The 69,171-nt window shown below is 34.4% G+C and overlaps 6 protein-coding genes across 6 annotated transcripts in view; 4 read left to right on the top strand and 2 right to left on the bottom strand.

Moving 5' to 3' along the window:
- Positions 1-6,401: 6,401 nt before the first annotated feature.
- LOC131660511 (endochitinase A2) lies at positions 6,402-7,549 on the top strand. The gene has a single exon (XM_058929754.1). The coding sequence runs from the start codon at positions 6,441-6,443 to the stop codon at positions 7,416-7,418; it is 978 nt and encodes a 325-aa protein (XP_058785737.1). The 5' UTR covers positions 6,402-6,440; the 3' UTR covers positions 7,419-7,549.
- Positions 7,550-20,246: 12,697 nt separating this feature from the next.
- Positions 20,247-27,088, bottom strand: LOC131660508 (alanine--tRNA ligase, chloroplastic/mitochondrial). The gene is made up of 11 exons (XM_058929752.1): positions 26,865-27,088; positions 26,320-26,779; positions 26,155-26,233; positions 25,947-26,081; positions 25,711-25,860; positions 25,355-25,465; positions 24,333-25,250; positions 23,895-24,167; positions 23,008-23,217; positions 22,279-22,436; positions 20,247-20,924 (listed from the first exon to the last, which is right to left on the bottom strand). Exons 1-11 carry the CDS (start codon positions 26,965-26,967, stop codon positions 20,588-20,590), a joined length of 2,934 nt encoding a protein of 977 aa, XP_058785735.1. The 5' UTR covers positions 26,968-27,088; the 3' UTR covers positions 20,247-20,587.
- Positions 27,089-28,902: 1,814 nt separating this feature from the next.
- On the bottom strand, positions 28,903-30,178 carry LOC131660509 (uncharacterized). Its single transcript, XM_058929753.1, has 3 exons — positions 29,519-30,178; positions 29,326-29,445; positions 28,903-29,235 (listed from the first exon to the last, which is right to left on the bottom strand). The coding sequence occupies exons 1-3, from the start codon at positions 30,065-30,067 to the stop codon at positions 29,224-29,226; spliced, it is 681 nt and encodes a 226-aa protein (XP_058785736.1). The 5' UTR covers positions 30,068-30,178; the 3' UTR covers positions 28,903-29,223.
- Positions 30,179-36,748: 6,570 nt separating this feature from the next.
- LOC131655047 (uncharacterized) lies at positions 36,749-38,161 on the top strand. The gene is made up of 4 exons (XM_058924954.1): positions 36,749-36,889; positions 36,969-37,315; positions 37,419-37,713; positions 37,793-38,161. Exons 1-4 carry the CDS (start codon positions 36,773-36,775, stop codon positions 37,976-37,978), a joined length of 945 nt encoding a protein of 314 aa, XP_058780937.1. The 5' UTR covers positions 36,749-36,772; the 3' UTR covers positions 37,979-38,161.
- Positions 38,162-53,332: 15,171 nt separating this feature from the next.
- On the top strand, positions 53,333-57,621 carry LOC131660507 (RNA polymerase sigma factor sigB). Its single transcript, XM_058929751.1, has 7 exons — positions 53,333-53,595; positions 53,671-53,792; positions 53,932-54,510; positions 55,133-55,363; positions 55,773-55,913; positions 56,836-57,036; positions 57,135-57,621. The coding sequence occupies exons 1-7, from the start codon at positions 53,511-53,513 to the stop codon at positions 57,414-57,416; spliced, it is 1,641 nt and encodes a 546-aa protein (XP_058785734.1). The 5' UTR covers positions 53,333-53,510; the 3' UTR covers positions 57,417-57,621.
- A 9,890-nt stretch (positions 57,622-67,511) lies between these two features.
- Positions 67,512-69,171, top strand: part of LOC131660505 (chromo domain-containing protein LHP1) — a 3,982-nt gene continuing 2,322 nt past the window's right edge. Inside the window, exons 1-4 of the mRNA XM_058929749.1 lie at positions 67,512-67,756; positions 67,848-67,873; positions 67,947-68,033; positions 68,108-68,569. Coding sequence (XP_058785732.1) covers positions 67,586-67,756; positions 67,848-67,873; positions 67,947-68,033; positions 68,108-68,569 — 746 coding nt within the window. The 5' untranslated portion in view covers positions 67,512-67,585. The remainder of the gene's footprint in view (positions 67,757-67,847; positions 67,874-67,946; positions 68,034-68,107; positions 68,570-69,171) is intronic.

Here is a 69,171-nt window from a genome sequence, read left to right as displayed (position 1 = left end):
GTCATACATATTTTAGGAACTGTTGTAGTTGTGATTTGTGATCTGAGTTATGAACACAATTGTGATTTGTGTTCTAAGTTACAAGAACAAGCCCTCAGTGGCCCTCAGTGGCAAGAACTGGTCCCTGTGCTAAGGGACTTCTCCCCTATCTTTTTCCTCATATACACTACAATGTGTGTACTTCACAGAGGGAGTTAATATTTATGTCCAACTGAATGTTATGACATCGATATTCCCTTTGTCATATTGTGGCTAAAAAGGGGGAGAGATGTCTGAATGTATTCTGAAGTCCACTACTGTCAAAAGAAACAAAGGAATATTTGAAGACAGAGTGGATTGAAGATATTGTGAAGACTTGAAGGACAGAGCAGATTGAAGGATTTCTGAAGTGTGCCAAAGATGTGAAAGACTTGTCTTCTCAAGTGTTTAGTTTATCTATTGCTGCTAATTATGTGTAATTGTTTTAATGCTTAGATGTATAGTTTTAGCCAAAATAAGCCAAAGGGGGAGATTGTTAATGCCTTGAATTATGTGATTGACATTTATGTTTAGCTAAAATGTAGTAGCAGTAATATGTAATAGGATGTATAGAACTTGCAAATATAAACAGGTACAACAGCAAGATGTTCTATGGAATGTTGAGACATGCTCTGTGACAACATGTCTTATGAGATGTCATATGCAGAAACTCATGACATCGCGCCTGCTGAGCTGGAATATGAAGATTCAGTATGTACTCAAGAAGATGCAGAATATTCTACAGAATATTATGCAATCGTATGTGGTGCATATTTAAAGGTCAAAGGAATCAAGTCAGAATATTGAAGATTATGTAGTTTCTAATTATGGAGACAATTTAGGAAACTTATGATTAAAGACTTTATTTTAGCAGAAATTTTCTGCTAATTTGTAACATCAAATAAGGCTGTGATTGAAGGCCTAAGTCCAGTTGGGAATAGGTTATAAATAGGAAGCTTTGTAACATAGTTTAAGAAGCAAACCAAGCATTGAAACGATGTAATCATTAGGGTTTGTCAAGGTAGATCACCCGAGTTGTGGGATGGCTGCCATGTTCTTCTCAAATCTTGTAGGTAAGAGAAGTATTGTTCTCACTCGAAACCTGTAGGTAAGAGTTGAGTGATTTGTTTCTTGATCAAAGCTTTTAAGCAAGATCAAGTTTTTATCTTGAAGTGTGTCTTCAGTTTCTTAGTTAATGTTATCATTGGTTGTGATTGAAGGGATTTGAGGAGGGCCTCATACCTAGGTGAGTCTTAGGTAAAAGTATAGCATGGGTAGTATTAAGTTATTAGATCGCAAACTGTTTGTTTGCTGAAGGTCTATGAATTAATTCTATTTAGTGGATTTGTCCCTGGCTTGGTACCCCCATAGTAGGATTGTGAATCCGAAGTGGGTAAACAATTCATTGTGTTATTTATTTTTGCACTGAATTATTAATCTGTTCAGTAATGGATGTCATAACATCGAATATGACATCAGGGATTACTTCCAAAGCTTGTGCGTTTATTGAACCACCCCAGATCAAAACCTGCATGTGATAACTGTGTTATCATTATTCATAAATGGTTCCAGAATTCTTATGATCTGTTAGCATTTTAGTGTTGAACCAAAATTGAAGATGATCCTATTTTACCATTGCAGCTTTTATAATAGACTGGATGTCATGACATCTTATATGCCATTCGGGTTCTGCCATACTAGAATTTCACTTGTATTAAGTACAATAGTATAGACTATACATGTAGGGAGGTATTCAAGAGGGCTTATTTAATTATGATATGTAAAAAGTTTTTGAAATTCCCAGTTGCTATGTTGGGGTATTTATATATATGGTTACTTGATTAATGAGTTATTGGGAGGACATATTCTAAGACTTGAGAATAAAGCCAATCACCCCTTGGCTTCAATAATCGGCGCAAACAAGGTGGGTTATACATGATAATAAGAGGTGTGGTCAACGTATGATACTTCCTTAGAACCTTTCGATTATTCATCCAGCACGTGGCTTAAAACGATCCCCCATGATTCGCCACATAGAATTATTGGATCGGGCTGGATCACATGTTCGCCACCTGATCTCTCCCCTAACCTCCTAAGTATCCTCCATATTATTTATGGATTGGAGAGTCGAAGAGTCAAGTTCTTTGGACCTAACAACAATTATTCTAGTTTACATCGTTCAAGTATAGGTGAAATTATTAAAGAGAATTTCTTAATGCACCACATGACCTTTTAACGCAACGCAAGAAATTACTAAAATGTATCAAGATTCCGTAGATGTATCTCCGGACCACCAAACGTTTACTGAAACACCAATTATTTTGGAAATGCATATCCAGAATAATGTCAGGTGGCTATTTCCGGAATTTTGCATAGGAGAAGGCAAAAAACATATTTGAAAAACACCAACTTGACAAAATTATAATACCATTGATATCATAAAATTATCAATACATGGGATTTTAACATAGATCAAATATTACCCTTCAATATATAGGTGGACGTTGTAACATCTTGATAATATCATCGACTGGTCTTGAAACAATCACATCCAGCTCGATTGAAACTTTTGATTCCAAACAGAAAAAGTTTCTCCACATAGTCTGTAAATCAGCAATTGTCTTCAGCTCATGGTTGTTTAACTCAAGCTTCCATTCTTTGTCAAAGAATGGTGAGCGATACTCGATATTTACAATTTTGCGATTGTCGTCATATGGTAGAAGGTCCTGCAGTGTGTATTACAGATCTTCAAGAGGGGTGTACTCGGTGACCTTAAATTCTCTTGATGGTGTATTATTGGTAAAGTGAACATTTTCAACACCCCAGATGATATTCATTCTGGTTTTTGGTGTTTTGGTATGAAACAATATGCCAAGTGAGCTTATTTATAGTAGTTGGAGGCTAACATGGACCTCACAAATCCTATCTTATCCTATCTTGTGACAGAAAATGTTCTTGAAATAGAACTACAATACTTCTGGTAAAGCATGACATTTTTTTGTTTCAAAACCATATTAATGTGAAAAATGAGGGTTGTAATGAATGAACTTTACTTAAATTCCACTTCCTTTAGCTCCTTTTGATTTGATGAAATACAAGAATGAAGATTTGGAGTGAAAATTTGATTGAGAATGAAAGGGCTTTTGGAGAGAGTTTAAGAAAAATATGGAAAATGAAGTTGATTATGCAGGTTCTTTTTAGCAATTTCACTTTTGATTTTTTCGGAGATGCATCTCCGGAATAATCTGACATACAAAGGTGACAATATTCCAATTTCCCGCATAATTTTATCGAAGTCACATCTCCGGAATTACTTCTGTAATAGTTATGAAGAAATGTATTATATCACATTTTTTGAGATATATCTCCGAAGTATTATTTAATTTGACTCTAAAATAGCACCAAATTTATTCGCTTTTGTGTGATGTAAAAGATGCGTCCAAAAATATATCTTCGAAAACTGAGGATCAATTTTTATTTTTTAAAGGATTCTTTTAAAGTAGATAAAATATAATAAGAAGTCCTCATTATTAAATTATAACATCTCGGTCAATGAGACAATAATTAAGATAGGATGTTGCGGTTCAAAGTTATTATAACATCTTGGTCAATGAGACAGTAATGACTAATGTAGTGTCACATAAATACAATGTAGATTAAAAGTACAAAACATATTTGATTTTAGAATGAGAATTGAACCCCTTAATTCCTCATACTTAAAATTTTTACCTTTGATTAGGGGTATTCGCAGTACGGTTTGGGTGGTTTTGACGAAAAAATCATCTGAACCCTAAGACAAAAATTGTGCGGTTTGGTTTGGTTCAGTTGACTTTAAAAAAACTGAACCAAACCAAACCAAACCAATGCGGTTTGGTTTGGTTCGGTTAGTTCGTTTTCTTACAAATATTTTATTGAACCATACATACACATATAGATGACAACATAATTTTGTATTTAGACATTCATACACTATCAAATAACAACAAAACTCATCATATTTTAACAACAACTTTCATTTAATATGTAAAAATTAAATTAGAAAAAAAGTGGAATAATAAACATAAAATAATAGCATAAAATAATATAAAATTATTATAATAAAATAAAAAATAGAAGAGAAGAGACGAGAGATTAGTGAAGATGAAAAAGAAAAAATAAAAGAGTTGAGAGATTAGAGAAGAAGATGTGCGATAAAAACGAAACTGAAATATGAAACATTTGCATAAAAATGAGAAGGTAAAAAAGAGAATATAAGATAGTAGAGATTAGAGAAGAAAATGGAAGATGTATGTGGCAAAGAGACGCGAAAATGCTATAAGAGATTTAAGAAGATCGGGACTGAAATCATATTTGTAAGGATGAGAAAGTTGTTCGTAATCCTAAGGTTAAAGTATAATAAAGTTAGGCAAAATACTATTTTTCGTCCTTTATCTTTGACTTGAAGTCCAGTTTGGTCCTTTAATTTTAAAAAAGACCATAACGATCCCTCAACTATACAAAATGTATCACGTTAGTCTTATCCGTGTACTCTGTTAGTCAAAGTCAATTAAATGATCTATACGTGACACTAATGTGAAATTTGAAATGGCTAGGTGTAATTCTATTTTGTCAAGGTGGAAGCCATGTGTATGCCACATAATAAATAAAATTTATTAAAAATAAATAAATTTAATCTTAAATCATCCAATTTGAAGAAGATGAAGATCATAATTTAAATTCATAAAAGATGAACTCAAACCCAGAAATTTATCACAAATTTATAAACCATTTTTACTGTACTGTGTTTCAATCAATTTAGGGGTGTAACTGAAGGTCGTCATTTTTTTCTCAAGCTTATCATCTTCCAGTTGACCATCATAAAACAAGACCACATGATTTACTATAAGAAAAGAATGAATAAATATCCAGTTTCATTATAACAAAAGCAAATGCAAAAGCAAATAACAAAAGAAAATACACTTTAAATAATATAAGACAAGTCATTCATTACACATTTACAACAACAAATGCATGTCTATCCATCTTCCGATCCACACTCTCTATAAATGGGTTTCAAACCAATCAAACATAAAACTCACATCTATGTTTTCAAAATGGTTCTATTCAAACCTAAAATTCTTGATTCTCCTCCTCATTCCTCCTGATTCCTTCATATCCATATCGAGTTTCAAACAAATCAAAACACAGATAAAAATAAATTATTGGAGAGAAAAAAAGGGTTTTTGCTGTTTTCTGAACAATTTATGATTCAATAGATTTTGGCACATAACATGTTTGCACTGAACAACTTAGTTGTGGTTTTATTGGATAGGTTCAAAACTAGAAAAATGAATTTGGATCCCTAATTAAATTTATTGTTGGTTTCCGGGTAAAAACACAATGAACGTGCGATAAAGAAGATAGTGGTGAAGAAGAAATGCCATATCAGGAGTCAGAGTTGCAATATTTGACACCGTTACTGAAAAATTGACGGAAAGGATTAAAGTGGCACTATTTGAAGATGTAAGGGATCAAAATGGTCATTTTAAAAATTAAGGGACTAAGATGGACTCCGAGGTAAAGTTAAGGACCGAAAAAAGGTATTTTTCCATAAGTTTAATTTTGGGTTGAATGTGAGTTAAATAAAAGTTAAATTGTAACATAATGCGGTTTGATTCGGTTTGGTTCGGTTTACAAAATACAAACCGCAAACCGAACCGAATTGTGCGATTTTGTTAAAAGATGACCCAAACAAATCCGAACCAACAAATACGATTTTTTGCAATTTTAATTTGATTTGGTTTGATTTGCGATTTTCTATTGAATTGATTTAGTTTTGAACACCCCTACCTATGATGAATTCAATGATCCCCTTCACTCATTGATTTTATTATGGTTAAGGAGATGCAATATTCATTGAATTTGTCCTCTTCATTAATGCATGTTGGAATTAATGGAGGGTTGAAAAAAGTTTATATTTACAATTATTGAATTAATTGAAATAAACAATTAATTTTAATGATAAAGTTGTGTTTGATTTTGTTATTTAAAATTATTAACATTTATATTAATGAAGGAGGCTTAATTCCAAATCAACATATAAAGTGTTGGATCTAATATGAGGTTATAAGTATCCTTACGAATCAAATTGAAAAGCATCCTTATTTACCTCATTTAAGAAAGAAAGAAGGAAAAAAAGGTGAAGCAAGACTTTTCGTCGAGTATTACTTAGTTCTATTTTTATATATCTATTCAACAACCGACTCAGATCTATCGTTATCGCATTCCTCTCTAGTTTTCTCTCTGTTAAAAGTAGTCAATTGAGTGCTTAGATTGTTGTCTACAAAAACATTTTTGTATTTATTTAATAAAATAATACAAACAGATACCGCGGCTATATATAGATAGCAGGTGTCTGTACAAAACACACACACTACCAAAGTATGAGCAAGTTAACAATCCAAATACTAGTAGTACTATTTATAGTCTCCTGCTGCTCAGCAGAGCAATGCGGAAGACAAGCTGGGGGTGCTTTATGCCCCGGTGGATTATGCTGCAGCAAATTTGGTTGGTGCGGTTCAACCTCCGACTACTGCGGTGATGGTTGCCAGAGTCAGTGTAGTGGAAGCAGCGGTGGTGGCGGCTCCCTTTCTAACCTCATCTCCAGTGACACCTTCAACAACATGCTCAAACATCGCAACGATAACGCATGTCAGGGAAAGGGCTTTTACACCTACGACGCTTTCCTTTCAGCCGCAAAGGCTTTCCCCGACTTCGCCAATAAAGGAGATACCGACACTAAAAAGAGAGAAATCGCTGCTTTCTTAGGCCAAACTTCTCACGAAACCACCGGTGGATGGCCATCTGCACCCGACGGTCCCTACGCTTGGGGTTACTGCTTTCTCAGAGAACAGAACCCCAGCGCCTACTGCCAACCAAGCTCTGAATATCCATGTGCTTCTGGGAAACAATACTACGGCAGAGGTCCCATTCAGATCTCATGGAATTACAACTACGGACAGTGTGGAAGAGCGATTGGTGTTGACTTGCTCAATAATCCAGACCTCGTTGCTACTGATCCTGTTATATCCTTCAAAACCGCTTTATGGTTCTGGATGACACCTCAGTCACCTAAACCATCCTGCCACGATGTTATCACCGGAGGATGGAGTCCGTCGAGTGGTGATCGTGCGGCGGGGAGACTTCCGGGATACGGAGCGGTGACAAATATCATAAACGGAGGACTTGAATGCGGAAGAGGACAGGATAGTAGAGTGCAGGATCGGATCGGATTTTATAAGAGATACTGTGACATATTTGGAATTGGATACGGAGATAATCTTGACTGTTATTCTCAGAGACCATTCGGATCTTCACTCTCATTATCATCAATCTTACTCGATACCATCGCAGCAACCTAGACTGGCTTTTTCTTTCTTTAAAATAAATAAATATGTGAATCACGGTTCACCTTTTTCGATTTACTCATCTATGTAACCTTACTTATGTGTACTTTCCAAATCAAATAATACTATCCTTATCTTTTACTGTTTTTCTCGTAGACCATTTCATTATTGACTATCATTGTCATCATTATTGTCATCTACAAAAAGTCGCACATATGTTGTCTTTTTCTTTATTATTATTCTTTCATTTTCAAATAAATTATCACAAATAAAAGAAACAATTAGATGCTTTTGTTCAAATTTCCATATTAATAAAAGGTGAAAGATAATAATTTAGAAACTATGCATTTAAAAATAATTAGAAAGTATAATTAATAGATAAATAATCTAAATTGTATTAAAATATTATCTATTTTCTTACATTTTATTTACAAATGTATTATAGGTAATGTTTTAAAATCAAATTAAACCGATCCATTCAATTGATTAGATCAAATATCAGAGCGGAATGCAATCAAACTTGTAAAATTGATGGTGGATCAATTCTGATATAAATCCAAAATTTCTTTAACCATTTGAATAAAAATAAATGGAACCAAATTTATTTTTAAGGGTCGTGTTAACCTGTGCTCTAAGGGCACATGTTAATATACTATAGTCAGAAAAATTTAAATGTAATAAAATCATATTTAAATTTTCAAAAAATTGATTACACGCATTTCAAGAGAATATTTCTAATTAAAGTACTATTAACATGTGCCCTTAGGGCACATGTTAACATTTTTCCATTTTTAATAGTGATTTATATTTGGCTAAATTACCTCCCGGATAAGGGTGAAAATAAGCTAAGTTAGACTAGGCTTTATAAGGTCTGGGTCTGACCTACGATAAACTTGAAAGGTCTGAGTCTGGCATGTGGCCTATAATAGGCTCTCTTTTTAGGTCTGGTCTGGCCTTTTTAAAAGTCTGGCATGATCTAAAATTCTATTTAAAAGCCTATTTTTCATCATGGTTTTCAATTAATCTATATTATTTAAGAAACCTTATATAGGCCGACCTATAAGATTTCATAGGCTTTTTTGATAGCCTAAGTCTGACTTACTTTATTAAATAGGCTTTTAAAAAAGTCTAAGCCTCAGTACAAAAAACTGCAATTAGCCAAGTGAATTACCCACCCTGCAAAGCAATAATTGCGAGGTGAAGTACCCACCCTACAAAAATGTTAGTCGCAAATATTTGCAAAGATGTTAGGTAAAGAACACCCCGCAAACACGCTTTCCAAGACTTTCAGCCAACTTCGTTCCATGTGACAGCTTTGTTCAGAGCAGACGCCATAGTGAGTCAGAGCAGTACGTTAGGAGACTTGCGGGGTGAATTTCACCTAGCAATATTTAAATATTCAAAAACTTGCAGAGTGAAATTCACCTGACAAATTTTTTGAGATACCTTAAATGCACAACGCAAATTTTAACGCAGATAATAAAAATATATGTTTATATTATTTTAAAGATTAAAATTAATATTTAGAATAATATAAATAATAATCAATAATTTAAATTCAATAAAAAATATATATTTATGTTATTCTAAATATTAAAAGTAATATTTAGAATAATATAAATATAATCAATAATTTAAATTCAATAAAAAATATATATTTATGTTATTCTAAATATTAAAATTAATATTTAGAATAATATAAATATAATAAATAATTTAAATTCAAAAAAATTTAAAAATGTAAATTTATAATTAATTTTAAATATTTAAATTCATATTTAATATAAAGAAATTCATACTTAATATAATGAAATTTATAATTAATCCAAAATATTTAAATTCAAAATAATATTCACTCCTTGGTTACCAACCGCTCCAAATCCACCACCACCATATTGTTGTTGAAATAGTTGTTGCATTTGTTGCATTTGTTGTTGCATTTATTGTTGCATTTGTTGTTGTATTTGTTGTTGCACTTGTTGAATTTGTTGTTGTGTAAGCATTATTTGCTCTTGTGAAAGTCTCGATGCTTCCTCCAACTCCATTTGTTTTTTCTCAATGCTTCATTTTCACGTGTTGCTTCACTCTGAGCTAGTTGTCTAATTGTTTTAGTTATTTCAGGGGTTAATGTTGGAGGACGAGAAGACCCTTCCCCGTCTGCAATTCTCCTAAATAAAGAACACCTATCCCCTTTTTTGTAGTTGCCAGCTAAAGGTCCAGTAGCATAAATTTTTCCATTTTTATTTTTTCCCTTAATTGCTTTCAACCACATATATTACCATCCGTTCTAATGCTTCTGGATCCATGATTAGCGTCTCCCTTTTCTGATGCTCTACGCTGCCTTTCTTTTTCAGATTTTTTCTTAAACTCATCTGATTTCCAATAAACAAGCATTTCTTTAAACATATTCTCGTCCATCCATGAAGTTATGGAGTATTAGACAGAGTTGTTGATGTTCTTTAAAATTTATTTTGTCAGTTGTTGACCCAGCACTTTAAGTTTTATGTACTTTGATTTTATTACTAAAAAATGTTAAATTACAATTCAATGACATTTTTAGATTTATTTAATGATTATAAGAAAAATTTAAAATAAGACATTAAAGAAATGTTGGTTCCTCCAGAGTGTGCAAAAGGAGAGATTGAATGAGAACGTGGGAGATGGAATTGAAAAGGTAATATTAAAGAAATCTTGCAGGGTGATAAATACATAGCAAATTTTTTTGTCGTTGACACTTACGGCGTGCTCCTCACCCTGCAACCTCCGTGTCTGACACATGTCCCTACCACTTTTTATCATAATTAATTAGGTTTATTTTTCTCCAAAATTTTCAAAAAAACTTGCGAAGTGGACCTCACCAACGTAAAAAGGCATGAGACTTGCGGGGTGGTTTGCACTTCGCAACTTTTGTGTCAGTAAAATCAACAAAAAGTCACTTGCCACTTGACTTCTCAGTAAATTTAATATTTAATTTTCCAATAACTTTTTTAAAATATTGTTGCGAGGTGTTTAACACTCTGCAACTTTTTTTCCAAAATTTCAAACTTCCCTCCCTCCTCTGCGAGATGGAAAAATATTTATATATATTTTTAAAAGAAAACTGAGTTGCGAGGTGGTTTGCATCCCGCAACTGCAATAATTTGCGAGGTGCTAGTCACCTGGCAAATTCACCCAGCTAATCACCAGTTTTTTGGCCTTTTTGTTAAATAATTATGACCTGGTCAGTCATTTATGTTTTTTTTGTTACATGTGGATCTTTTATGTTAACTAACGCGCACCGTTGACGTTTTTTTGCTTTATTTTGTTCTATTAATTTTATTTTAACTTCTAAAATTCTTATTAAATCTGTTTTTGGTCCAAAAATTATGAAAAATATTTTAAAAATATTTTTTCTCATTTTACATGAGAATTTTTTTTGTTTTACTATTTTTCTTTAATTTCTTCTTTTACATGCATTTTAATTAGTTTAAAAATATTTTTATGCACTAAAAAATTCTGAAAATTTTACTATATGATTCAATGATGGTCTCTAACCTATGTTAAGTAACATATCAGTACCATTAGTGTCACTTCAGCATTTTGGAAAGGAGATTGGAAAAAAAGTCAACGGTGCAGGCGTTAGTGAACATAAAGGACCCACATGTAGAGAAAAAACATAAAGGACTTACTTGTTACAATTAAATAACTTAAAGGACCCTGGAGGTAATTTAGCATTTATATTTTAAAGTTTATTTTATTATATTTATAATAATAATTTATAGGGTTAAATATATTTTTGGTCCCTCTAAATCTTTCAAACTTCGTTTTTAGTCCCCTAAAAAATTTTGTTTAATGCATTGTCCTCCTAAATTTTTGCTTCAGTAGGTTGAGGTTCCTCTGCACCAACATCAAAAGGTTGATGTTCCTTTGCACTTGCTTCCTTAGGAATTTTTGTATTCTTTGGTACCTTAGTTGCGCCCTTGGAAGTAGATCCTTTTGGCCTTCCCTGTAGCAAACAATCACAACATTAGTAGGATAACATGCTTATTTGATAGCATTCTGATTGTGATAGGAAATTAATATAATGACAATACCCTTTTTTTTGTGCCAGATGGAATAGCCTTGTTTGACTTGCTTATATAGGTATTCCTTGACTGGGTTGAGTTGGTATTCCTTGACTAGCCTGGTCTGTATTTGCATATGGAACAACCACAAGTTGTTTGTTTTTCTTGCATGTTTTTTTGTGTGTCCTAATTCAAAATATAACTTGAACTTATAATTTGTGTTGGTTCTTTTCCATTTTGTTTGGCTTCCCTCATCTGGCTCTCTCCTTCTAAGTTTTTTTGGCCTACTTGAGCCTCTTATGAATAGAGGTGGATATATCACTGGATCATCTGTTTTTGGCCACTTATTTTGTCCATTCAAGGGTGTGATACCTGCTTCATAACATTTGATATATGTAGACTTGTGGTAACACTTATGGACATAATTAATGGGATCATGTACTGCTCTATGGATTGTTGAAACTGCATGTCTACATGGAATTCCAATTAGATCCCAATAATTGCATGAACATGTTTTATTAGTAAGATCAACTACAAAACCATCAGTAAACATGACATGGGTTACTTGGAATGTTAATTGTCCAACATAAGTTGCTGTCCAACTTGCACTCTTTTCAATCTCCCTATCTAATCTCTTAAATGGCTTTTGTAACACCCGAAAATTTATTTAATTATTTAAATAAATTATTCAAGGAATTAATATGGAAATTCGATCGAAGTTGGATTTATTAGTGATATTATAAGACGAGGAATTAGATTATTTAGTCGGTTAATCGAAGAATTAATAAAGTTGAATTTTGTTGAAGAAAATAATATTAGAAATAATATTTTTATTTAAATTGGTTCAATTGTGGTGTGGCATGTATAGCAATGTGGAGGTGTACGACTAGTAGGACCATTAAAAAATAATAGTAACTATATTATTATTATTATTATTATTTGTTTTATTGGATTAAAAAGGAGAATACATGGAATTATGTTTCTGTGGAAAAATAAGGTTTTGGCTTTTGGGAGAATAGATCGTGAAACGAAGTTGTCAATGAAGAGGAATGAGGTTTTGGAAGAAGAGGAATTGATCGTGGATTTCAAGAAAAAGGAAAAGGCTTGCACTCAATTGGATTTTAGAGGCGATCTCCAATCCAAGGTAGGGGGTGGGGTTCTAACTCTATAACTGGATTCATGATGAATGATATGTGTGAGTTAAATTCTTAGGAAATTATCTCTGTTTATTGTGTGTGATTTATGTTGTAAACCGGTGAAAGATATAAATTGTTGTATGGAATTACTGTTGCTACTGTTGGGTTATTTGGTATTGGAAAATTTTGAATTTGTATTGTAAATCTAAGAGGAAATATTGGAGGTTGAATAGGTACAGTAGCTGACTGGAAACCGTACGGAATGGCAAAATTGTTGGTACACTTGAAAAAGGCCACACGGGGTGGCCAATTGAAATTTGGTGGTGGGACCCACCTAGAAGAAGGAGGCAGGCGCCTCCATGGTCATGGAAGAGGGGGAGACGGACGTCTCCAGGTGGTAAGGAAGGGGACGATTGTCCCTCATTGTTGGGGACGTGGGCCATGATGTGTTTCTTTAATTTCATATGTCCTTTTATTTGTTTGATCCAATGAGTCATTATAGGTATTAATTTTAATACTTGATTTTAATAGGGTAGTGACTTAGGGAAGTACCAGTAATGTATAAGCCTAGTAGAAGGAAAGGAGGTTACCGGATTAATTATAACAGTAGGCTAATGCAGTGAACATAGTGGAATTTGAGTTGTTTAATTTAGTAACAGTATGGCAAAAGAATTTTGAACCATAGGATTGGTATATGGTAGTGGTAGTAGAATGGATTAAATAGTAACAGGTTTAGCAAAAATAGTAGGAATAGAAAAAATTAGTAGAGTTAACTAATTGTCGGTAACAGGTATATACCAATGTGGTATAAGATAGTGGAAGAATAAATAAGAGACTAATAAATAACAATTTAACTAGTTGTTTTGTAATAATAATTATGTTGTTTATTGCAAAGTATTTGTGAAGTTGTGATTATTTTGTTGCTATTTTCTATTGACTATTGTAAAGTTGCAAGAAGTTTTGTGACGAGGAATACCTCTATTTATTTGTATAGCGACGATATAGGCTTATGCCTTTTGTGACAATGATGTTGTTGTTGTATGTGTTTGTTGCATTCATATACATATGCATTTTGGCGATGGCCTAAATTGGCAAATTAGCGACGAAGGCTTATGCCTTGATGCCTATGTTTAATTGGCAATTGGCGATGGGGGGCGAAGCCATGGGTACCACATGCATATACATCGGTGTGTCTCATTTGAAGTGGCATGAGTTGATTTTTGTGATGTGAAGTGATTAATAATTTTGTGACTGTGAAGTGATAATTTTATACGATTTAATTCTAATATATTGTTTATCATGAGTTTGTTTATATTGGTAGATATCTCACCCTTTATTTTTTTGCCGTTGCCTTTATATTGGTAACGTGCGGGTAGTGAGGAGTAAAGACTTAGTAGCTTATTGGTGTCGTCGCTCTAATACGTAGCACTCGGGGGGTTGAACGCTTGTTTTGATTTATGTTGTTATTTCCGTTAAAGTTGAATTCGGTTTTTATTTTGAGAATTTTGTTGTTGGTTAAAGTTGTCGAAAGATGCTATGATTACTCGCAGTTTTAAGTTGATTTGTTTTCCGCTGCAGTTACTTAATTATAGTTGAATCATTAAGACTAAATAATTGTTGAAGTTCTTTACTTTATTTTGGTGTTATGTATCTGTTTAAAAATTAAGTTGTTTCGTTGTTGGTTTGAAAGTTGAATGTAATACCTCAAGTTAAGTCGAAACTTTGGCACTCTGATTTTAATATAAACGTTGGGTAGAATTGGGGTGTTACAACTTTGGCATTATCCTACCCTTATAACCATTAACCTTTTTCCTTAAAGCTGCAAACCTACCTAAAGATAAGACTTAATCCATTCAAGCATTGTAATTATTGGCTTGTCCCTCTGAAGCAGAATAGTTGCATTAAAGGATTCACCCAAATTATTCATCAAGACATCACACTTTGAAAACAAAGAAAATGCATGCTTACACCACTTTGTTTTTGGAATTGCCTCTAACCATTCAAATGCACCATTTCTTAATTCTTTGATTTTCGGTATGTGTTGTTTATGAGCTTCCAGATATGTTTCCTTTGTTGCAGCCATCATGATCAGATCCCTAAAGAGGGTACCCCCCCCCCCCCCACTAAACTTCTATTTAAAATTGGCATAAAAATGTTTCACACAGAACCTATGCTCAAGTGCTGGGTATTGCTCCTCAAACACCTTTACAAGACCTTGCATAAAATAATAAAAACATATATCATATTATGTAAGACATGAATATAATTTACAAAATAGATCAAGAGTTGTACTGGCCTTTTGTTGGTCAGATATGAAACACCACCTTTGTTCGCCAATGTTTTCAAGTAGTAATTGCATGAACCAGCTCCAATTTTCTTTTGATTCAGTTTCTACCACCCCAAATGCAAGTGAAAATAGTGGTCATTAGGATCGCTTCCCACAACTATCAATAGTATCCCACCATACTTATAATTTAGATGACACCCATCTAGTCCAATAAATGGCATGCAAGTAGTTTTCAATGCCTTTTTTGTTCCATCAAAGCACATGTAACATCTTTCAAACCTTGATAATAACCCAGGACCTAGAGATTTAATCTTCATCTTGAAAGTATTTCCTAGAGAAGCCCTCCTTAATTCAGCCCCATATGACCATAGCAAACTATATTGTTTACTAGAATCTCCTTCCACTATCCTTTTAGCCATTTATCTTGCTTTAAAAGCCCTACAAGCAGGAACTTCAGTAGCATATCTAACCCTAACATCAGCAATCAGATCATTCAAGTTCATTTTGTTATTGTTCTTCATCCTATCCACAATCACCTTTGCAACCCAATTAGCCTTTGCACTTTTGTTAAAAAACTCCCTTTCACACTTGTGTTTATCATACACTATTTTAATTCTGAAGGTTGTTGATGTTAAAACTTTAATGCATAGTACAGTTTAGTTGCATTGAGTTTTCTCTTTGCAGACCACCCTAATCACTCCATCATTTTTTCCCATTCTAACTTCCCTCTCATTCAACACATTATGTTCCAATATAGCATTCTTAAACCGCCTTAGTGATGAAAACTTCAGTCCCACCTTGAACTTATAGTGTTTTGTAATCCCATCTCCATCGTGTAACCCAACAAGACTTGGCCTATCATCATCACTATCATCTTCAGTGCCATTATCGAGCTCATCAGTCAAATACTCTTCTTCAATTACATGTTCCTTTCCTGTCTCTAGTGTAATCAAGCTTGGTTTAACCACCTCACTAGAACCACCAATATCATTAGCAGACACATTTGTGGGTAGTCCATCAAATTGTTCATTAAACCCTCATCAAAACCCTCATCAAATAGACTCATCCTTTCTTCTTCATTGTCCTTAAATTTTATATCCTTCACTGACTCATCACTAGAACCATCCTCATTAGTACCCTCATCAACAACCTTTTCACATTGTTTTCCCTTCTTCCTCTTTCTAGCATTCTCCATAAAAGTTGCATCCCCATTACTTGGAATATGCTCTGAGTATATTTCACTATCATATTTGCATTCATGAACAAAGGCTGTAATCTCAAATGCATCACCATCATCCCTAAATGGTTTGAGATCATTTTCTAAAGTACCTTCACAATGCTTCCACCATATTCTAACACTACTGTATTCAAACCCATGATCCATTGCCTTAATTATCTCACAAGCATAAAAAAAGACCAACTATCACTTTCTTATCCATTAAATGCATATACCTCCCCACCCTCATACTTTAGCAAGGGTTCTTTTACAAATGAACCCATTGTGTGAAAAAAGACCTTAAACACAACCATCCCTACATAATGAATGTAAACTAACAGCCAAACATGGACCCAGGAAAAAACCTAAAAATCATTTTCTTAACACACTACCAATGAAATACAAAAATTGTACCAAGGTCAATAAAATAGAATCTAATGAAGAACATGTGGACCTACCTCAGTTTCGTTGTCGAGGGACCATATATAAGCTCATTTGGAAAAGAGGGATGGGATCACAGAAACGCAAGTACGTGAACTGCAACAAAAAAAGTCACATGCAACAATTGATTACAAGTTACTTCAAACTAAAGTGTGAAAACGAAAGTGAATCATGATTTTAACATACCTTTTGCAGCGAAGGGGTGTACTGAAAACGAAAGGGTGAACAAGAAGTGAAAACGAGATAGTGAAAAGGATAGTGTGAATTTAGGGTTTTCCAAAACATTATCATATATCAAATGTGTATCACTTACGTGGATTATGAGCAGTCAGCAACAAAACATCTCAAAACTAAAAATAAATGTCAAATCAGCGTCCACATATGCATCTGTTAACTCAAACTCACGGTAGGAATGAAGACGAAAAATTTTAGGAGGACGATTCATTAAACAAAAATTTTTGGGGGATCAAAAATGAAGTTTAACATTTTAATCCTAATTTATATTTTTAAGAGTCCATTTTATAATTGACAAAAAGATAAAAATAATATTTAAAAAAAACTAAATAATCATAAAAATTCAATTGCACAAAATAAAATTGATAAATTACATAACTCAAATATATTTTAAGAGATTCATCTATATTTTAATTAATAAAAAGAAATATATTTTAATTAATAAAAAGAGATTCTCTATATTTCTATATATTTTAAATAGTCTTAAGTGAATATTAAGAAATGTATATATCTTGTTTAAAATAAATAAATTATTCTAATTGATCACCACAAAACTTTTTTTATCAATTTTTTTAAAAAATATATATATATATTTTTTCAAAACTTAATTCAGTATAGAGGTCTGCTACATTGACACTCAATTTGACTATACCGTATGTATACTGTAAGATTTTTTCAAACCATTTACATGTTAGCACAAAACCCAAAACATAAAGAAAATTATTAAAAAAAAACAAATGTCTATCAAATAGTATATACGGTGTTGGTGCTACATTTTGGCGTAACTCTAACATTCCTGTTAATGATATTTAGACTAATTGGATTGTTAATCTTAGCATGTGAACTTTATAGAGTGTGATACTATTATTAGAGTTTACATGTGTTAGAACATCAGTTTAGTTCTGTATGAGTATTTTTCAATTTCTCCTTTGAATTTTTTGACTTAGTATTCATTTGTAAAAAAGAAAGTAAAATTATGATTACAAGCAACAAATATAAAAAAGAAAGAAGTGATCAAGATGATGATGAAGTATTATACTATTTGCTAATAGCAGCCGGGGCAACAAAATCTGACAGATAACAGAAACCTTTTGAATAAAATATTACAATAGATTGAATTGGATTCAATGAATCACGAAATACTAGCAGCCGCCGGGTCAAAGAAGCTAGGTTAGGTTTTTTTCTCTCTTTTTTGCTTCAACACCTTTTTTTTCCGGATGTCCCCCAAGAGACTTTTGCTTCAACACCTTTGAAAATATGTTCCAGAGCTAAAACTAATTTTCAAAATAATCTTACACCGATAGAGAGTTATAAATAACAATTTATTTTGTATTTTATACTAGTTGTTATTTTGTAATGTTTCTAGAAGTGTCTTACTTTGTTATGATTTTGTTACTTGGAAGGCTAAGATATTCTTAGAATAGTCTAAGGATTGTAGTCCCTATGAATAGACATCAATGAAAATCAATGAAAAAGTTATTTTATTTCTGATTTAAAATTTTATTATATTTCTTATAGATTTGTTGGGGTTTGTTGTTTAATATTATTATTATTATTATTATTATTATTATTATTATTATTATTATTATTATTATTATTATTATTATTATTATTATTAGACTTGATAGAAAATAATGAAGAGTTTATTGTGGTGATTTGGAGTGTTTTTAATTTTATTATGATGGAAATAGTTTGACTTGTAAGGTTAACATTTGAATATTACTCGAATATTTAAATTAGTATGAAAATAAAAAAGTGATATTTGAATGAGAAAAAATTTGAATATATGTGAAGTGACACTTTTTCTTTAAATAGGAGAAATTGTTAGTAATTGCACGTGTGTGGAACGGTGAGAGATGAAGTCAACTGTTCGATTGAACTAGACAGTCAGCATGGCGGCCGCATCAAAGATTATTTGCTTAGTGGAAAGAAATTATCTACATGTTTCACGTTTAGTATGTCTTTGTTTTACCATTGAAACTTTTATTTATGGGTCTTACAGACGACTTGGAACTAGAGTGAGCCTTAATAGTCGATCATTATTGGTTAGTATTGATTGCATTTACTTTTGTATCATGAGCTTGTACACATATCCGTTAAAATATATATTTATTAGGCATTGTATTTATTGGGTTATTTGCATAGTTTGTTTAATATTCTATTGAGTGTGATTTAATTGTGAGACATCATTAAGTATAAGGACGTTATTCTTAAAGTATTTGTAGTCAAATTTTACGGTCACATATGACAACAATGATGCATAAAACTATGATGTAAGTAGATTGATGACGTATCTCACAGGTCAAGAATATGAGATATTAAGTTTTCACATAAGTATAAATATTATGAGTAATATTTATACTAAAAGACAATATTGTAAAGTCAAACATAACCTATCTTACCCATACAATACAACAATAATTGTGTTTCTTATTTTGTATGAAATGCATGAAGTGTCTTATAATGTAAAACGGATAGAGTAAGAGATTAAGAGTATGTTTGAATCAAGTATTTTTATGAAGATAATATTTTGGAAAAATTTTAAATGATTTGATCAAAATTTATTATTTTGATAAAAAAATATAAAAAAATTTAAATAATGTAAATTTATGAAGTGTTTTATTCAAGTTAAATACAAGTAAATTCAAATGACATGAAAAAGTTTAAAAAAAAATCATATACAAAGTGAATGTTAAATTGTTCATTAATTTTTTTTCCAAATTTTACAAAAATAGTCCTCATATTTTATAAAAATAAATAAATTCATCCCCAATATTTTTCAAAAAATTGCAAACAAATCTCATAATAATTTTCAAATTTTAGAACCTAACACGTATGAACCCCTAATAATCAATCCAACATGTATATACCTCAAATAATCAATATCTTTGATCTTTTAAATTTCTTGAATAATTAATTAATTAATTAATTAATTAATTAATATATATATATATATATATATATATATATATATATATATATATATATATATATATATATATATATATATATATATATATATATATATATATATATATATATATATATATATATATATATATATATATATATATATATATATATATATATATATATATATATATATATATATATATATATATATATCGTTGAATGTCAAGATCTATATATAAACCATATAAATCGATTAATCATTTAACTTTTTTTTACCGGACTAATCATTTAATTTAGTTCTCTTATATAAAGAAATTGAGGTAGAGGATAATCAAATAATTAGATAATAAATTAATAATAATTTATGTTTATATTTATTAATAGATTAAAGTTTATAATATTTAAAAAATTATTAAACAAAAAAAAAATACATGTATACAAAATAAAAAGAATAATATAAAACCTCTGGTGGGATATGTGTGGGTGCAGAACAGATATCAACATTCAACACCCTTAATCTGCCCCCGGCTTAAAATTTTAAAGGACACCCACTCCCACACCCAAACCACACCGGGTCATAATGAGATTTCCCGTTCAAAGTCGGGGCATGTTCAGCTTATACATGGCTTGCATGCATGGTGTAATTACAAAGCTTGCATCAAAGTCAAAAATTACAAGTTGGGATCATATGGGCCAGTGGAGGCCCTCTGCTTGTTTCAGGATATACTACATACAGTCACATTTTTACAACGTGCTATACATTATTTGGAAACTTCCATATAAGGCCCCGGGAATTAACTGAAAATTCTTCACTTAAGCTTCCGTCCCTCTGCTGTACTTTTTAGTCTCCATAACAAAGAATCAATGCTTATCTGTTGACTTGACATAAAAATGTTCGCCCTGTGCCGGTGGACTCAGTTTCCTTTTTCACTAAGATTAGCTATAAGCTCTGATTTAGCCTTCTCGAGGGCAGCAGCCAAATTTTCAGGCTTCCTCCCACCAGCCTGAGCAAAATTAGGCCTTCCACCTCCTCCGCCACCACACAATTTTGCTATTTGTCCGATAAATTTACCTGCCTGAATCCCCTGCTTAACCACCCCTGGAGTAAAAGCAGCCACTAGACTAACCTTCCCTTCACCCGGACATGACCCCAGGACAATAGCAGCTGGATCTGCTAACGTTTCCATTAAATATTCAGCGGCACTTTTAAGCGACTCCGCATCAACATCATCCAAGCACTCAACTAGTATCCTGGAAATATTTCCAACAACAATAAATAAAAATGATACATCAACTTAAAGATCATACAATCATTAAATTTCAACCATAATTTTTCTTTCCTATTTCCAAGTCCTACCAATGGACATATATACACAGTTTACTATAAACCCACAGTGAAGGAAAGCTTTCTGTACAATGGCTAGAGGTAATGTTGTGTGATTAACGGGCCAAAGGTTAGAGTCTTGGAATCAGCCTTCAGTAGATGCTAGGAAAGGCTGCCTATAACAGACCCTGAGTGTGAAGGTTTTCCCGGATCCCGCCATAAGAGCTTTATAAACTAGGATTAGATTGCCGTTTTCACACTCACAATGGGTCATAGTCTACCCAGAACCCCATAACGGCAGTAGTTTTACATTCGAAAGACATCCATGTTTTAGTCATGTCTGCAGCATTTAAAGAAAATATACTCAAGGGAATATCAATGATGTGATGCAACACCTCTGCTTATTTGTCAGCAGAGATGAATCCAAAGGGGAGGGGGCAGGCGTGTGGGGAACCTACCCTCATCCCAAGGCAGTCTACTTGTATTTCATGGCCAATCACTCGAGTCGGTATTAATAAGGTTATATTATATGGATAATCATCAGAGTTGTTTGCACTCGGACATAGGGACAGATCGAATCTCTACCATATGGGAGGTTAAAAAAAATTCAATAAGTAAGATTACACAAATACTAATTTATAGTAGTTAAATAACAGAGTATATAATAATATGTAGGGGGGCATCCATTGAAACAGATGGATTTTGGAGCTTTATTAAAATGGTGAAGACCGAAAACTTGTGCTCCTCCAAAGAGTTGATAAAGATCTTGTATTTTGTGGAGTTTCCTCATGCAAAAGCGCATAAGCTATGAGTGAAAAGCTAGAGTTTATGTATATGAAGCATAAAGTTCACTGCCAGAATAAGATTATTGCCTTTCACCTAGGAGGTGGCATTTGCAAATGAGAGAAGGAAGGAGGGCCCATGCCTTCCCCCAGGCCCCATCCAATCTGTTACTACTCAAACAACTTCTGTTTTAGCAGTTCTTGGGCTACCTTCAAGTGCTTAAATTAATTAGGATTAAATTAAATTCGGGTTTCATAGTTTTAACTATTAAAACAATGCCAATCTCTTGAATAATTCTAATTTTTTTCCTAATTACATGAATTCCTTTTTAATATAGAAATAGAGTATCGCAAGACTTATTATATAAAATAAACAACTTTCCCCTTCTTCGCAAGTTATATACAGTAGTATCTATCTTAGAGGCATTAATTTATTTAACATGTTGCTAATGGGGGAGAATGCCCTAGCAACAAATACTACAAGATGGGGAAATATTACCTGTACTGGTTTGAATTCCCCACGAGAAACGCTTTGCTTGCAATAACTGAAGCTTTGTAGACTGCTGCTTTTGCACGCACAGTCGAGTTTTCATTTCTTGCTGCCCGTAACTCCTCTAAAAGGTTTTCTATCCTTGCAGTTACTTCTTCAGGTTTCACCTTCAAAAGTTGATTATAAGTGATTTGAGGAAAGAAATGGTACCAAATGCAGAAAAGGACAAAGTCAACAATGGCAATTGAATTTTTATTTTATTTAAGTCTCATGTTAAAGATTATCATAGAAATAAATAAATACACGCAACAAGGACCCCAGATGTGAGCATGAAAAAAGGCAGAAAGTTCCATTATTATCTTCAATATTTAATCCCTAACGAAACAAACTAGAAAATATTTATAAAGCGTGAAAGTAATGAAAGTATCCCAGTATATATTTCAATAGCATGCGGGAAACTTTATCCAATTATGATTGAATCTCATCTTGTACAAAATATAATTGTTTGTAGCTCAACCCTAATTCTGTTTTGTACAAAATATAATTGTTTTTCACTCAACCCTAATTCTGCTTTGTACTCGGTCCTAATTTAGTTGCTTGACTCATTGATATTGACAGAATAACAAAAATTTTGAACTATGGTGCATGTAGATGAAAATGAATATTAATTGGTTCTCCTGGAAAAATTGTAATTTTTAAATCTTAGGGAAAAGTTAAAAACTAAGATCTTGAACATACTTTGAGAGTTGAACATAACTGTTTCAGATAAGAATCCCGGGCATTGACATATTCAATGAAAGCTTCCCCAGCTACAGCTTCTATGCGCCTGACACCAGATGCAATACCCTGCTCTGAAATTATTTTAAAACCACGAATTTCAGAGGTATTACTGACATGAGTTCCACCACAAAGTTCCATCGATACTCCAGGAACCTCCACAACACGTACCTGCAGGACACCAATTTTGACAACAAGAAACAGCATAAGCATCATATCAGCAGGATAAATACTAGTATTTATATATATTGTATTTTCTATATTCATAGTATTTTCCCTGATTAATGAGAAGTTTTTCATATAATTTAAAATACATGTCTAGGATATGAAACATATAGACTCTCATTGGTAACTTTGATCCACTAACTTATAGCGGATTTGAATAGCTTATTATAGTGGATTTAATAAACAAGAGTTGTGTGGTAAAATAACACATCTCACTAGTTTATAGCATTTGATATGCTATTTGTACAGTTTCAGTGTTCTACAAAGCTGGATGCTCTTAAAATGTTTTCAGAATACAATATATTACTATAGCATATATTTTTCACTACTGCAGTCCATGAATAGGTGCTGGTGCACGTGACAGGGAGAGGAATAACTATCGGTGCATCTGAAATGGCAATGTAACTGAAATCTACCAATGGTAGTACTGATGACAGAATTTGGATCCGAAGACTTGATAATTCCGGAAAATTACTTGCAAACCATCCCTGAAGGTCAAAGTTCTGACCTCTTTTGAAGTACACACTTTGTGTATGTGTAACCTAAATACTTAGAACTACCAAAACAGAAGCAAGCTAATAGAATTTCAAAGTTAAATATCAAAAGTGTCTAGTAAATCCAACCTCTTCACCATACTTTTCTCCAAACATTGCAATTGCTCCTTCTCTTTTTGCATCAGCAATGGGCATCACTTTGGTCTGAAGGAGAACCGCATCCTCAACCCATCCGTTGATTAGCACTTCAATTTCTACAAGCTCGCTGTCAAGAAGTGGACGGTGGAAGTTGAAATCAAACCTGAGACGATCAAAAGCCACCAAAGAACCAGCTTGAGAGGTTTCCTGACCAATGACTTTTTTAAGTGCAGCTTGTAGTAAATGAGTAGCAGTATGATGAACCTGCAAAGCACCCATTACATTACATTCACTGTAATATTGAACAACTTGTAGGCTTGGAATTTAAAAATATGCATGACTACAATGATGCAAGGATTTGTCTTTATCAAATTTTAATACGACGGAAGATTCACCAAACAAAAATGACGAGGTCCACAGTTTTTGTACCTGAGCTCGTTGCCTCAACTTAACATTTACTGTTGCCTCCACTTGTTTGCCAACCTCTACAACACCCTTATGGACTGTGCCCTTGTGAACAAATATATTACCAAAAGACTTCTGAACATCAATTATCTCCACAACAGCTTTAGGTTGATTCTCGCCCTCTGAAATATATAGAAAACCATGATCTCCAATTTGTCCTCCTGATTCAGCATAAAATGGAGTCTTGTTCAGCAAAATTTCTACATTACTCCCTTCACTAACACGTACAGCTGGATCACCATTTACCACTAGGCTTGCTATGATTGCTTTACAATAAAGACTATCATATCCAATAAATTCAGTGTCAGGTACATTGTCTGCAATACTTGTCCCACTTCCAATGGCAAGCTTGACAGTATTGTGTGCGGCTTGAGACTGCCGCCTTTGCTTCTCCATCTCAATATCAAAACCATTCATGTCAATACTCACACCACGTTCTTCAGCCACTTCTTTTGTTATTTCCATTGGGAAACCATAAGTATCGTACAAAATAAACACATCTTCACCAGCCAAGCAAGGTACAGTTCCATTTCTTTCAGCACTTGATATAGCATCCGCAAGCTTCTCCTCAAGCAACTTTTCTCCTCTTTCAAGCGTCTGAACAAATCGAAGCTCTTCTCTCTTCAACTCCTCAAGGATACGGGGTGCTCTGTTCTTCACATCAGCATCTATGTGTGTACTTAATTCTACTACTTTCTCGGCAATAATAGGTAAAAATGCTCCTTCAAGATCTCCTCTACCATCACCTTTTATACCAAGCAACCTGCTTGTGCGAACAACCCTTCTAATAAGCCGTCGAACAACATAACCTCTCCCCACATTTGATGGGACAACACCATCAGAGATGAGAAACACAATTGCACGCATGTGATCTCCTACAATCTAAAGGGGAAAAAATAACATATACTAAAAGTTATCAGAAAGGCGGATTGAAATGAAATTATTTAAAATTGTACTGCAACTTGTATGAAGATAGTCATACTTACTTTCAGATACCTCTTGGTCTGATCATCAGAAATTCCATATGAAACATTAGCTAATTCAGATGCCTTCTCTATAATGGGGAGAATCAAGTCAGTTTCATAGTTGTTTGGAACCTGCAGTGAACACTTAATAAATATAAAAAGTACTTAAGGAGCAAATGAAAATGATAGTAGTGTGAGTAATGTTTTATTCACACCTTTTTTCCTTGCCCCATTTTTTTTCAACATACATGTGGGGGTGTAAGGTAGGGAGCAAGAAAAACTGGTGAAGAAATACCATAGTTCTAGTTAAAGTTTCCTAGAAACACTTGTAAAATTACAAATGGTCACTTGAACAGCAATTAAAATGAATGCAATACCTTTTGAAGAATGCGAGCCATGCGCTCGAGACCGAGGCCAGTATCTATGTTCATCTGCTTTAGTGGCTCAAGAGAACCATCGTCTTTTTTGTTGTATTGCATGAATACTAGATTGTAGAACTCTATAAACCGTGTATCATCATTAAGATCCTGCCTCCATCCCCATCCCACAAAATGTAAAACATTGTCATTGAAGTGATTTGGAATAACTCAAATTCTAAGTGTATGATACTTACGGCATCATCATATCCCTTCTCAGGATGGAAATCATAATAAATTTCTGAGCATGGACCACATGGACCTGTGGCTCCACTGGTCCAAAAATTGTCATCTTCGCCCAACCTCTTTATTCGCTCAACGGGGACACCAACCTGCAGAGAAATGTTGAATTAAAAGAAGGAAATGTGATGTAAGGAAATAAGAGGAAGGGCAAATTTAGGTAACCTGTTGAGACCAGAAGTGAAAAGTTTCATCATCATCTTGATAAACACTAATCCATAATCTCTCTGGAGGCAAACCAAACCTAAAAAGTAAATGGAAGAGATGAAAAAATTATATAGAAAGAGAAAGAAGCATGAAAAGGAAATGAGAGTAAGGGATGATACTAACTCAACAGTAGATAGGTCCCATGCCCATTGAATAGCTTGTGTTTTAAAGTAATCACCAAAGCTAAAGTTTCCAAGCATCTCAAAGAAGGTATGATGTCGTGAGGTTTGGCCGACGTTGTTGATATCATTAGTACGAATGCACCTTTGTGCAGTAGTAGCACGAGGGACTTGTCTAGGAAGTTTTCCAAGGAAGATAGGCTTAAATTGAAGCATTCCAGCGATAGTGAGAAGAACAGTGGGATCATCTGGGACTAGAGAAGCACTAGGAAGGACCTTGTGAGCACGGGAGGCATAAAAATTTAGAAATCTTTGGCGTATGGAATCTCCACTGACAGAATTATCATTCCCAGGTGCAACCACGGTGAGTTGTTCGCCTTGAGGCTGGGAATGCGATGATGGCGTAGATAAGGGAAAACGACGACGACGAGGAGATAGTTGGAGTTGTTTGAGAGAAATAAATCCTGATTATTACAATAGTAAGAATGATTAGTAATGTTGAGTACAAGTAAAGTAATTAGTTAATGGAAGAGGAGAGTGAGTAAATACCGGTGGAGGTGGAGGTGAAATTGGAAGTAGAAATGGGTATGGCATGTTTTGGAAGCGGCAATGGGCGGAGGAGGCGTGGGAGTGGAACTGCTAAACCTTCCATGCCGATTGATTAATTACTCAAGGAATCAACGGATAACCATATCTTCTTCTTTCTGCTTCTTCACTTATGAGTTTTCCCTCCTCACTCACCCTCGCCACATGTTCCTCCCCCATCCTAATCATCTCACTATCACTAACTTGCCAATTCACCATATTATTTTATTTTATTTTTATATTTCTTGCTTTATCCTTCCCATTTTATATATTACTCCGTTAGTTTAAAATATATTAAGAATATAAATAAAAATCAATTATTATATTCTATAGTTACCTATCTCTTTAATTTTTTAGAAAAATGGGTTTATTTCATCATTAAAATTTATTAGTAATTACAAGTTATTAGTAACAACTCTTTATCTCATCCTTAAAATTTATTTGAAACTAAATTCTTTTTCATTTCAATCATCCTATTCGTGGATTAATTTAGTCCATCCATACATATGTTACACTTTTACCATTTTAATTTTATAAATTATTTTTAGCTTAAATCCTTATCATACATAAACTAATTTGAACGACAATCAAATATTTTAAAGACTAACGTGAGTTATTAAATTAGTTTAAAGTTATAATTGTGGCGGGTAAAGTATACATGAAACAATTGTAAGATAATAGCTTATCAAAAAAAAATTGTAAGATAATATTAATGTATAAATTTAACGGAAACTTCCATCGAAATGTTGCAACCGGTAATTCCTCAATTATGAATTTAACTGAAAAATTATATAATTATAAAATATTTTACTGACTTAATTGAGCCACATACAGATTCCTTAAGCTCTTTGACAGAAGAAGGTAATGGAAAAAAATAATCGAATGTTGGAGTACATTAAGTAACAGATACAGATTGACTTCATTTTTATAGAATAGTCAAAAAATTGTAAAACTTGCTGAACCCAGAGAATGCCAAAGCCATTTTCTGCCAATGAAGGATCTGAATGCTATAGGCCTTGAAATGGTGACAAAGGGGACTACGGTCCGGAAGAAGGGTAAAAAAACAATGCAAAAGGTGAATGATGTTATCGTGCACTGCAGAAGAAGAAGGAAGGGTAAAAAAAAAAAACCAATGCAAAAGGTGAATGATGTTCTGTTAAAAAATGCTGTGCACAATGATCTTTTGTGGAGCACCCTAGACAATAACTATTAATCAAAACAAAATACACTAATTATCTGATTAAAGAAACCCTGAAAAATTACTTACATCTCAGGTATCCCTTCATTGATCTCTCAAACACTCAGTATTATTTATATACATTAAACCAATTGAACCATGGTGGATAAATAGTTTCCTTGCCCCTATCAAATGCCACCACTCTTAACAGTATCCATTCTTAACAATCAAGCCAAGACAAAATTCATACATCAAAGATGAAATTTATGCATCACAAGACCCCATTCTTCCCAGCAAATATTTCCCCTACACCTAAATCCTCAATGTTCTACTTCTACCTGGTTTCCTACTCCTTTTACTTCAAATTCCTCGGTTTGTTTTGTATCAAAACAGCAGGGGGCTACAAAACAGTCTAAACTTGAAAAGTCAAATGCACAAAATAAAAATGGTCGAAGTTGAGGGAACTCACACTCTGCAGAGCAAACCACCTGGTGATTTCCATTAGAACACTTCCACATACACATTAAGTGTGCTATTTCCGGCTTTCATGGTATGCTGTGTTAATTTGATTTGCTATAAACTTATCCTAACATCCAAGTCTTGTGCAATCAAATACTCACGCCACACCTAATAGCTATCTATCAGACAATCCTTACATTTAAGTTTTTCAAAGATCAAATCAAATAGATACACTAGCGGCAGATATAAATAGTTAGTAACTCCAATTATATTTCCAAAAACTGTATTAACAAGTTGATCATCCTCGGTAGTTGATGGTTGTATTCATTGAAAGAATAGTGGGTTAAACAAACAAGTGTACAAGTATACCCTCAAAAGAATATTGAATGTATTCAAGATTTAGGAGCAGTTGATAAAAGAAAGAGTACATACAACCTCAAAGCTTATTTGTTGTAGCAGGAGCAACATGAAAAAGAAATCCCATGACAACAATGTTTGTAATAATATACAGCAACTGAAACTCATACACTGCTTACACAGGTTCGATACCAAAAAGAAAGGTGACAAAGAAGCCTATAATGAGTTAATGACAACTTAATCATCAATTTGAGATGGAAATGCTATGCAAATGGCCGATGAAAGCTGTCAGTTACAGGCCTGCCACGGTAGATCATTTCATTCATTCATTCAATCAGCATTCTGCCAATTAAAAGAAACAAATTTGTAAGATAAATAAACAAACAATCGTGTAAAAACTAAATATAAAATTTTGAGGTGGTGATGACTGACTTGATTAAGAGGATTATCAGGAGATTTCTTCCAAAGCTTCCAAATCATATCCTTGTATTGTGTGTAAGTAAGTCCCGGTTTCTCTTGCTTCAATATCGGAAGTTCTGCTTCTTCAAATGCCTGATAAATCAATGAAATCAAAATTAGGGTTCGATTAAGAATTTAAAATATGAAGAATAGGAGTAAATGATACCTTGAAGGAAGCCTTGAGGCGTTTCTCGGGATGCCTGTCGACGGGTAAGTTGTTATCGATGCTCATCTGAGCGATGGCTTCGTCAAGAGTACTAGCTTCAATTATGGAATCATCGCGATTCGTGTTTGAAACAAGCACCACTCTCTCGTACTCCTCCTCCCCGGCCGTGCGCTTATTGGCTTCCGCCGCCTTCTTCTGAGCCAAGGCCTGCTCCTCCTCGCGACGCTTCCTCAGCTCCGCCTCCGTCACTTTCGGTACAGGGATCGACACCCTGTTTGCCTTCTTGTCCGGTTTTTTAATCATCTTCTCCAGCTCTTTCTCCTCCAGCTCCGCCAATCGACGAACCTCCGCTCGCTTGGCCGCCGCCTCGGCCTTCTTATCTGCTTCTTCCTCCCTCTTCTTGGCGGCGCGTGGCTTTGAACTCTCAGCCTCTCGCCAGTATTGCTCCTCCTTCTCTCGAGTCTCCCGGTCCTTTTTCTCCGTTTCAGCGGCGCTTTTGCGGGCCCTTGCGACCTCCGCCTTAGAATTGACACCCATCTTTTTCGGCATCTTAATGCCTAGTGTAGTAGGGTTTGGGTGGTGAATTCGTATTTTCTTTTGCTTCTGCAACTGCACTCACAATTACGATTACAAGCGGTGAAATGGAAGAAAGAAACTGTCCACGCGTTCATCGCACGCATTTTTCTTCTTCAATCCAACCCAAATGATCCATGGGCTTCGCCCCGCTCCATCACTATTGCCCACTAACCCTTTGTCATCACTAATTTAACAAATAATTATTTCATGTAATCAAATTAATAAAAAGTATAATGTGTATTTTATTGAGGTTAACAAAAATTATATACTATCACATGGATATTTAAAAAAATATTGTATTTGTGTCTTTCTCCTGCTAGGACAGAGGGATTCAACGGTTTTTTAGGTGTTTAATAAATATTTGTGGTTATAGTTTGTTTATGTGACGTGAGAGATTTTGTATATATAGTTGTTTCTTGTGTATAAGCGTATAAGAGGGTGTGAAGTGCACATGTTAAGATCCATCTTTTCGCCTGTTAAGGGTGAGGTATTTATAGAGACTCTCTTGGGCATGGGTTGTAAAGTTGGTGGGAGATTATGCCCTAACTCCATGAAGAAGGAAGTGGTCAAGAGAAGACTTAATCTACCTAGAATCACGGAGGAATTGGTTCCTCCTTTGACTGACCCTTTAAATATCTTAACCTAAGTCGAATAGGGGGACTTATCCCTTCATTGGGCTCCCAAGTGCTAGCCTCAAGGAGGCCATCGCCCCTTCTTTGGGATATCATGTGCTAGTCTTGGGGCGGCCATTTATTAGGCTACCATGTGTTAGTGTTAGGGGAGGCTCTCACCCCTTCTTTGAAATATCATGTGTTAGTCTTGGGGCGGACATTTATGGGCTACGGTGTGTTAGTCTTAAGGGAGATTTACGCCTCTTTTTTAGGCTATCAGGTGCTAGCTCTGGGAGATCATTTCTGGGCTACCATGTGCTAACCCTAGGGGAGGCTCCCGCCCCTTCTTTAGGCTATCGGGTGTTATCCCTATGACGACCACTTTTGGGCTACCAAGTGTTAACCCTGGAGAGTAGGGTTTTGTCTCTTCTTTGGGCTATCAGGTGCTAGCCTTGGAGCGACTATTTTTGAGCTACCACGTGCTAGTCTTAGGGGAGCCTCCCGCCCCTTCTTTGGGATATCATGTGCTAGTCTTGGGGCGGTAATTTTTTGGCTACGGTGTGCTAGTCTTATGGGAGGTTTGTGCCCCTTTTTTGGGCTGTCATGTGCTAGCCCTGGGGAGACCATTTCTTGGCTACCATGTGCTAAACCTATGGGGAGGCTCCCGCCCCTTCCTTGGGTTATTGGGTGCTAGCCCTAGAGGAGACTCCCCTTTCTTTGGGTGCTAGCCCCATTTTGGGTGCCCAAAAGTTTTAGCAAGAAAAAAAATTTGGTTGTAATGGTCTTTAGGGTTGTAATGGTCTTTGTTTACATTTAGTAAAAAAATTTAAACCAATAAAAAAACTATATTAATTTTTAAATGTATCCAATAAAGCCTAGTAACACTTTGGTTTTTTTATTACAACACAATGTTATTTTTTATCCAATAGCCTTTTTAGCTAGATCACTACCCTAGAGAAGCCCAATAAAGTTTGAGCGAAAACCTCGTAGAGTAAAACCCAAACCCAAAGCATTGTTTTCGGGATCTAACAAGCACACCTTAGTTAGGTGACATCAATATCCAAATATCAAATTCATATATACATGTTCTCCTATGCAATTACATTTGCATATACAAATCAAGTGGGAAGATCAAAAAGGGGGGAAGGGCATGATTAGTCTCTGAGCAAGACAACTTTTCCATCTTCAACTATCAGTCTGACCGAACTAGGCGATAAAGTTTCTCAAAAGAGCCAGACATAGGAGCAAGGTCGACATCAGTCGCTTTATTTAGTATTTGAGCCAAAGAGATATCCTCAAGGCGCGAATTCTCAAGATCTCCTTGAACGGTTCAAAGGGACAGCTTTGTCGTGCTTAGTGAAGCCCAAACGGAAGCGAGATATGTCTTTCTTCACCATTTTTTGTGCTAGTAGCTACACCTGATCAGATAAAGCGATAACGAATTTAAAAGCACTCAGAGCGATCACCCAAAAGAAACTAATTTGAAACTAAAAGTATTAATTTGAAAACCTTTTGAAAATATTTTTTTGAACTTGTATTATCTTTTTCGGTATTTTGTGATGTTGTGAAGTTATACGTTGTTGCATGATATCAACATCAAAATGATGTGAGCACCGATTGCGGATTATTACTATGATGATGTTTTTGTATTGCCGCTATTAATTGGAAAATATCAAGTTGTAGGCTTATGGCCAATGTTGTTTTGTTGCAGTTATTGTTGTTGCTGCCACTATTTATTGGCGATTGAGTTGGAGGTTATGCCTCGTTGGTGTGTGGTTGTTGTCATTGCATTTTATGATGTTTCATTGTGTTGTTGTGTCATACCCAAATTTTTTACCCCCCCCCCTAATATGTCACATCATATAGCATCTCAATTACTCCATTAACTCAAATCAGATACCCAGAGCAGTCACTTGTTCACCAAGTACTCACACTAGGGTTTTAAGCCAGAAAGTTCAGGCAAAGGATCAATCAAAGACGGAAATGATCCTCAAACACAATCATAGGGCTCAAGATGTTTCATTCATCTACATATGATCTCCAATCTCAAGGAATCAAACCTCAAACCCATCAAAGTCACCAAATTAGGGTTTTAAGCCTATCAAGGACTGAAATCAGGGCTTTCACTTGGGAATACTCATAAAGCTTCAAATCATGATCCAAAAATCCCAAACATCCTCAAATGATTCCTACATCAATATCCATTGTAAGATGTACTTCAATTCAAGTTCAACAATCCCTTATTTCATCTAGCCCATAATTAGGGTTCTTGACCTAATTCACCTAGGGAGTTGACTTTTGACCAAGACAAAATCCCATGGATCAAATCATAGCTCAGGGACCTCTAAATCTTCAACATAATTCACTCACATCATTCATTTAGAGAAGGGATCTTGATTCATTTAAAATCTCCTAAAATGCAATTCATCTAGAAAAAGTCAACTGGACAAGTTTGACTTTGACTTTGGGGAAATTTGGTCAACCATGGATTTTGAAGATCAAAATCATCAACATATGGTTATTAAAGTCATTTGACCAAAGAAAATCAATCAAGGTTCAAAAAGTCAAAGTTGAAATACTTAGAAATTTTTCAAGTATTTAGGCTATAACTTCATGTGCAAGCAACTCAAATCTTCAAGTACAAACTCAAAAATCTCTCAATATGAAAGTGAATCATTTGGAAGATAGGAGCTTACTAACTTTCAAGGCAAAAACACAAAAAAATTTCTAAGTGTTTTAACCCTAATTTTCTCCTAACTTCATGGGTAATTTTCACCAAGTTCCCAGATGATTTTAAGAAAACCCCAAACATATGAGTTGAAGTACATCATTCAAGCTTTCCAAAAAAGTACTATAACACCTCCTAATTCAATTTGAGCAAAGAGTTATGCATGGTGGAAGTAAGGACCTCAAAGTTGGATTTAAGGCATAACCAACTTTGCAATTTGCAAGTTTTGAGCAAGTACCTCTGCAATTTGGTGCATCTAAACTCCAATATATCAGAAGGGATCAAGTGGAATCCATTGCATCAAAATTGCAAGTACAAGAATTTTTCAAAACCATGTGATTATGTAATGATTACAAAATTAAATTTATGGCAAAGTGATGAATCATCAAAGGAATCTTCCCAAAACAAAATTGGCTTCCCATACACATCAGAGATAAGTCACATGATCTGATGGAATCAAGGGCTAGGACTTAGATCAAATGGAATAAAAAAAATACATCATTGCATTTTCAAGATATTTCACATTTCTTCATCACTAAGTTACTCTCCCAAGTGACTTCACTTCACTACCTCACTCTCTTACTATCTCAGTCCAATTGCCTATAAATATAGAGCTCACTCTCATTTAAATTCACACCAAAGCAACTTCAAATCTTGCTTTCTCCAAATTCTATTTTTTTTTCTCATTTTTAAAAGTTCTCTTGGCATGAAGAAGTGAATTCTTCAAACTAGAGCTTCTCCCTTGAATTTGAGTATTCTAACACTTCAAAGAGTTATGTGGAGATGATCCAAGTCCACTTTTTGTTACTAAGGCAAAGGGCGTGGGTTAAAACCTTGGCAAGGCCAAAATCAATTTTTTACCACTATTTTTGTTCATTTTCTTCACAACTTCACACAATTAATTCACATATCAAATTTAATCATTTTCAATTGATTTTTTACACACTTCTCATTCAACATACATATTTTATGAATATCCAAAAAAAAACCACAAAAAACTATTTATTTGAAGTATTTTTAATTAGTTGAAAAATCACATTTTAAAGTATTTTTAATACTTATAAAAACCCTAGTTTTGATTCCTTTTCTCAACTAATCATTTTTCAAACCTCTATGTGATTAATTTTGTTTGTTTCAAACAATGTTTGGTATACATACCATGTTCATTTTGATTTAAATGTCTTCATTCACACTTTAAAATCAAATTGTTTGTTAGTATCGATCGATCAAACGCTCTGGGTTTTTAATCAACAAAACCCTTCACATTTCAAACTACTAACAAAGAATTTGGGCCTCTTGAATTTTAAAGAGTGTAAGTCCCAACCCTTTTTTTCTTAGGGAATGCAGATGACAAATGGGCAAGAGTCATGATCAAAGAAATTATAAACTATTCTGAAAAATCATGTAATGTCTTAGTGAAAGAAAGGAATTAGGCATTGCCAACGTTCCTGATTTCCTCTGAAAGACACTCGAGTACTCTAGTTTCCAAATGTCATAATGATAAAGTAAGCGAAAAGACATTTAAAGTACGAGCACATTTAAGGTGAAAATTCCTCATAACAATGACATCACATTGTGACGTTTCACTCAAGTCTGGAAACAATCGGAAGAAGAGGACAAACGCAACAAAGCCCCCTTACAAAACAGAGACAAGGGCTAGGAGACAATTGTTCTAGATCGGTCAGAGGGCTAAGTAATTATGGCTAAGAGAGCATAATGACCCACCACATCACAAGTAGATCAAATGTGTTATCAAGTAAAGAATGCATGTGATCTAGTTCCAAGATTAATAGGATAGATCTTCGCATTTCACGCGAAGACATCAGTAAGCGGTTATAACAACCTTACGACATAAGAGGATGACACGCAATTTCTCAAGCACCTTTTCAATTCAAATTCCATCCACTCCTCTCATACTGACTTGAGCGTTGGAGAGTTAAATTTGTCGGTCAGCCCATCTTCCACTATATCGAAAGTTCAAGTTCACTGTTGGAATCCACATCCATTGATCACCAATAGGGGTGGGAATAGGCTAGGCTAGGCTTTATAAGGCCTGGGTCTGGCCTATGATAAACTTACAAGGCCTGAGCCTGGCCTATGGCCTACTATAGGCTCGTTTTTTCAGCATGGCCTGGCCTTTTTAAAAGTCTGGCCTGGCCTGAAAGCCTATTTAAAAGCCTCTTTCTTATTAATATTTTCAATTAATTCATATTACTTAAGAAGCCTTATAGGTCGCATATATATGAACATTTAGACCGACCTATTTAGCATTTTTTTCTAATATATATGCATATATAGACCAATCTATTTAACACTTTTTCTAATATATACATATATAGGCCAACCTATTTAGATTAATTTTAATATATATGAAAATATAGGCCGGCCTACAAGGCTTTATAGGCTTTTTTAATAGCCTAGGCATTGCCTATTTTATTAAATAGGCTTTTAAAAAAGCCCAAGCCTGGCCTTTTTATCAAATAGGTCTGGCCTGACCTTAAGTAGGCTAGGCTATAGGCCCCTGTAGGTCGGCCTGGCCTATTCCCACCCCTAATCACCAATCAATTTTGGTTCCGTGAAACACTATTATCAAATTTAATCTATGTTATTAAGTTAACTTAAACTTTTTAATAACCTATAGAGTCTGATTCTTTCATCTTTTTCTAAAACTAATTTTCACAGTGTTACATATTTTTGTTTTAAAAATTTTGACAAAAACTTCAAATGAAAAATTGATACAAGTAGTTATTCTTTAATGTTAATTTACAATATTTCATCCCTTTACTAAATTGTTTTCGTGACATCAAAATTTCAAAAAATTATTTAAATTTGAAACTATTATAAATAATTTTTCATAAAATTTATTTTTAATACACCTTTTTAAAAAAATTGTAATTTTAACTATGTTTTAATCTTTTATAGTAATGGATATTTATGTTATAGAATATCAAGATTAATTTTTTAATTTATAAACATTTGATTTTTTTATATTTTAAAAAACATTTTATAAAATAATATCTAAAAATATAAAAGAAAATCATCTTAAAGCTAAAATAAACTGATTCATAATATGTTTAGAATATTATAAAAATATTGCAGTACAAAATAAGTTTTAAATTTTGAACATGTGATGTTTAAACAATTTGCATTTAAAATAGTGTTTCCAATAAAAAATGAATACGAATTATTAGAATTTTAATTGAAAATAAGTGAAGGAATTATTAGAATTTTATAGGAATTAATAAATAAATAAATACAAGATTATATTTGTAGTTTATTTATAGAAAAGGAAAATAATAAGTGGAGAGTAAGAAAAGGTAAAGGAAGGTGTGGGCAGTGATGTTTCTTTGTGGAGCAAAATGTGTGTCTCACTCTCCTCCTCCATTTCCATCAATATGCTCAAAACTTTCTTCTTCTTCTTCTTCCAATAACTACCGACCCGCTGTTATTCTCCCGGTTAGTTAAGTTAATTATCACTCTCTTTCTCTTTCTCTATGCATTCATTTGGGTGTTGATACTATTTTATTTCAATCAGGGATTAGGGAACAATTCAGGAGACTACCAGAAATTGGAGGCGACGCTGAACGATAAGTACGGCGTGTCCACCGTTGCGGCTAAAGTATCGAGACTTGACTGGTTCCGAAATGCTGCCGGCTTGATTGATCCCAATTACTGGCGTGGCACTCTTCAACCAAGCCCCGTCCTCGATTGGTATTTGAAAAGAGTTCACGATGCCGTTGAAGAGGCCAAGGAGTTAGCACCTCCAGGTTCCACTTTATCCTTGATTGGCCACTCAGCAGGAGGATGGCTTGCACGCCTCTATATGGAACAGTTTGGAGTCTCCCATATATCCTTGTTGTTGACTCTTGGCACCCCTCACCTGTTAGTAACTAACTAACTAATTTTAACATTACTACTTTATTCAATCAATCATCCCTAAATTTCATCTGTTACTTAATTATTAATTAAATAATTTATGTTTCAGGCCAGCTCCAAAAGGTGTTCCTGGTGTTATAGATCAAACCAGGGGTCTCCTTGATTATGTTGAACAATATTGCTCTAAACCTGTTTACACTTCCGAACTCAAATATGTATGTATAGCAGGAAAGTATATTGAAGGGGCTCCACTTTTTGGCAATTCTAATCCTACTCTTGAGCCTGTAATTCCTACTAATGGTTCTCAGCTAGTTCCTGAGGTTGCTACTGTTATCGAAGCTGCAACCACTTCTTCTCCTAATATAACATTACGTGCTCGCTTTGTTGGACAAGGATACAAGCAGGTGAATGAATGCACTTGTTTTATTTAACTGTCTGTTTGACTTTTATAGTGCCAACAATTATGGAGATGGTGTTGTGCAGGTTTGTGGGAAAGCTCATGTATGGGGAGATGGTGTTGTGCCACAAGTATCAGCTCAGCTTGAGGGTGCACTTAACATTTGTCTCGATGGAGTTTATCACTCACCAGTTGGGTCAGATGATGCCACTAGACCATGGTATGGTTCCCCTCATGTCTTGGAACAATGGATAGAACACCTCTTTAATTAACTTCAATGTTGTTTTATTATTAGTATACCATTATACAAAATATTTTTCATTATTTCATTCTTCTTCTAGTCACAGTCACGCCTTTGAATTTGTTATTGCTTAAATTTACAAACCCATATTGCTGCACTTTATGTGGAGACGGGTTCATCCTTAATTTAGTGGATCATACTTCATTTATCAATATCTATCTTCTCTATCTTTTATTTTTATGAATTTTATAGTATGTCAATCTTGTATCTTTTATTTTTATGAATTTTATAGTATGTGAATCATTTTAAATCTTCATTTTCTTTACGTGGATTAGTCGATATGACTGGTTGGATATTACATATATTAAAAAATAATAATCAGAGAGAGGGCCTAAATACAAAAGAAAAAAAAGAAAGAAAAAAAACTATACAGAAACAATTCGGGGAACATAACTCTCATTCAAATCCTCATTATATGCAACACTTTAACGATAATCAGACACGAATTATAAATACACATATTATTAGGGATGTCAACGGGATAGAGAATGTTCGGAAGATGCTTTTTTGCTCGCTGTCCCGCTCTCAAATTTATTCTCCATTCCCATCCTCAATCAGCGCCACGGGGGAACATTTTCCTCCATCCCCATGTAGATCCACGGAGATGAAATCTTAAAAAATCTCTATACTTTTCGATCAAAACTATGATATTAGTATTTCTTCTTTTTTTTTTAACAAAAAAAACACATATTTTTCGCATCTTTCTTTTTAAAAAAATACAATTACATATTGTATCAATAACTAAAAAAACAAAAGCACTTGATGTTGCTAATATTTTTTCTATAAAAATAAATAAATAAATATTAATAGAACTTGTTGGTACCATGCTTCTACTAATTTACTACCATAGTACCGCTATCGTCCAATGCAAGTGGTAGATATGTGTGAGTGTGGCAAATCTATAACTACTAATTTATTAATTGAATGAAAAACATGTTACTAATGAAAGTAAAGTGAATTTGAAGAGTAATTGTCATAAGTACAATAAACAAAGGAGGGTGATTATTGTGATGATGATGATGAGAATATAAGAGAAGGTGAATGGAGGAGACAAAGATAATTAAGAAAATAAAAGGAGGATACAGTGTGTACATTCTATATATTTTGTGCACATTTTTAGGATTGAGTACTTGGTAGTGAAACAATATATTACATAATAAAACATAAAAATAAAATGATATACTAATGACTCATCATTTTCTAATTCATTAATATTTTTTATGTAAACTTATATAATTATATTATATAATATATAAAATATAAAAGTTAAATAATATGGTCGGAGTTGGGGAATCCACGGAGCGGAGGATACTTTCCCAATCCCCACCCCAATGTATCTTCGGGGGAACTTTTTCCTCCATCCCCATCCATGCGGAGGAAAAAATCCCCAACTTCGGTGCTCCAAACAGATAATCCCCACAAGAATTCTCATAAACAGATGCAGATTGATATTCCTACATGCTATTCGTAAGCTGAATCTCACATCTAGTTAGCGCGTCTGCACACATGTTAGCTTCTCTATAGACATGACTAACAATCACATCTCAATTCTAACTTATCAACGAACAAATCTTTGTAATTAAGGATTTATCCCTAGGCTTATCATAATTTTTTTTTGGAGCAAAGAAAAGAATTTATTTATTCCAAAAACAATGCAGTACAAAGCCGATCTAAAGGATCCAGGCAATCTAGAGGACTAATTAAGGTTGCAGCTCACCAAAGAGCCTAGAAACCATTACAATAATCAGACAACTTCCTATCACATTCAACTCTAGTCTTAATTATATCTATGATATTCTTACTGCAAAGCCCATCAGCATGGCCATCTTGGAAGATAACTTTGTTTCTTTGCTGCCAAATGTGGTATACACTTTCAGTGACTGCAATTTTTAGCAATCTAGACCTGTTGCTTCTGCCTTGGACTTGGGAACAGATCCAATGTAATTCAGTCTGCCAATCTACAGGGTCTCTAATAATTCTCATCCAAACATGAACTTGCTGCCAAACACTCCTTGTTTTTGTGCACGGGAAGAGCAAATGTTCACTATTCTCATGAGCTCCACAAAAAGCACATTTCCCATCAGTATTTATACCAATCCTGCCGAGTCTCTCTTTTCATAATTATTATTGTTGATATCATTAACCACTAGAGACGAGTATAGATTCACATAACAACTTTCACCCCCAAATTCTTAGCCATCATCATATCTTCATACACTCCCCAAAGATCAATCACATTAGCACAACAAATTCCAAAATTCTTTGCAAAACCACATACCCACTCCCTCTACTTCCTCTAATAGTGCCACCACATCGACTCTCACATCTTCCTAACAAGCTCCATTGGTATTTAGCTTAACCCACCCTAATAGTGGCGGCTTCCATTTGATACGTTGATTTTCCTTATGTACCCTTATAATCACATTAGAAACAAGAGTAACATTAGTATAATCACGGGCCAACTTAGCAACAAAATTCACCGAATGTGTTGCTCTAACATAACTCTCCTTCAACAACTCTCTATTTTTCTAGGTCCTAATACTATGTCAAGCTAAGGCCCAAAAGACTCTCTAATCACATCCTATGTTCCTCCCTAAATTAATATTCATGTTGGCTATGATCCACCGATCCAGGTTTCCCGTAAAGAAAGATGCAGTTGAATTAATATCCACAATCGATAACCAAAGCGACATCATCAAAGGACATTCTCTAAGCACGTGCATTGTATCTTCCTCTATACTACCACAATAATTACACATTGAATTGCCTAATAACATACGATTTTTATTCAAGTGTCTAAGCAAACGATCATATCACAACATCCAAATGAAATATTGAATCTGTTCTAGAACCTTTTGTGGATATATGCTTTGCAGGTATAAAGCTGAGAATCCTCCTGAAGATCCATATGAAGTTTTGATGACGACAACAATGATTAAAGTCAGTAGCAATTTTCAACTTGTTGATGATGGTGATTAGGGACGGACCCATAGCTAGAGTAATGTAGGCAGTGCCCCCCCCCCCCCCCCCACTAAATTTGAGTTAATTTTTAAAAAGTATATAATATATACATATTATTATACATATTTGTTTTATATATTTCAATGACTAAAACGAGAAAAAGTTAAAGATAATTTGTTGTATATCTAAAAGTATAAAAGAGTTACTGTTAAGTTTCGCCTCAAATAAAATGTACATTTATGTTATATATACGTTTTTAAGAAATGATTAATTTAGTTAATTTTAATTATGAGATTAAAACTACTTATTAAAATATTTTTTAACTATAATTATTGGAACGATTTAGTGAAAGGAAATTCAATACATAAATTAATTAAATCAATTTTAATGATGAGATTAACAATATTTATTTAAAAAAATTTAATTATAGTTATTGAAATAATTTAGTGAAGGAAACTTCAATAAATAAATATATTTATGAAAAAAAATATTTTAATATTTGTAACTATACAAATTTATATGTAAATTTTGCCCCCACTATATGATTTTTCTGGGTCCGTCCTTGATGGTGACCTAACCAGAGAAATATCTCATTCCTTATTAACAAAAATATACTTAAGATTAAAGTCCTTATATGATAAGGAGCAACCAACAAATAATTTTGAAACCTCAAATAAAGTGTGAAAGCTCGTCAGGTCGTATTTATTTGTCTGAGTGACCTGAGTTGTATAAAAATAAGGAAGTAACTTTGAATTACTAAGACAACTCACACACACACCTTAAATTTCTTTTTCAAAAGCTTTTATTTCAAAAAATATTTTCTAAGCCAAGCCAAGTGATGAAGAAGTTGTCCAAATATTTTTTGAACTAACTAATCGATTGGCAACTTATGTCAATCGATTGCCAAAACTTTTCTGAGAAAGTCAATTGATTGGAGCATTAAGCTAATCGATTGAAAAAGGGATGAATGATTAACCAAGCGATTAGGACAACACCTTACTGACTTGCAATGACTTATATCCAATATTTCCTTTTTGGACATGACAATCGATTTAAAATGACAGCCAATTGATTGAAGCATTATGCCAATCGATCGGATCATCAATTCTGCCCATGGATTATTTCCTTTTTTATTTTTCTAACTCCTGTATAAAGGAGATTCGCCTCATCTTCATTTCACACCACTTTCCAAAGCTTTACATTTTCTTTGGAATCTATCTCTCCATTCTCTCTCTCTCTCTCTCTAAACATTTTATTTCACTTAAAGTTGTCATAGTGCTTTTGAGTGAAACTTTGCTTGTGAGGAATATTTTGTAAGTGGTCGTTCTTTTTGGTCAATTCTTAAGAGTGTGATTCTCTTAAGAAGATTGTGTTTGGTTCTTGAGATAAACCAATCATAAAATTTTTATTTTGGTTTATTGAGCTTTGTCAAAAAAAGTTATACTTTTGGTTATTGAGATCAGCCTAAAAATCTTTAAGAATGTTTGTTAGCTTAACATGTGGTAAAAACTATCTTTGGTTGGGGATAAGCCTGTAAAAATCTCAAGATCAGATTGTATATAGGTTAGTGGGCATAACCTTAAAAAGTTTAAAGTTTATAGTCCAACTCTCAATAAGACCTCTTGGGGACAGGACTAGGTCAATGCTCGACCAAACCTGTATAAATCTCTAGTGCAATCTCTTTAACCCTATCCTTTTTAATTACTGCTATTTATTTTTACTATTTTATTTCCACTGCTATTTACTCTCCAAAAATTACTAACACAATTTCAAGATTAATCAAGCAAATTATAAAAATAATCGCGAATTTTAAATACCACAATTCTCCCCACCCATTTTGTGCTCAAAGTCACTTGTCTAACAAGTTGCATCAGAGCCTAACTCCTGTTAAAGACTAATTGTTCGACGAGAAAAAATGACTTCAAGCTATTCACTAAACAAATCCTCGTTCTTTAATGGAGAAGGGTATAGTTTGTGGAAAGAGAAAATGATTTTTTTCCTAGATGTGATGGATTGAGGTATTTTGAAGGTTGTGAAGGGAGGTTCTTTTGTTCCTATACACAAAGTTAATGGTGTTGTAGAAAATTAATCTGAAAAGGATTGGACCAAAGATGATAAAGAAAATGTGCAACAGAGTTTGAAGGCAAAAGATGACATCACTATCACTCTCGGTCTTGATGAATTTTTGTGAGTTTCTCATTGTGAGATTGCAAAATTAATGTGGAACATCCTACAAATTACCCATGAAAGAACTATTAAGGTAAATAGAGCAAGGTTGGTCACATTAACCCTTGAGAGCAGGTGGATAGCGCTTTTGGTCAAAAAATAAAGAAGTGGTGGATATAGTTTCATCTAAATAGGGAAGCTCAAACAACTCCATCAGTGAGAACACTACTAGGGTTTTAGAGAGAGAGAGAGAGAGAGAGAGAGAGAGAGAGAGAGAGAGTGTGTGTGTGTGTGTGTGTGTGTGTGTAAAGGCGCTCTTGGTAGAGATAGAAGCTAACTACCTTGTGGAAAAAATTAGAACTAGTTTGTTGGACTTCAAAATATGCTTGATCCAACACAGAGAAATAAAAGTAATTGGAAAGCTCATTACTTAGCCCATAGTGCTATTCATAATAGAATTTTGTTTTAGACTCAAAACAAGGATATTCCCATTTGTAATAAGAAGTTTTAGTTAAAGGAATTACTTATCCCACCCTAAGTGGTGGAAAAACTCTTTATGAATATTCGAAAATGCCCCACTGATTTCCGAAATATATTTTTGGACGTGCATTGTTCACACCTAAACATGCTCAAACTGAGTCTCACCCCATATTTCCCCAAAATTTAGTACGAAGATACACCTCCGGATCCACCCCATGCATTCCTCAATGAAACGCCCTCATTTTGAGATAAATTGTTCTGGAGATGCATCTCTGTATTCACACTAGACAAAATGCGGAGATACATTTCCATATTCACACCAGACAATAACTTTTGACTTTGTTTTAGATATACACTTACTAAATTGATCATATATTATATCTATACTATCATATTCAATTGAGTTAAATATACAAAAAACTCTGTAATATAGGCGAAATTCGCTTTTCCCCCTGTAATTTCTTTTCAAACACCCTTTGAAATATAAAAATATTATGTCTTTTGCCCCCTTGTAATATCAGATATTTATTTGAATTTTAGTTTAAGAACTTAGCTTAGGTTTATGTTTTATGTTGGCATCCAAATTTTCCACTGTTGAAGTGCGTGAACTTATATTTTTAAATTTAAATTGATTTTATTTCTCCTAAAATATTTTGTGATTTTAACATGTAAATATTACTACTATCAAAGTAGTGACTAATCTCAATCAAAAGCACAAGACTTTATTAATGCTTCTTTCCAAAATACGGCGTTGGACCCTGTTTTCAAAATATGTTCATGATCAAAAGCTTTTCTCAAATTAAATAGCTTTTTAGTTGATCTCAAACATGAGAAAGTTAAATGTTGAGATTTGGACTCATATCTAACGACTCAGATTCTAATGGTGAAAAGTAACAAGCACCGATTTGATTTTACATGAACGATGCCTATAGCGATATTTTTGACAATTTATAAACATATGTTCAGTAGAAAAAGTTTGAATCATCCTAATGATTAGTGTCTCTTCCATTTTAGTCCCATTTTAAATTAATTGATTTGTTTTATTCTTTTTAGTGTGTGTTTTTAAAATAATATAAGGGTATTATAGTGTATTTATATCCATTCATTTGTAATGTATTGATAGTTGAAAGTTGAGTTATATTATGCTAATAATTTGCTAAGAGTTGTTTTATAAATCAACTAGTGTGTATACTCGTGCAGGATAAAATTTTGTATGCTAAAAGATATTTTATAACTACTTATAATTTATAAATATGAAGCTAGGGTAACATTATAAAGTGTCTTTGTTATTAGTGATACACAATATCTTTGTTATTTAGAGCTTAAATTAATGAATGTAAACATTAAAAATTGGAGGATTGAAATACAATAAAGAGTGAAGTCCCATTTTAGTCCCTCGCAAAAACTGTAGAGGTCAGACTAGTCTTTTATTGTTTTTCCTTCCTTTTCTATAAACCCTAGTCTTGATAGGAACATCTTGCTATCACTTAGGGGTGCTCAAAACCAAACCAACCAAATAGAAAACCGCAAACCAAACCAAACCAAACCGAAACCGCAAAAAACCGCATTTGGTTCGGATTAGTTTGGGTCATTTTTTAACAAAACCGCATGGTTCGGTTCGGTTTGCGGTTTGTATTTTGTAAACCGAACCAAACCGAATCAAACCGCATTATGTTACAACCAAAATTTTACTTAACTCACATCCAACCCAAAATTAAATCTATTATACATTAGCCTTATGAATACGAACAATTTTCTCATCCTTACACATATAATTTCAGTCCCGATCTTCTCAAATCTCTAATAACATTATTTCACCTTCTTTGCCACATACATCTTCCCTCTTCTTCTATAATTTTTACTCTCCTATATTCTTTCTTTTTCACCTTCTCATTTTTATGTAAATGTTCCATATTTTAGTTTCATTTTTATCGCACATCTTCTTCTCTAATCTCTCAACACTTTTTCTTTTTCTTTTTCACCTTCACTAATCTTTCGTCTCTTCTATTTTTTTGTTTCATTATAATATTTTTATATTGTTTTATGCTATTATTTTATGTTTAATATTCCACTTTTGTCTAATTTAATTTTTACATATTACATGGAAAATTGTTGTCAAAATATGACGAGTTTTGTTGTTATTTGTTAGTGTATGAATGTCTAAATATAAAATTATGTTGTCATATATATGTGTATGTATGGCTCAATAAAATATTTGTAAAAAACCGAACCAACCGAACCAAACCGCATTAGTTTTGTTTGGTTTGGTTCGGATTTTTTTTAAAAGTCAACCGAACCAAACCAAACCGCACTATTTTTTCTCTTGCGGTTCGGATGATTTTTTTCGTCAAAACCGCCCAAACCGCACCGCGAGCACCCCTAGTATCACTTTATAATGTTACCATAACTTCATATTTATAAATTATAAGTAGTTATAAAATATCTTTTAGCATACAAAATTTTATCCTGCACGAGTAGTTGATTTATAAAACAACTCTTAGCAAATTATTAGCATAATATAACTCAACTTTCAACTATCAATACATTACAAATTACAAATGAATGGATATAAATACACTATAATGCCCTTATATTATTTTAAAAACACACACTAAAAAGAATAAAACAAATCAATTAATTTAAATCCACGTGGCTTATCATTTGCATTAGCAAGTTACAGAAAAAACAATTTCAAACACCTCACTATAAAATAATAACTCACTTACCTTATTAAGCATCGTTTGAATTGTGAAGGATTTTCTTGATTTGGTGAATATTTAAAAATTCTATTTATTTTTTATAATTAAATTTTGATATATTTGACTAAGAAAGATGTTTATTTTAGCTAAATATGATAATGGGTCTAAAAATATATATATTTATATCATATAATATGTATATCGTTTTTAATATATATTATAATATATATTATAAATTTATTAATAATATAATATAAATAAAAATATATTTGGATTTTTAATAAACAAATAATATACTATTTTTAATAAACATATAATATAGGGTTAGATATGTTTCTAGTCCCTATAAAATTACAAAAATTATTTTTAATCCAAAAAAAAAAGTCGACTTTTAGTGCTTATAAAATGAATTTTGCACTCACTTTTAGTCCCTCTACAGAGACTAAAAACTCTATAGGGACCAAAACTTATTTAACCCTATAACATACTATTTTTCCTAACAAATAATATAATGTTTTTAATAAACATATAATATACTATTTTTTTATAATAAATTGTTTTGAATTAAAAATATATACTATTTTGAATGAAAGTATATATTTTTTTTAATGAAAATAATATTATATTTTGTTTCTAATAATATATAAAATATATTCTTTTTTAATAATAAAAAATATATTCTATTTTTAAAAACATAATATAAAATATAACTACTTTTATAAATCTAATATATTATATCATTAATATATATTTTCGAATTTACATCATTAATTCGTTGAAGATGTTTAAATATATTAGAAATATATGCCACTTGGTATATTTGACTAAGGAAGAATAAAAAATATTATATAATATTATATTCAAAATGGCAAACTCATTTATGCGACATTATTAGGATTTTATTGGTCATATATTCCTGGAATATCTTCAAAATATTTTTGTTTCAAATTTTAAACACACACTACAAAAGAAAAACTCATTTATGTGCAATATTTTGAACGTTTATTTTATCTGCATTAACCTAAGACCAATAAATATAATTTAAAACATACACTGTAAAAAGAAAATTAATATTTTTTTATAATAAAAAACACTATAAAAAGGGGAGAAAGCATAATGATAATTTTGATGAAACAACTAGATCTCTAAATCTCATTACCCTCATTTCCTGCATTTCTAACGTATATGCAAGAAGGTTAAAATGTGTTTCAGGTGCATCAAATGAAAGATAAATGAACTAAGAACCTCTAGGGTCTAAAAGGTTCAAACAAATCAAGTTGTGATAAAAAACTTCTAATGTCGTGAAAGGTCTGATAGATCAAGCTATGATGACGAACCTTTCAGATGATTATAAAGTTCTAAAGAAGAAATAATCTCTGATAAATCGCCTTCACATGCTTCAATCAGAAATCTAGATAATGATAATAAAGAAAATAACCCATTTTTTCTGATAAGATCTTAAGTTTAGACCCAGGGGAAGATTGTTTAACTCAGGGGGAGTATTCTAAACCATGCTCAGATATCCTTTCCTTTTAAACTGTAAGTCTTAGACTCAGGGGGAGCTTACGCTAATCAGGGGAAGTTTTCTTTTTAACTCTGTTTAAATTATAATATTACCTTGTAAGATTGTTACATCAAAATACATGGTTTTGTCATCATTAAAAAGGGGGAGATTGTTAGAACAAGATTTGGTTATGCATTAAGGCTATGTTTGGATACAATAAAAAGAATGGAGCGGAATGGAACGGATCGGGATAGAATGGAACGGAACAGAGCGGAATGGAATAAATATGTCTTTCCATTGTTTGGGAACTTCACGATGGAACATAGTAATTTTTTCATTCCGCCCGAATCGGAGGGTACAAAAAATGGTGGAAAGTGATGGAATGGGATGGAATGCATTCCACCCGATACCACTCCATTCCATCCGTTTTTAATCAATCCAAACGATGGAACATAAACTTATTTCATTCCATTCCGCTCCATTCCATCCTATTCCATCAATCCAAACATGCAGGTTTGGTGATAACAATGCATATATTTTATAGTTGAACAATTTTTGTTTCTAATGGTTCTTGAGTGTGCAGATTAGAAGCTCCTATTGATTCATGACTGTTGTTTGAAGAATCATCAAAAATATGCTTAGTACGCCAAAAAGACTATTCACATCCTTTTTCAGAAGAAACATCAGTAGTTCTAATGAATGTTGTATGTTCGTAAGAAAAAGGATATCCTTTGTACTTCTCAAAAAGCTATTGCTTCAGAAGTCTCAAGTTTCTCCATAAGAAAGAAGTTTATTATAAGCCTTGCTCTAAGACCAAAAAACAAGATTACATCATAAACAAGCTTTTTCTTCAATAGATCATAAATCAAGATACGTCATTAAGATGAGTTGTTGCTTCTAACTTTGAAGACAAAGTCAAGATATATATGATAAAGATCAAGATCATATATGCAGATAAGAAGTCAAGACTTAAAGCTCAAATATAAAGACTTGTTCCTCAGATAAGTTGTTGCTTTGTACATATCTGAAGATAATGCTCTAATTCTAAAATATTTTGATACTAATGCTTTAAACTTCATCTGGACTCATTCTCTTTTGTCAGATCACATATCTTATATATCTTCCAGATATAGTTCATTATCAGATCAGAAGATAAGCTTCGTATTTTAGAAAAGTTGTTTCTACCATTTCTGAAAGACAAAGTTTCAATTCTAACGTCTTTGATGTTTCTTATGCTTCATAACAAATTAGTCTCTGAACTACTCATTAGAAAATTCATCAGAAGAAGGAAGACAAGAAGTTGATCTCTTCCATGCTCTCATTACTTCAGAGTAGAAGTACGTCATTTGAAAATAAGATCAAAAAATTTCACAAGAAAATTACAATACAACAATTCTCTAAGTTGTCCACTATAACAAAGAGGTTTATACTATTCACAAAAGTTGTCTCCCACGTTCTCATTATAACAGTGCAAGTTGTAGGGAAAGGAAGTGACGTGTCATACTATCCAACACCTACACTTGAAAAGTATTCGTTGGGAAGTAACCCTTGGTTTTGGAAAGGACCTTTATATCCTCACAACGTATCTTTTTGGAAGTTATAAAATAAGATCAAAGTATTCAATTCAAGGTGTTGATGCGGAAGCTATGCCAGTGGAAGCCAAACACTATGAAAGAGAAATAGAGAATATAAAAAAAAATAAAAAGAAGAGAAAGAAAAACACTACAAGATGCTACTTAAATCTATGATCAAATACATCTTTGTAGAATTATGTAAAAATAAGGAGTTGTTGCTCATAACTTGCTTAACACTTTTGTGTTAATATCTCATGTACTTAACATTTGTGTAATTCGCTTGTACAGAGCAATCATGTAAGCACAAATTTTAAATCAATTTATATTAATTATTCCTTGATTGGCTACTTGCTAGTCTATAGACTCAAGAAGAATTTGATAGGTTATCATTATGGAGAAATCTCCTTCAAGGGACCAGATAGGTCAAAATCCTTAGGGAGTCAATGATCGTTATATTTCTTAGGGGGTCGGGTACGTCATAATTCTTAAGGGGTCACTAACAGGTTGATCATTGTTTTGATTGTTAGTCACCAGCAGTTGGCTCGTGCACTTGTAATCATTTTGATGATAATGGATTAAGTCCTTTTCCAAGGCAAAATCACCTAAGCGGGTGGACAGGATTAACCTTTTCTAAGGTAAACCTGGATAAAGTAATTGTGTCAATTTTATCTTCATAGCACTCTTTATTGCTCATCATTTTGAGTGAATAGTACTTCTAAAGGAAAAAGTTTTGAAAACCCAATTCAAACCCCCATTTTATTGTGTTTTTATGTACCTTCAAAAGCCTATACCTATTGAGTTTCCAACCCCTTTACCAACTTGGAAAATTTCATCTAACATATTAGTCCCATTGTTCAACATTATTATGTATTTGTTCATGTTTTCAAGTTTAGAATTCAACATGGTTACCTCATTTTTAATACCAGAGATAGTACTCAAAGGATTCTCTTTTTCAGCCTACATTTGAGTTATGATTCTCTTCTGTTTCTCTCCTATCTTACATACCTCTTCACTTCTGACAAAAGGCTCCTTGTAAGACATAGCTAGTTCTTCATAAGAGACATCCTCATCATATGATTCTTCATCAGATTCACACCTGCCAGTGAGGATTGTAACATGCTTAGCAATTTCCTCATCAGGTTCACCTTCAGACTCATCTTCATCAAACCAAGAGACAAAAAACCCTTCTTCTTTTTCTAGAGGTAAGTGGGACATTCTGATCGAATATGACCAAAACCTTCACATCCATGATATTAAATATCCTTTCCTTGATTTGGCTTCTCTTACGTTCTTGCCTTTCTCTGAAAGTCACTGTTCTTACTGATGTTAAGTGACATGTTATTTGCATTGGTTTTGGTTTCCTATCCATTCTCTTTAGAACCTTATTAAATTGTCTCCCAACAAGAACAATAGCATTAGAAATTCCTTTTCAGTCTTCGTGTCATATTGAGCCTCTTCACATCATCATCATTATCAGTATTGGAGATAAATGCTATGCTTTTGTTCTTCTTTTCAAATCTACCATTGGTAGTCAATTCAAAAGTTTGAAGTGACCTAATAAGCTCATCCAATTTCATGTTGCAAATGTCTTGGACTTTTTGAATAGTTGTGACCTTCATGTTAAACTTCTTAGACAAGGACATGAGAATTTTCCTAACAAGCTTCTCCTCTGACACCTTCTCTCCCAAAGCACTAGATGAATTGGAAATATCAAGAATATTCATGTAATAGTCATGAATACACTTATCATCATTTGTCCTGAGATTCTCAAATTTGGTGGTGAGAAGTTGAAGTCTTGACATCTTTACTTTAGATGTGCCTTCATGGGTAGTTCTGAGGATTTCCAATGCATCTTTGGCCACAATACATGTATTTATTAACCTGAATATGTTTTTGTCAACCCCATTAAACAAGGCATTCAAAGCTTTGGAGTTGCCAGGAGCAAGTTCATCTTCTTCCTTAGACCAATCCTCTTATGGATTTTCATTTGTGTTTCCATCTTTGTCCTTCCCCACAGGGTGTTCCTAACCTTTGACAACTCCTTTCCAGGTTTTGCTATCCATAAATTGTAGAAAAGCCACCATACGCGCCGTCCAGTAGTCATAGTTGGTGCCATCCAAAATAGGTGGTTTGTTAGTATTTCCTCCTTCCTTGCCCATAGTACCAGAAAATATCTCCTTGGAGCTAGGGATGGCAAATGGGCACGCCCGCCCCGTTTAGACCCGTCCCGCAAAAGCCTGCAAAAAAAACGGGACGGGGCAGACATATTTGAGAGTGCAGGTTTAAAACCTTGCCCCGCCCCGCAAAAAAAATAAGCGGGTGTGATTTTGGGTTTCGGGCGTGAGTTTCACACTACCCAAACCCGCACCTGAATTATTGGGTGTCACCCGAACTCGAACCCAAACCCGGTCAACTCGGTTTTCACCCCGTTGACTCGGATTCGAGTGTGGGTGAGCCCCGCGAGTTTGGGTCTTCTTGCCATCTAGGGGTGAGAATAACTGGGCCGAGTTAGGCTTTGCCAAGCCTGAGTCTGACCTGCTAAAAAATTCAAAGGGTAAGCCTGACCTGTAACCTATCGTAGGCTTATTTTTTTTTGCTTGAGTCTGTCCTTTTTGAAAGCCTGATTGGCCTATTAGTCTACTTAAAAGCCTATTTCATTTGAACATTTGTAAATAAGTCATTCAACTCAATTTTATATAAACTAACAAATTAAAAGATCATTGAGATTAAATGTTTGTTCGCATTGACTTATTTGAGTTTAACTAGTAGCATAAATTTTGTGATACTATTTGTTTGAGAGAGCTTATGGAAGCAACTTATGACATTGTTCATAAGATTTTTTTCATCCTATTTTGATAATTTCTTCAGGATAACTAATATTTATTTTTTATATTTTAATTCAATATACAAAATACAATATAATGATAATAAAATTATTCATATTTATTTAAACAAGCCGGTTTTGTAGGATTGAGTTAGGCCCAACCACATTTCTTAACATGATATCAAAACCTCGTTTAAGATTCGGTGGACCACCTTATATGGTTTCCTCTATCGGACCACCCACCATTTATTTTCACGCTCCAATTGTCTAGTCCAGGGCATGAGGGTGTGTGTTAAGAGTCCCACATCGGTTAGGCCTAACCACACTTCTTAACATGGTATCAGAGCCTCGTTTAAGATCCGGTGGGCCACCTTCTATGGTTTCCGCTATCGGGCCACCCACCGTTTATTTCCACACTCCAGTTGTCTAGTCCTGGACGTGAGGGGACGTGTTAAGAGTCTCACATTGTATAATATATGGCCTGAACATGTCCTTATAAGGGGGGACAATCTTCACTCTACAAGCCGATTTTGTAGGGTTGAGTTAGGCCTAATCACATTTCTTAACAAATTAGGCCCAACCACTTTTCTTAATATGGTATCAGAGCCTCGTTTAAGATCTGGTGGACCACCTTCTATGGTTTCCGCTATCGGGTCACCCACCATTTATTTTCATGCTCCAGTTGTCTAGTCTTGGGCGTGAGAGGGTGTTAAGAGTCTCACATCAGACAATATATGACCTGAACATGTCCTTATAGGCGGGGACAATCCTCACCCTACTAGCCAGTTTTGTAGGGTGAATTAGGCCCAACCACTTTTCTTAACAAAATAGGTCGACCTCATAGACTTAAAAGACTTTTTATATAGCATGTGGCCTAGCCTTTTTAGCTAAATAGGCATATAAAAAAGCATAGACATTTTCTGTTTATATAAAAAACCTGACCTGACATAAACCTATGTAGACTAGATCGTAGGCTTCTGATAGTCAGTTTGTTCTATTCCAACCCATGTTGCCATCCCTAAATGGAAGGGGGATAAAAAGGTGGGGTGAAATTAATAATTTAAAAAAGAAAAGGAATTGAAGTTGAATAAAAAATAAATTTGAAGTGACCTCACCCTCTTGTTCATAGTTTCTTATCCGAATGGAACGGGAAGAAGAGAAGAAGAAACAGCGCCCCTTTATCCCTTGAATTAAACTAACCGTCACTCTGTTCTGTTTCTGTTTCTGTCCGCCCTATGAAACCTCCCAATTACATTTCTCATCGTTAAACCATCACCATCCTTGGTGGGAAGAGAATGTCTTGTTTATTGCCACACTTTAACACTTTCACAACTCCTATCCCCATCCCTACGCACCGCCATCATCATATCATTCTTCAAAGTAACACTCTTTCTCCCAATTTTTATATCTATTCTATTCTATTCTCACTCACTCACGCTTTCATTTCTTTTGCAGTTAAATTAAGACGCAATTTCTATTTACGCCCACACTGTATTCTGTCTCCCTCCGCACCATCAACCGCACTCCTTGAATTCGATAATCATAAATTCGATGCTTGGCCCTATGTCACTTCTCAGGTAATTCTAATTCTAATTGCTTCTTTTTAACATCCAATCAATTTCATACATTTCCAACATTCTCTTTGCCCATGCATTGCATTACACATATAGACCTAGGTTTATCAAATAATCATTTTTTTTCTCTTTCTTTTACTAGGAAAACTTTAAAGCAGCCTCTTCTGCAGAATCACTTCTTACTAGTGAAGACGCGGTAATAACCGCCGCTGCTTCTGAAGCTCTTGCTCTTGCCAAAGCTGCTGCAAAACTTGCAAAGGATGCAGCTCTATTAGTGAAAGACAATCCCCCACAACAACAACCTGTGTTGAGGCCACAACTTCCTTCCACGCCTGAAAATTTACTTCTCAAATGGGTTCAACATATGGAAGCACAAGATGCTGTAGCAGAAGGATCCGTGGTCACTGGACCGGAAACAACGGAAGAGTTTGATCAAGAGGAGCCTACCATTGAGGAACTTGAAGACGTCGAGGAAGAATTGTCTAATAGTATAGATGCAAGATCTGGCCGCCTTACGGAAAGAAAAGCTAGAAGAGTCAGAGCATCTGGGAAGGCTGCTACCAATATTGTGTCCTTTAAGTCTGGATCCACCAGTAGAAAGAAGCGTGTTCGGACACAAGAGATTGACTATTCTGATCCACTGCGTTACTTAAGAAGTACAACCAAATCTACAAAGCTTCTTACTTCATCTGAAGAAGTTAAGTTGTCTGCAGGAATACAGGTAAGGTGATTAACATGTTATGTTAGTGATGTTGCATTAGTACTTAGAATAAAGTTAAGTCTACAGCAGCGATTTGATCAGCGACATCATCATGGTTTTTGATGTCTCTTTGATCGCCATTGAAACTGCATCAACCATATTTGGTTGCAATTCATCACAATAGATGATCGCAATCCTACTACAATTGTTAGTGCAATTGCAATTTAAAACCTTGTTTAGAAAATTTTGGTAGTGAATAAACCGTTCTTGTCATGCTCTTGATAGTTGATATGCTCCTAAATCATCCAATAATCATCATTAAGTGCTTGCTCAGCTTATGATTTTGTAAACTGATATCTATATCATTCTTAAAGTATCTAGAAATGCCAAAAAAGTAAAGAATGAATAGTTATGCGTTTAATCATAGTGAGTCTCAAATGATGCTTAATGTGTTAATAGTGAAAGATTTTCCATCTTAGGAGATTGTTATTCTTTATAGTTATATAGATTAGACAAAGTATTATTTTTTTTTTGGATTATTGTTTCTAGTTTAGCAATCTACGTAATTAATTATACTTGAATTTTTATTATATTGCTTTTGTTTTCTAATTCATTTGCCTCTTCTCCTACCAATATAACTCAGGATCTGATAACGCTCGAAAAACTTCAAAAGGATCTTGTAGAAAAATATGGTGGCGAGCCCACATTTTCTCAATGGGCTACAACGGCAGGGGTAGATCAGAAGACCCTGAGAAAACGATTAAATTATGGTGTACATTGCAAAGAAAGAATGATTAAAAGCAATATACGACTTGTCATATCAGTTGCTAAGAATTACCAGGGATTAGGAATGAGTCTGCAAGATGTAGTCCAGGTATAATTTCACCTGTATAATATTTTGCTAGAAAGTATGGACATAACAGGGGGCACCAGCCACTGATATAATTCGAAATAGGCACTGGGCTATGACATTTTTAAACTATAGGATACAAAAAAGCTAAAGTGAAGAACATAAAATTAGTACTAATATGAAAACATAAATTGCAAATCAAAAGGGAGAATTAATATTTTCAAAGTTAGAAATGAATCATTGCATTTGCAGACGAAATAAGTTTTTATCTATTTCAATTCTTGTGATATTCTCATCTCTAGAGTACAACATAACATGGTTGCTGTTTAAAAATGTCCATGTTTATTTGAGTGTTTTCCTAAATATTCAATAATCATGGTAACTTTAACGGTTCCTGTAATCAGCTATTTAACTATATTTCCTTGGGTTATAGGAAGGATGCCGCGGCCTTGTAAGAAGTACAGAGAGGTATGATGCTTCTAAGGGCTTTAAGTTCTCAACCTATGCTCACTGGTGGATTAGACAGGCAATTCGGAAAGCCCTTTCTCTCCAGTCAAGAGTTATTCGCTTACCAGTGAGTATTATCTTTATCTTTGATTATTTCTGTCTAACCAGTACAAACTAACTAAGGAAAACCACAAGCTTGTCTTTTTAATACTATTTTATCCTTATTTATAAGACTCGCCTTTCTATATTTGTTGTCTCTTAATATAAGACTCTCTTCAAACTTTCACGTCAATTAGTGACTTCTTCACCAAAACACCTCCATTTTATTTATAATTGAGAAACACAGATTTGTTTTATGGTTCCTTTTTTATCATTAAATGTAGGAATAATTATGTAAAATTAATACTCATTTTACAAATTATTGCTACAAACACCTTTCTTTATACCCGTGAAATTGTATGGGTCTAATAAGGAACAAAGGGAGTATAATGTAGAGATAATTATGTAAAAGTAACACATTTTATAAATTTATTGCTACAACTACTTTTCTTAATACCCCCAAAATTTGTAAGGGTCTAATAAGGGACAGAGGGAGTATATGTTGAAAGGAGGATTCTATGATGGACTTCCTTGGCGGTATTTGAAAATCGCCAAAACTCCAACAACAACTTCTGTTACTCCCTACAGTAGAAGCTCACAGAATCGCAGCCCCCCCGTTTCCTCGCTGGTGAGACAATGACCTCGTTGATGTTAGTTCGACAAAAATGAGGCTAAACCAATATGAGTTGAGTTTTGAAGCATTCATATTTGCTTCTGCTTGTTCTTGTTGGCAAATGGCAACCATCAATTAGGTCACTATCTCAGTTGTGTGGATGAGAAAATTGGGAGCCTCTTCTGGGGGAAGCTTCGCCAGCAGTTGGATTTTCTGATATTCTTTAGTATCAATCCATTGCGGACTAGCTATAAAGTGTCTCACTCTAGAAGTTTCTCAAGTCAAAATCGCCCTAATTATTATAACACACTACTTTGCAATATTTTTGGTTTAACAGCTCCACATAGTGGGAGCAGCTTACAAAGTGAGGGAGGCAAAGAAAAAACTGTACAGTGAAAATGGAAGACAACCAACCGATCAAGAAGTTGTTGAAGCAACTGGGCTGTCAATGAAGATGCTTAATGCTGTTTATATGGTCCCAAAAGCTCCGAGATCACTAGATCAGAAAATTGGGATCAACCAGACTCTTAAGCCTTCAGTATGTCCCTAGTCTTGTTCAAATTTGTTATTCAGAAAAATGAAGCTATTTTCCATACGATATTCATTTTGCTGATACATTGGTGTGTTTCTGACCAGGATGTACTTGCCGATCCAGAAGCTGAAACAGCCGAAGAACAGCTGATTAAGCAGTTCATGAAAAAGGACCTAGAAAAGGTACTAGACAGCCTGAAACCGAGAGAGAAACAAGTGATTAGATGGAGATATGGTATGGATGATGGAAGGATGAAGTCACTGCAAGAGATTGGGGAAATGATGGGCGTGACTAGGGAGAGAGTTAGACAACTTGAGTCACGTGCTTTTAGGAAGCTTAAGAACAAGAAGAGAGCCAAACATTTGCAGCAGTATATGAATATATAACCCCGCCAAATATTGATGTTAGCTTATTTCAGGTCCTGATATCTTTGTTCTTTTTACATGTATGTTGTTCCCATTATTCAAGAGAAAACAAAAAGGTTATTTCAGCATAGTAGGAATCAGTAAATCAATGTAAAACACAAGCAAAATAGTTTTTGACCAAGAGTTCACCATTTTTTAATGTAAGCGATTCATTCGAACCGAACAAGAGAGTTTAAGGGAATTATCATTGTGCAGCAGTAGTTGGCTACAGTTTGATGCTCATGCTATTCAAGACAGCCATAATGCATAGACCAACAAATTTGTAAATTATCATTGTGCATGATGGTTGAAAATTATGGAGTGGTTTAGACACCGAATGGATTGGATTATGATCCAAGTCGAAACCATCGGGGTCCTTTTAATTTTAATTTTGTGTTACACCCTTATACCTTCTCCCAGTTCTCTGGCGAAATGACAAAAATGTCTTCTATTTTCGGAGATACATATTCGAATATATTTTTTTTTTCATAAAATATTTAATTTCAAAGCTGTATATCTGAATAAATCTTATTCTTATTTTAAAAAAAGAATATTTTCAGATATGTATCTTCGAATAAACTTTATTTTGAACGGAAAAAAAATGTATTTTTGAATACACATATTCGAAATATTCCTATTTGTATTTTTTTTTTTAAACTTAGTATCGGATGTATATGGATAGACACACCTAGTATCGCATCAACAATGCAACAATTGGAAAATAAAATAAAAAACGATTAAAATAAAGTTATAAAAGTCTTAAAATACAACTAAATTGAATAAAATCAAATTAAGTGTCTACAATTTTTTTTAGATATTTTCGAAAATATGAAAACGGAAAATAAATCAAATAAAATAGAAAAACAATAAATTTAAGGTTTTTAGGGTGGAGTCCCCCGTATTTTGTTCTAAAATATAGGATTTTGATCCTTAATTTTTTTTTCCTGATGAATTAACATTGTAAAATTTTGATTTAGAATTGAATTTTTAGAAAATCAGATTTTTTACGTTAGGTCGCGTAAAGATCGTAAACGCAAGAACGCAAGGGTCAAACCTATGACTCTAATATTGGTTAAAATCCATAGAGTTCCCGACATAGACGTCAATTTCAATGAAAATGCATAGTAAATGAGCTTAAATATTAAAATGAACGGTATATAATATATGGTCTGTTTGTTTCAGCTTTAAAAAATGGATTTTTTTTCTTTGTATTTTTGAAAATAGATTTTTCAAAATTATTTTTCAAAATATTACAAGTTTTTTTATATTTATTTTTTCTAAAATAAAACACTAATTTTCACATCCTATAACATAAACTTACATTATTAAAGACCAAAACTTAGTCAAAATTGCAATTTTTTTAAAAAGTTGTATTTCAAAAATGATTTTTATGAAAATCTATTTGAAATAGTTTCAAAATTAAGTGATTTTTGAAATTTTGATATCTAATTTTTTTTCATAAATAGATGACATGTCTAAAATAATATTTTAAGAATAACTATTCAAACCAAATTTTTATTTGAACCTTTTATAAAAAACTTCTTTGTAAATAACACTATAAAAAACATTAAAAAAAAAAGCTAAAACATACTGGCCTATAGTAATGAGGTTTGAGGTTAATTTGGAGATATATCTCCGAACTAAATTTTAACAAAATTAGTGCATTTGAAGATGTATCTTTGAAAAATTTAAAAATATTTTAGAGTTTTCATAGGTGCGCCAAATTGTATAAAAGTGTAAAGAGAAATTGTCGTAATTTATATGGTTTTCTTTTGTTTAGAGGTACGAGTAGATATTTTACACCTTATTTGATAGAGTTTAAAGGCAATGAGTGTCTGTTCATCACAAGCCTTAAAAACAATTACTTTATATATAATTCAAAGAAAATCAAACTTCTACAAAAATTAACTACTTTACACTGTCGGTATATTTTCATTAAATCCTATTTAATATTGTTGAGATTTTATTATTTGTATTGTAGCATGAGTTAGTTATGATCCGCTACCAATAAGTAGGATTCACGCGTACTTCCATCATCGTCAAATGTTTGATCAATTATCCATAATAATTCAAGAGTTTTTAACTATTTATAACTGCGAATTAAAACAAGTTAGCTCTTATCCACATAAATAGATATATAACTGCGAATTAAAACAAGTTAGCTGTTATCCACATAAATAGATATTTTAATTAGCCCAGGTTTTATTGATTGTAGCTATAAAAAAGTATTTAATTTATAAATGAATGAATTAATCTAAAAGCAACTTAAATTAAAAAAAAGTTTGTAAATTATTATTACCGGACTCGGAGACAATTTTAGATGGGCATTGGAGGTGTGTCGCTCACTTTTGAAGAAACAAATCGGAATGCCTAAGACGATTGTTACGGACCGCGATACCGCTTTGATGAATGCGGTTGCAACAATATTTCCTTCTTCCGAACCATTTGTCGATACCACATAGCGTGTAATGTGAGACGTAAGGTTAAACCCGCCGAGGGAACGAAACAAGTAGGGACCGAAGGTGGAAAATCGGTGAAGCCCAGAGTGGTTGTTGACCAAATAATGGATGCATGGGCCCGTATTGCAAGTTCGTCGACAAAAGAATTGTACGTCGATGCCGTATTGCAATTTCGAAAAATATGTGAAAAATATCTCTATTTATTGAAATACGTTGGAAGCACCATTCTTGATTAGGTGAAGGAGAAATTTGTTTGTGCGTGGACGGATAAGGTCTGAATCCTTGGGAATACAACCACCAATAGAGTTGAGTCGGCACATGCTACTTTGAAAAATTGGTTGTGTAATAATAAGGGTGATTTGTGTAAAGCATGGGACACGATAAATCACATGATTCCGAACCTACACAACGAAATACAAACCTCGTTCGGTCGGAGCATTACAGTTTTGGGCATCGATTTAAGGACACCATCCTTTACTCTTAATTGATCGGTAATATGTCTCAGTCTGGATTGAATTATATCTTTCAAAAGGTGAAACGAGGTGAAACTTTTAGTGGCGATAACGCAAAGTGTGGTTGCACTATTACTAACACGTATGGTCTCCCGTGTGCTTGTGTTATTGCTAAAAAAGTGAGATTAGGTGACCCAATAAGAATGGATGAAGTCACTCCTCATTGGAAGAGACTTAGTTTTAATGATGATGGTTGTATCGAAGAAGATTCGAATATCTCTATTATTTCCGAATTGGAGGCGATACAAGAGAGGTTTTCGAAGGCCGATGACAACATGAAATTAAACATCAAAGAAAAATTGCGGAGGATTGAATTTTCCGAAACAATCGACATGAAATCGTCGTCTCAACCCGTTAAGCCAAAGGGTGCCCCGAAGAAAGTGAAGTCTACGCCAAATGACAACTCGACAACATGGTCTCCTTCATATTCTGAGCACGTTGACAAACGCTTTCCCGAATCACCTACTCCGAAATTGCAAAAATCTTAAAAGAGTTCAAACAAGGGAGCTCGCTTAAGCAAACCGCCTCCGACACCTATTCCACTGCAACTTCTGCAAGTTTTGACTCCGATTCCGACACCTATTGATTCAAAAGTCCCGATTCCAACACCTATTACTCCATCAATCGAAGAGGTACAAATTGCTCCAAAAATTCCATTCATTGGCGAAATGTCGGCTTTATGCAAAAATACATCGACCGGATCGTCAATTTGGCGGAGGACTGTAATTGCAGATTTCGGGTCGTATCGGCTTTGCTTGGTAAGGGAGAGGATGCCCATGAGATTTTCCGTCATGATCTTATCTAAGAGTTGGTGAACCATAAAGATTCGTACACGTGGCTATTTGGAGGCGGAACCAAATTTGAATCGGTCAACGAAGCTCTTGTTCCTTGGGGGGCGCCTACGCACCAGTTTCGCATTGGATGAGATTCTCGGAAATGAGACATCTTATTGCATGCGTATATGACATGGTATGCATTGACTTGACGCGTTATGGTTTTTCGGAAACCTTTTCTCCCCTCCACACCGCACCTTCTACAAATCCAATTGATCGTATTATGTGTTGGATGGCTTGCTAAATCGCGTCATTTTGTACAAGTTTACTTGAATCAGGGATGCCCCATACCACCTACATCACCAGAATGGGAACTTCATCATACCGAAGTTGCCGATACGTGGCTGGACCGTTTTGGGGATAGGATGCACGATTTCGAAAGGTTGAACGACAACCAAAAGGAATCAAATGCCGAAAAGTCAAGATTAGAACCTCCAATAGATTTAGCCGGCAACAGTTTTTTTGATATATTTATCTAGTTTCAAAGTGTAATATATGCACTTTATAACATTTCAATATAATCCTTTTTTGTGTTTGTGTCTATGTGTTTCAAATTGTTTAGGTTTTGTGTTTTATGTTGAATTTACAAAACTGCTGCTACTGCCTACTGTTCTGTTAAAAAAACTAACAGGAAAACTTTCGCAGATGTACCTACGAAAGTGTCTGATATTGAAAATTATGGGTGTTTACCGTAGATGCATCTAAGGAACGGAGAAATCTATGGCCCTTCCGTGGATATATCTAAGGAACTTTATGTGATAGAAATTATGTGGTCCATATTCACCAAAGGCTTCTATAAATTCGGGGTTTCTAGGGTTGCATTACACACAAACACAAACATAAACTCTAAACACAAACACAAAAATGGCTCACATAAGGCCTTGTACATGGCAATGAACATCATCCAAGCGTCCCGATCCTGAACCGAAATATCACATAACGGAAGGGCATGTCATTTTCTCTCCCGTCAAACCCCCATGCTGGTTAAGTTTTAGAATATCCATTCCTTCGACCAACTCAAGAGGACTCTGATGTCTTTTTTAGAGGGGGAGTACAAACCCGACGAAGTCATCAAAATGATCCAGAGGCTTAGAATTAGGACCTCTTATGAGACCGGAGAAAAGGAACGTTGGTGGAATGAAGTTGAAGGCGACATTGATTCCATTCAAATGATGCATGGATCAGATGACATTGTTTTAACTATTGTAATGTCTTAGATCTCTTAGTTTTTTTAATTTTCTGTTTGATATTTCGTTGTAATGCTGATTAATCAATGAATCAATGCATGAGTCTTTTATGGTTAAAAATGTCGTTGTCCTAGTTTTCTGGGTCTGGGCTGATTCCGTAGATACATCTAAGGAAGTCTTCCGTAAATACATCTATGGAACAAAACAACGTTAAACAAAAAAAAATTGCTTCCAGAGATGCATCTACGGAAGCACGAGGACAGTTTGTCAATTCGGTGGTGCGCCTCATACCTATAGAGTGGGTTAAGAAATCTTCTATTTTAATTAGCCCGGATTTTATTAATTGTAGCTATAAAAAAAGTATTTAATTTATAAATGAGTGAATTAATCTAAAAGCAACTTAAATTAAAAAAAAAGTTTGTAAATTATTATTACGGGGCTCGAAGATTTCTGGATTTATGTGTGTTTCTGCTTCTCCGACGAAATAAGATTTGGGAAACATACATTATTTTAGAGAATTTATTTACCCACCTCCTCACTTTCTTGGTCACCCCTGGTGAAATTCCAAAAATACCCTCTGCTTCGGAAGTGCATTTCCGAAGTCACTTATTTTATGAAAAAAAAGGTGATTTCGGAAATGTACTTCCGAAAACGTGTTTTTTTAATGAAAAACACTGATTTCGGAAATGTACATCCGAAATAATGTTTTTTCCCAGAAAATAGGTGAATTCGGAAGTGCATCTCCGAATTCACCCCCTTGGAAGAATTCGGAAATGTACTTCCGAAATAAGGTCTGGACAGAAGAAAAATAACAAACAACAACGATTCGATTTATTTAACGGATGAAGATTACATCGATTACATTACATAAGATTAAAATTACATATTGTTAAACACGGGTAGGTGAGGATGAGTCAACATTTTGATAACGTCGACCCCCGATCTTTGAAGTTTCGCATCCAACTCGATCGGACCCTTCGAAGAAAATCGCTCGAAAGTTGTCCACAAAACCGCTAAATCTTCGTTGTTCTTGATCTCAAAAGGTGTGAACTCAACGTCTCCGTCGTCGTTAAGCGATGGCGAGCGGTACTCGAGCTTGACAACCTTTCGATTTTCCGGATATTGCAATAGCGTGTTGAGCGACGTTATCAAGTCCGCAAACGGCGTGTCGCGCGAGAAGCGGAATTGGAACGACATCGGGTAGCCACTGGTGAAGTAGACGAATGCTAGGTGGGGGTAGGTTTGTGTCATTTGTGTTTTGTGGTGTGAAGAGGATGAAGAAGAGTGTGTTGTATTTATAGACTTATTGGAGTAATAATAACCCAACAAACCTTCCTGCATTCAGTGGAAGTTTCGAAAATGAACTTCCGAAATTGGTCTGAAAACATGTATATTTCGGAAGTTCATTTTCGAATTATGCAAAAACAGAGGTGAATTTTGCATTTTGTGCATTGCATTCTGTTTTGGGTTAACAATACCAAAAGCATACAAAATAGGCATAAAATAGGCAATGACAACATAAAACATACTTATATTATATATGTATTGAATCGGTCCGATTTTACATGGTAAACGACAATACATACAAAAGAGACACGCACCGGTCATTACAAACAAAAAACGATCCGGTAAAAACTAAAATTCGCCGAACCAATCGGTGGCGCCTAAATCTAAAATAGGTATGTTCTTCGACCGCTCTCTATTTTGCTCACGCTCTTGGCTCATCGTTTCTTCAAACTCTGCCATTCTTGAAACGAAAGGATCCAACCAAGTCTCCGCCTCATTTGAATGATGTGCCGTCCATTGACAAGAAGTAGCCGGTATAGGACACCCCAGTTTCAAAAAAACTTGCACGAAGTGCCGCGATCTTAGATACCCGATGCATATGATGCGGCTCGATGCGTCCAATGGAGGTCGACTATGAAGTGGAAAGAATGTCTCACATAGTCCAAATCTCGTCAAATCGACACACACCCGATCATATGCACTTGCTATTAGAAGGCCCATATCGGGGAATGGCATCCACTTCGAAACCGGAGCGATACCGGCAAGTGATGGAACAAGTGAATCATAAAGTTTCTCAAAGTTTTCTTGATTTTCATATAGTCGGGCGTAGATGTCCCGATGCGAAGTCAACTCCGAAAGAAGTTCCCGTCGAATTAAAGTGTGATTTTCTTCCCCTTTACCGAGCAAACCCGCAACGGCCCGATATCCACAATTGCCGTCGCCTCCAACATCAACTATGTTATCGATATATTTGTGCATAAAAAGTGGCATCTCATCAATGTAGATAATGGGTGATTTTTTGATCGGCGGTGTGCGAGGTGGCTTCGAAATACGGGCTCCTTTGTTACCACTACACTTGGACTTTGGTGTCGGTGAATCCGGGAACAATGCATCAACATGTTCAAAGTAGGAAGGAGATCGTTTTGTTGATGTGTCTTCTTGTGTATTTTTGGAATTTTTCGGTGCACCTTTCGTTTTAAAAGGTTGAGATGGCGGTTTCAAATCGGTTGTCTCTGGAAATGCAATTTTTCGTAATTGTTCTTTTATGTGCATTTTCATTGTGTCATCAGCTTTAGAAAACTTATCCATTATCACTTCCAACTCGTCGGAGATGGTGATTTTGGATTCATTTTCTTTCGGCGGGTCAAAATCATCAAAACGAAGCTTCTTCCAATGGTCGATTACCTCATCCATGCGTATCGGTGAATTCAACTTCATTTTTTTTGAAAGTATACAAGCACATGGAAGACCGTATGTCTTTCTAATGGTGCACCCACATTTAGAACTATCCGGACCCGTTGTCTCCGCCCGCTTCGCTTCATGAAACATAAAATTCAAACCCGAACGGGATATGTTGTAAATCAATTGGGAGAATAGAATTTGGACCTTAAACCGATGTTCCATAACCGTCTTGCTCCGACCGAACGATGTTTGAATTTCATTGTGTTGATTTTGGAGCATTTGGTTCACGGTGTCCCATCCCCGACACAAATCTCCCTTCCCATCACCCAACCACCTCTTCAAGACCGCATGTGCGGATTCAACTCAGTTAGTCGTGGTGCAACCAAGATGTCTTAGTCGATCCGTCCAAGCACAAACAACTTTTTCTTTTACTTTGTCAAGGACGGTGGATTCGACATAATGACAAAAAATCTTAATGGAAACGCACAAAGACCTAAAGTGTACCAATTTCTCGGTATACACCTCTTCGGAGTGTGCATCTAAAATCTCCCTCCATGCGGCTATAATCCTATCCACCACAACACCGGCTTTGATAACTTTACCGTTTTCATCTGACCTATCTTTTGTCCCAACCGCGGGTTTGAGCTTACTTCTCACGTTGCACGTTATGTGATACCGACAAAGTAATGCGATCGATGTCGGGAAGACGGTATCGACCGCATTCATCAAAGCATTGTCCCGGTCGGTAACAATGACATTTGGAATAACCTTTTGATCAACCAACAAAGACTTGCATATTCCCAAAGCCTATGTAAAGTTATCTTCTTTTTCACACTCCAAAAAAGCAAACCCGACCGAATATGTCTTGTCCGTCGAGGTCACACCGACAATCTCTAGAAGAGGAAGCCTATACTTGTTGGTCTTGTACGTCGAATCCATCACAAGAACGGTTGGAAATGTGTTGAACAATTTGATACTTTCGGGATGAGTCCAAAAAATGTCACGCACCGTAACTTTGTCCTCGGACGTTCGGAAGCTTGACACATATTGGTTATCGCCTAATAGTTTCAAAAGTTGTTGCATTTCCGACCGAGGGCCCATTTTCAAGACTTAAAGATTGTGTCGTTCATTGTAAACTTGCTTGATATTTGAAACGCTATCCGGTTTTTTCCGCTTCAAATCGGCAAGTATGTTGCGAGGCGCCACTTTGACTATCGATAAATCCGAAATCACATTCTTCTCTTTACGGGAAAAACGACACGCCATTGGATGCCCGTGTAACTTGGCATCCAAGGCATGATTATGAATTCCACAAATGACGCTTAAACGCCACAAATCATCAACCCTCCGAGTTACGCGCAACTTAAACGGACACCCATACTTTCTCGATCCCGTGTCTTCGTGTTTTAACACCCGGTTTGTTTGTACATAACTCCCACCCTGCTTGCAATTCAAAACGACAAAAGCTTTCCGTCTACTATTTCCATTGTCGGACCTTAAAATAACAATTCCAAATCCAAGTTTACTAGCTTCGTTACGAACCCAATCAAGCAATTGTTCACGACTAGCGAATCTCCGATCATTTGTAAATTGTTGTCGTACATCAACCGCATCAATCATCGATTTAACGTCGATAATCGGATCGCTATTAACGTTGACAACTTCCGCAACTACTACGCCATCGTGCACAATGTTGTTCGGATGCACCATACCTAACATTTGCAAAAATTACCAAAATTGACCAAAACTGTTTTTTATTGCCAGGGATGATTTCGGAAGTACATTTCCGAAATTTGTTAGGTAACATATTTCGGAAATGCACTTCCGAACCATCGCAGTTTCCATCACAGATTTCATCAATCAATGTAGTGAAATAGGAAATGAAATGAGAGATGTTTACCTCAAATTGTAGCTTTCTATGCTCCCTTTAACGTGATCAACGGTTTGAAACTTGATTTTGAGACGAAAAATTGATTGATTTTGATGGAAGTTTTGGAGAGGGTTTGGGTTTGTTTTGGAGAAAAATGATGAAATAGTGAAGGAGGGAAAATTGTATATGCAGATTTATTTTCGGAAATGAACTTCCGAAATATTACTTGACTGTAAAAAACAACGTATTTTTTGAATTTTTATGTATTTCGGAAATGCATCTCCGAAAACACTAAAAAAAGGGTGTTTTCGGAGATGCATTTCCGAAGTCTAAAAAAATTTTAAAAAAAATTATTTCGGAGATACATCTCCGAAGCAGGGACAAATAAAAGATTTCGTTAGAACTGACCTATAGGGAGGTGGTAAAGAAATTTACTTTATGGTCCGTTTTTTTAAGTAAAAGTAGTATGTTTATATTATTCAATTATTAATTAATTTTTATATATATAAAAGAGGTACTATTTAGTCTTGGGGTGTTTGACAGAAAAAGTAAGAAACAGGTGTGTCTGTTTTGATGTGTTGGTGGTAGGAAAATAGGAAGAAATGAGAAAGACGAAGAAGAGCAGCAGTACTACTTCAGATTCAGACTATTGTCAACAACAACCTTTAACTACTACTGCTGCTGCTGCTGAAGAAGAAACAACTCCTCCTCCTCCTAAGCTTGACGATGGTTTCTATGAAATTGAAAGGATTCGCCGTAAGAGGATCCGAAAGGTTCAGCTTTTACGTTTACCCATTCATTACCTCTTCTCTTCACTACTGCTAATTACTAATTACTAACTCTTTCTCTTTCTTTTTATGTTAGGGTGAGCTCCAGTACCTCATTAAATGGTCAGTTACTCTCTCATCTTCATCATTCCTCCTTATTTAGAGATTCATTCATAGTTACTAATTAATTCTACAGGCGTGGGTGGCCCGAAACTGCTAACACTTGGGAGCCTCTTCAAAATCTACAATCTGTTCCGGATCTCATTCATGCATTTGAAGAAAGGTAAACAATCACCTATAAACCCTAAACCTGCTACTCTTTTTTCCATACTCATTTTTCATTTCATTTTCCTTCAGCCTCAAATCTAGTGCTGCCACTGGAGGTGGAAAACATCATCATCGCAGCAAGGGGAAACGCACCACCACTCTTCCACCTCCCCCTCAACCACCACAACCTCCCACCGTGTCTACCGACTCTGCCCTCCATGCAGACAACAACCTAGCACCACATTTCCAACAAACTGTCATTTCAACGCCTGACAATGCTCAATCCAACGGGGATCCGCTTCAAACTGACCGCACCAGAGGAGCCAAAAGGAGAAAACCTGCTTCCGTTAAGAGGTTCAAGAAAGAGGAATGTGCATCTCAAACTATTGATGCAAACAATGCAGCTGCTAATGATGTCTCTGCTGCTGGTAAGCCTGAACCGGCCTGGACACAAAATGCATGCAATATTGTCAAGATTCTAAAGCCAATAGGCTATTCCGCTTCTCTGTCTTCCTACATGCAGGATGTTTCAGTCACCTTTATGGCTATGAGGTTACCGTCTTTTGCTTAACTCAATTCATTTTCACACATATTTTGCTTTATATCTCTTGAGTTTCTTCACAACAGAAACCTTTATGTCTTTTTTGCATGCATATTTTCAACCAATAATGACTATTGATTTGTGAACTCAGTGTAAAGAAAGACCTTAAACATTTCACCAGAAAACGTTATTTAAGTACAAGCTCATTTCATAAAAGAGAAGGCGAAATGAATGCTCTAACATGCCCCTGGCACTTTGGTTCTATGGACTGGAAGTAGAGAACTCACCCTTAGAGGAATTAGGGTGGCAATAATCAAACTAATACTAGCTTATTAGGAAAGATTGTCACTGATTTTATTATATATCCCTAACAAGTAACGAATCCACCACTTAAGGCTAAAAATAGTAAGCCATGTATGCTATGTATTCATGCTTGAAATGAAAATCAAGAGTACTTATATTGTGCTCCAGCTACTACTATGTAGTTGCAATAATTTTATATATGGCATACTGTGCAAAGACACATCTAGTGTTATTAGTAATTTGAAAATTTTCTAGTTATTTAGTGTAGTCTTAATATCTAATTATCTATGTGAAAATTGTAAAAAATACA

The sequence above is a fragment of the Vicia villosa genome, linkage group LG3, assembly GCF_029867415.1.
Source record: "Vicia villosa cultivar HV-30 ecotype Madison, WI linkage group LG3, Vvil1.0, whole genome shotgun sequence".
Classification (NCBI taxonomy): Eukaryota; Viridiplantae; Streptophyta; class Magnoliopsida; order Fabales; family Fabaceae; genus Vicia; species Vicia villosa.
Note: the sequence above shows the minus strand (reverse complement) of the source record. Positions and strands in the feature narration are given on the sequence as shown.

What these genes read in the sequence shown, in the direction of transcription:
- LOC131660511 (XM_058929754.1), top strand. Translation starts at nt 6,441, where the DNA reads ATGAGCAAGTTAACAATCCAAATACTAGTAGTACTATTTATAGTCTCC.
- LOC131660508 (XM_058929752.1), bottom strand. Translation starts at nt 26,967, where the DNA reads ATGGAAGGTTTAGCAGTTCCACTCCCACGCCTCCTCCGCCCATTGCCG. An exon ending in TGGCTCGCATTCTTCAAAAG is followed by an intron (nt 25,466 to 25,710) that starts GTATTGCATTCA and finishes TGTTCACTGCAG; the next exon opens with GTTCCAAACAACTATGAAAC. An exon ending in AGTTGAGGCAACGAGCTCAG is followed by an intron (nt 24,168 to 24,332) that starts GTACAAAAACTG and finishes GGTGCTTTGCAG; the next exon opens with GTTCATCATACTGCTACTCA.
- LOC131660509 (XM_058929753.1), bottom strand. Translation starts at nt 30,067, where the DNA reads ATGCCGAAAAAGATGGGTGTCAATTCTAAGGCGGAGGTCGCAAGGGCC. An exon ending in GCCTCAAGGCTTCCTTCAAG is followed by an intron (nt 29,446 to 29,518) that starts GTATCATTTACT and finishes TTGATTTATCAG; the next exon opens with GCATTTGAAGAAGCAGAACT.
- LOC131655047 (XM_058924954.1), top strand. Translation starts at nt 36,773, where the DNA reads ATGTTTCTTTGTGGAGCAAAATGTGTGTCTCACTCTCCTCCTCCATTT. An exon ending in GACCCGCTGTTATTCTCCCG is followed by an intron (nt 36,890 to 36,968) that starts GTTAGTTAAGTT and finishes TATTTCAATCAG; the next exon opens with GGATTAGGGAACAATTCAGG. An exon ending in TTGGACAAGGATACAAGCAG is followed by an intron (nt 37,714 to 37,792) that starts GTGAATGAATGC and finishes GGTGTTGTGCAG; the next exon opens with GTTTGTGGGAAAGCTCATGT.
- LOC131660507 (XM_058929751.1), top strand. Translation starts at nt 53,511, where the DNA reads ATGTCTTGTTTATTGCCACACTTTAACACTTTCACAACTCCTATCCCC. An exon ending in GGCCCTATGTCACTTCTCAG is followed by an intron (nt 53,793 to 53,931) that starts GTAATTCTAATT and finishes TTCTTTTACTAG; the next exon opens with GAAAACTTTAAAGCAGCCTC. An exon ending in GTCTGCAAGATGTAGTCCAG is followed by an intron (nt 55,364 to 55,772) that starts GTATAATTTCAC and finishes CTTGGGTTATAG; the next exon opens with GAAGGATGCCGCGGCCTTGT.